At 42.4% G+C, this 72089-nt stretch overlaps 1 protein-coding gene across 1 annotated transcript; it reads left to right on the top strand.

The window, feature by feature from the left end:
• Positions 1-20941: 20941 nt before the first annotated feature.
• LOC147692186 (putative transcription factor ovo-like protein 3) lies at positions 20942-65150 on the top strand. The gene is made up of 4 exons (XM_086939506.1): positions 20942-21041; positions 31900-32060; positions 38775-38958; positions 64849-65150. The coding sequence occupies exons 1-4, from the start codon at positions 20942-20944 to the stop codon at positions 65148-65150; spliced, it is 747 nt and encodes a 248-aa protein (XP_086795632.1).
• Positions 65151-72089: the final 6939 nt, after the last annotated feature.

Below are 72089 nucleotides of genomic sequence, written 5' to 3'. Positions count from 1 at the left end.
CACACGCCGTCCAGCCGAGTTGCGCCCGCACTTGCTGCTACAGTAGGCCGAAGGCAGCACAACGCGCCGAGATCCGGATGGCACCGAGGTGGTGACCAGCAAGTTGCCGCACTGGTGTGGCCATCCTACAATGCTGCGCCGAAAGACGGGGTGTCCAGCTGAGTTTCTCCCGCTCTTGCGGTACAGTGACTCGAACGCGCCGAGATCCGGATGGCACCGAGGTGGTGTCCAGCAAGTTGCCGCACTGGTGTGGCCATCCTACAATGCTGCGCCGAAAGACGGCGTGGGGTGCCCGGGGGGGGGGGTAGAGGCGGCGTAAACGGACCTCTTCCGACTCCCCAGGTGAAGGCATCTCATCTGCAGTTTGATTTGGTGGATAATCCCCGACCTGCCAGTACATCCACCAATGAAGTGGCAGTGACAGAATCAGAGGCAAGGGAAACGGTTCTAAATCTTCAGAAGAACTTTGGACGAATGAAAATTACATGTTTAACTTGTGGCAAATTAATTTCATGTGGAGAGAGGAGTGTTATTCTAATCAATAGAGCTTATGAAATCATCATAGTCGCTGGTTGGTGGAGACATTTTGACTATATCCTGGACCTGTCCGGCCTCGCCCAAAATGGCGCCAGTATAAATGGGACTCGTAACTCCTTGTTGTGTACTGGTTGCCCAACCTTGATATCACGAGATACGTATGCAGTTTTGAAGCACATGGCGGGCGGGGACGAGTACTGATTGAACATTTGGACATCCCTATTGATATTAAGTTCTGATGTGTTATTGATTACTGTACTATTGAAAGTTCGATTTAACGTCACCCATGGTACTTGCCCGCAAATGTATATCTAGATAATTTTATTGTAACTGGCCCTGTCGTACTTTAATTATAAAATGTACGTCCACCGATTCCGCAAATGTTAGACACCTTAGTTCTTGCAACCTAATGGGTCGCCCGTTACGTTGTTCTACAGTGTAAATGTTCCCTTATCATATACGATTCCAGTTTGCTCCGTGGCCGGTCCATGTGGTTATAGGCCCGTATTAGTATACTGACATTTTCACAATAAAGGTTTTTAAAACAAAACATGGTAGTAGTACTTACATTGGAAAAGTTTTGAATAATAGCCACTGTTTTCGAATCAGTAAAAGGCAAGTGAAATAAAGCAGTCCAATTACATGACGGTTACATCTAATATATGGAACTATAACCACCTACCTCATTCCCTTCATGGTAACGTTATGTGAATTGTATTGCTAATCTACCTCATGTATATGTATGCTGTATTTCTAATCTACCTCATGTATATGTGTTCTGTGAAGCGCTCTGATACCCAAGGGTCACGTTCGCGCTATATAAAACTTTCTAATAAATAAATAAATAAATAATAAATAAAAGGTATAATACGCAGGAACGCAGTAAAAATAAATGGTCAAGGGCTGTTGTGTTTTCTACTCCTGCAACATAAAGTGATCGATAAGAATCTGATATTCAGGCCTATCGGCGACTAAGACAGCAGGCCGAGCCTCTTTTGCTCAACGGCTCCCTCATGGGACGAAGAAACGCCCTTTTTCTCGAAATAGGAATATTTTACTTGCAGGACATTTGTAAAGTTCCCGGGAAAATACATTAGCCTGGAACATTATAACATATATGTTTAAGAAAAAAAAAGTTCGAAAGGAATGAAAAGCGTTATTATGACCAAGCCTTTCATCATTAGAATAACAAAAGTAAAATGAACCAATGAAAAGTTTCATTAACAAGTCACATGACCTGTTATGCTTATGTTACGCGCTGCGCGCCGCGCTCTGGATCGCTTCCGGGAAGCTGCGCCTTGCGCACCGGAGTACTTCCGGGTGCGCTAACGCGGCGTGTCATATGACGCATTACGCGACAACGCAGGTCCAGAATATAGTCAAAATGTCTCCACCAACCAGCGGTCGGAACACAACCCCTTTCAGTAGTCCAAAAATTTCTGTTAAATGACAACAGAAGGGACAGGCTACAAGAACCTTCAGTCAAAGAGGGGAGGGCAAGTTCTTCTCTACCTGTTCATGTTGGGGCTCCACCGGAACTTTTAGAATTTGGGCGGGGTGGGTGGCGGAGCCGAGCTGTCTTGCAGCCATCATGGCGTCGAGCTCAGTTCATCTCACTAGTTTCGTATTTCTCATGAGGGGTTGTTCCTAATGTTTCTATTTTAGCGAGGTCAAAAAGAGATCCCATTAGTGGCCTACTGATTTTGCTCGATTCCTTTTGTTTTTTAAAACGATTTTTCACTATCTGCAAAGACTAAACAGAGTATTGCAACTCTGTGCTTGTTTGTTATTAGAGAATGAAGCAAAGAGATCCAATTCTAAAACAGTAAATGCTTGGATAACAATCAATCAAATGGAGAGAGAAGCAGGCACGACGGATTATAACAAGGGCAAAGGCCTGCGTTACCTAGCCTTCACTATCTGCAAAGAGAGAATACTCCTAAAAGAAAAAAAGGGGGGGGCAGCGTTCAAAGCACATCAGCGTGCATAGACACGAAAATGTTTTTACCTACCACGTACTTGACATTTTAAAGCTTTTCATATTTGCTATTAAAAAACAATTGAAATTCACTGAAAAAACTATAGGTTATAGACCATATATAGTTAGGAATTAGCATTTACAAAACCTTAATTTACTCGCACAAAACCATAGAAATTCGCATATATAGTTAGTTGCAATAACTATACATCGCGCACCTGCAATCCACTGCTGATGATGTCACATATTACATCATTCATGACATGGTCAGTGACATCACTGATGACATCACTGATGACATCTCAAATGACATCACTGATGACATCTCAAATGACATCACTGATGACATCTCAAATGACATCACTGATGACATCACTGATGACATCTCATTTGACATTACTGATCACATCACTGATAATATCATTCATGTGATAGTACGATGAACCTCTTCAGACTCTAATATAACCTTAGATACAATCAGTGTAATCAGACACTCACAGATTGTCACTCATCCATGGAGTTACTCATACATCTAGTCAGTCATGAAAAGAATCAATCACTCCTCCATTTCCTCAACTATACAGTTATACACACCTTACTTATTCAAACATATACTAACACATATTTACTCTCTTATACAATCCCTGATACAAGTTCACAATGATCCATACAGCCACTCACAAATTCACTGGCTCTTATGCACAGTTATTTATATATGTCAACTCTCACATGTACTGTGTTTTACATATGCACTTACTTTGACATGTAGCACTGAGAAATCCATTCAATCACCAATACACTCATGCAGACAGTCAACCGCCCATACAGCTGTTTCCACATGCACTTTTGAACCCATACATATAGTGAATCAACTACTCACACATCTATGCACAGAGTCACACACCTCCCAGCCACCCACACACACACTCAGTCTCCCATACAAATACTTGGGCAACAAATCAATAACCCATATAGTTACTCATATAGCTACTGATCAACACATGCAGCATCTTACACAACAACAGACATACTGATGCACACATTCAGACAGTTTAGTCACTAACCCATGCACTCAGTGAGACACATTTAATCATTTACTCATACAGTCAGTCATGCACCTACTAAATCCTTCATCCAGACACTTATACATCCACTCATTCTTCAATATGTAAGACATATTTTAACTTTACAGAAACTTACAGTCACTGGATGATGTCATCAGTGATGTCATCAGTGATGTCACTGACCATGTCATGAATGATGTAATATGTGACATCATCAGCAGTGGATTGCGGGTGCGCGATATATAGTTATTGCAACTAACTATATATGCGAATTTCTATGGTTTTGTGCGAGTAAATTAAGGTTTTGTAAATGCTAATTCCTAACTATATATGGTCTATAACCTATGGTTTTTTCAGTGAATATATATATATATATATATATATATATATATATATATATATATATATATATATATATATATATATATAATATATATATATATATATGAGAGAGAGAGAGAGAATTAATCCTGTCTCTGACACGTTTCAACTTGAGGATCAAGTCTTTCTCACAGAAGTCACCATCTCGAATTGGTATGTGTTTTTATACAAATCCTAACCAGAGAAAAAATACTTAAAACAAAACTGAGGCAATCTTTAATAAAACAATAATGCAGCTCATCTTTTCTTATTTTCAAATTCCTCTCTTGTATATTATAAAAAAGCATAAATTTGTATAATCCCTTGACTGTGAATGTGTCTTTCTTTTTAGTTATGGGTATGATTGTAAGGATGCTGACCCTCAAGATGTGCTCTGCCTCATGAGGGCTGGAGCAGACAGTGTTCTGGAGAGGTGGGCATGTGGAATATATATATGTGTGTGTGTTAACATTAATTTCTATTCCTATGGGGTGTTATTTTAATTCCCTGCCTCCACTATTTACTAAGAGAATGCTTTGTTGTACCAGTAGTTGGCCGTAAATGGTGCTTGAATTAATCCAAGGGTGAGGTGGAGTACATTTAAGCCTGTTTTGACACCTTTAATAACTTTAAAAGTATTTTGTAAGTTGCAATTGTCTTACTCTTCTTCGGAAGTGTTTTTATGAGAATGTCACTCTCAAACCCCTGTTTAAAGTTTTCTGATCCCCACCCATCTCTATATATAAAAACTAAAATATGTCCATTTGTTCTTTATGTAATACTACACCATTCATCAGATCGGCATGAAACTTTGGGAAGTTGTTGAGTACACTCCCGCAAAGGTTTCTGGCAAAAAAAAAATAATAATAAAAAAGTTGTTGAGTACACTCCCGCAAAGGTTTCTGGCAAAAAAAAAGAATTGTTAAATATCGGCCCCCCAGGGCCCTCATAATCTTTCCAATACTGAACGTTTACAGTTTCCTGTGCGACTCGCTTTTGCAATGACCATCAACAAAGCACAAGGACAATCGCTGCAAGTGTGTGGACTAGATTTGGAGAATACGTGCTTCTCACATGGACAACTGTATGTGGCCAGCTCACGCATCGGAAAACCTTCTGATTTATCCGTGTACGCACCAGACGGAAAAACAAAAAATACTGTGTATCCAAAAGCACTCTAATAAAACAACACTTTATGCATTAATACACCATTCATCCGATCTCCATGAAACTTTGGGGAGTTGTACACTCCCGCGAAGGTTTTCGGCAAAAACATTTTTTTTAAAATCAGGGGCCCTCATAATCTTTCTAATACTGAAATTGACAGCGAATTTGCGAGTATCGTTGACAGTTATGCCCCCCCCAAACGGAAATTAATTTGTCGAACTACATCTAAAGCACGATAGAAAAAAGGCATTACAAGCTTCAGAAACAGATGAGCAACGGGAAGCAAGATTAGAAGCTGTTTGAACACAAACTGGTCAAGCACATTCTTCTCAAACGAACGAGCAACGAAAATCAAGATTGTAAGCCGATCGAGTACGCACTGCTCAAGCCCGTTCTTCACAAACGAACAAGCAACAAGAATCATGATTGGAAACAGATAGATTACGCACTGCTCAAGCACGCTCGAATTAAACAGGAGAGCAACGAGAATCAAGATTGGAAACCGATCAATGGGAAGCAAAATTAGAAGCTGTTCGAACACAAACTGGTCAAGCACGTTCTTCTCAAACGAACGAGCAATAAAATTCAAGATTGTAAGCCGATCGAGTACGCACTGCTCAAGCCCGTTCTTAACAAACGAACGAGCAACAAGAATCAAGATTGGAAACAGATAGATTACGCACTGCTCAAGCCCGCTCGAATGAAACCGGAGAGCATTGAGAATGAAGATTGGAAACAGATCAACGGGAAGCAAGATTAGAAGCTGTTTGAACACAAACTGGTCAAGTACGTTCTTCTCAAACGAACGAGCAACGAAAATCAAGATTGTAAGCCAATCGAGTATGCACTGCTCAAGCCCGTTCTTCACAAACAAACGAGCAACGAGAATCAAGATTGAAAACAGATATATTACGCACTGCTCACGCCCGCTCGAATGAAACAGGAGAGCAACGAGAATCAAGATTGGAAACCGAACAATTACGCACTGTTCAAGCCCACTCGAATGAAACAGGAGAGCAACGAGAGCAGCAACACGCAAAACGGGTAAGCTAGTTTAATAATACATATTTCCCATTTTCCCACCACCCTCTTGGCCCTTCCTAGGTTTACTACTAAACTTTACACCCGTACATCTCGTAATCTCTGCCATCATAGCAGAGATCTCAGAATACAAAACTATGGGGAGGTGAAGGTCTCTGTACATAGATTTGGGGCTTGCATTTTGTAGTTACATCAGTCAGAATATCTTTATTCGACTTATTGCAAGTCATACAAAGTATAAGTAAAATACGAGTTTGGTGGTCCTCCTGCAATGCCACACTGCGCCCGCAGGGGGACCACAACATGTGTCCCCCGCATGCACCCCTAGGCCCAGGAGCGCCAGGGGGCCCGGTTAGGGCCGCCCTAGTTGCGTCTCTGCCACCTTTTTCATGGCTGGCTCACTGCCATGAAATGGGCAGTGGACATGCAACTCAATATGCTCAGTGACACTGCCAGCATATTCCTGCTCCTTTCCGTTGCACCACTACCGCAGGAACCTGGATCCCGGTGGAGGTCCTGTGGTGGTCTGACCGTCGCACTTCCTAGGTTTACTACTAAACTTTACACCCGTACATCTCGTAATCTCTGCCATCATAGCAGAGATCTCAGAATACAAAACTATGGGGAGGTGAAGGTCTCTGTACATAGATTTGTGGCTTGCATTTTGTAGTTACATGAGTTGTACTAATATAGTACTACTTTACATGTAACAAAAGCCGCTTGTTAATTGCCCAACTTCTATGACTGATGCTAGTATACCTCCTTAAATCTCTAGATGCAATGACTTGTAATCACTACTTTACTTAAGTCTTCTCTCAAAGAAATCCACCATTATGAAGATAGGTAGGTCAAATGGTAATCAATGGCTTATAACCTCAACAGTGAACACAAATATCGACTAATTTCTGGAGGGAATTTGATCTGATCTCAGAAGATTATCCAACTAAGGTGTCAAAAGATTAAAACCAATACCTTACTTGTGAGATATCGTGACAGCCAATCTAATGAAACCGAATTTCCATCTCTACAACAAATTAAGGTGTACTCTCATCAATACATCCCTTCAAAATAGCGTCTTCTCCGGGACATTACAAATTGGTCAAGATATGCCAACTGTTAAGAAACTCTGCACAGATCCAAACCTGCTCTCCAACATCAGACCTGGTGTAAACTTGCCACTCCTGGGTAAAGTGATTGTGAAACCAATCTCTAATCGGTTTCCTGCCTTTATACAGGTTCCTGACTTACTTTCACCCTACCAATCAGCATTTTGCAAAGATCACAGCACAGAAACAACTATGCTAAAAATACATGATGATGCTTTAACCATAATTAACAAAAGAGTCATCTGTCTGATATTTCTCCTTGATCTGGCAACAACATTAGTCAACCTTCTTGATGAAGCAATGAACATCTAAGGTACTGTTCTCTAATGGTTTGCTTCTTTTATCTTTAATCAAAACCAACTAGCAAGAAGTGGCAATTTCGGCTCTAACATATTACCTATTATATGTGATGTCCTGCAAGGCTCAATCTTAACTCCCTACACATTTGAACCTATCACCCCTGTTTTAAAGAAATCAAATTGGCTTCCCTTGGATCTGAACATTAAATAAAAATCAGCTTTCATTATTGACAATGCACTTTGTGAATAACAAGCAGGTTGCCTACGCAAATATTTAACAATTTCTGGTCACCTAAAAGGCTTGAGGAGCAGAGAAATGTTTTGTCTAGAATCCAAGATGTTCTCACATCTCTGGAATGATAACTAATATTTCTCAGGTGCAGCGCCAACCAACTGGAATTCACTGCCTGAAGACATCAGGACATACTTTCATTCTGGAAACAGAATACTTCATGGTGACCAAGAAAATAGTTTTCCTTTGTCTCACTGATTTTTCCTATCTTTTGTCTCCTGTTCTTCACGTTGTCAGTTCCGCTTTGTAACTATTGCCTCTCATTATGTTATCTTCCTTCTTACGTTCTTTGCACTTTTCTTCCTACTCTAGCACATTGTTGAAATGTTATACCTTTATGATGCCTCTTTCTGACTCTTTACTAGGGGAATCCCTAAAATCCTGCTTCACCTGTGAAGATTCCCCCTATTCATTTTATATATTCTCACCTTGCCCTCTAAATGTTCTTCCCTTCCAACAGTGTCACACTCGTTTTTTGAAACAATGATTTATGAATTTTAACAGAGGTCTCCCCACTTACCATTGATAACTACAAATTATTTCAGTGTTCAAAGTGAATTGTTTGCCTTCTTAATGAACATTGCTTAGTGTTTTCCTTCCTGACTGCACAACATAATATATGGTAAATAAATTACTTTGTGACACCTGAACTATAAATCTGGGGCCTCATTTATGAAAAGTGATGCATCGCTGCGTGAAAACAGCGATGCGTCACTTTTCACTGCGCACTCCTTGCGACACCAATGATGCGTCATATTTAATGTATGACGCATCATGTCGCAAGGAGTTACAGATACGTCAGTATTTCTGACGTATCTGGAAGCGCAAAAGTGACGCATTGCTGGAGTGTGTCACAAAAGTGACGCAACTCCAGCAATGCGTCCTGCTGTAAGGCACCACAACATGTGTCCCCCGCATGCACCCCTAGGCCCAGGAGCGCCAGGGGGCCCGGTTAGGGCCGCCCTAGTTGCGTCTCTGCCACCTTTTTCATGGCTGGCTCACTGCCATGAAATGGGCAGTGGACATGCAACTCAATATGCTCAGTGACACTGCCAGCATATTCCTGCTCCTTTCCGTTGCACCACTACCGCAGGAACCTGGATCCCGGTGGAGGTGGAGGTCCTGTGGTGGTCTGACCGTCGCACTCGAAATACTGCAGAGGACCCACAGTGATGGCCTTTGTCGGACCACCACTACGAGTAAGGCGGGCCTGAGCATTTTTGCACCACATATAGAAAGAGGAAAACACCTACAATATTTGTTTTTGTGCAGGAAAGTGTCCTTTCCTGCATAAAAACAATTGTGCCAACTGCGCAGACACCCTTGCACAATAGTGCAAGGTTGCCTGCATTAGCACTAGGCACCAATTTGTGTGATGGCGCAGGGAGTTAACATTAAATTATATTTAGTTATATTTTTTATTATTTTCAATGATAATTTTAAATTTTACATAATTTGCTATCAGATTTTATGTTGCTTCCTTTGTCATGTTTTTTATAGGAGGGTATTGCAGTATTAGTGCTAGCCATGTGTGGTGCTGAACTTACTACTGTTTCTGTTTTGACAGTAGTAACTCACTCATAAATTTGGGTCCACTCCATTTTTCAGATGGTGAAGACACGTAAGTCTACAATTTTTCCAGAACTACACTCTTGATTTTGTGAATAGCTAAAATCACTAAAGCTACTCAAATGTATGCCACTCCACTCTCTATCACTATACTCTATGCTGCTCTACTCTACATCACTCCACTCTATCCCACTCCACTTGACTCTACTCCAGTCTGTGCCACTCCAGTCTATGCCACTCCATATCACTACACTCAATGTCACTCTATGCTAAGCCACTCCACTCAACCCTATACCTCTCCACTCAATGTCACTCCACTCTATGCCAATCCCTTTCACTCTGTCACTCCATTTCACTCTACGCCGCTCTACTCTATTCAGCGCTACTCTACTTTGCACCATTCTACACTGCGCCAGTCTACTCTACGCTACTCCACTCTGCACTGCCCCACTCTACAGTGTGCCACTCCAGGCCACTCTATGCCACTCTACACCACTCTACACCACTCTACTCTATGCCACTGTACTCTACGCCATGTCACTAACTTTGAGCCTTGTAGCCACCGTGCTCTACAACATGGCTAAAAGACATTTGCAAAGCCAATGGCTCTCACATAGGCAAGACCTATTCCCTTTGCTAATGCTTGTTCTAGCTTGCAAAGCCTCTGCTGATCTAGATTCTGCTGAAGCAAAGCCACTGAGGAGATTTCAGTAGCTACAGCAGCTTCTTCTGCCCTTAGAAAAAGTAGAGAATCAAGGGAGCCAAACAATTCCATGTGTGTGCATCCCTCTGAGTGCTTGTAAAGAAAGACTCCAGTGGGACAGTCAGCGGTCAAAGTGCCAGACTCCAAAAAGTCAACTTCAGGTTTGCCTCCATAAACCAATCAATATTTCCCATTTTTCCTTGGAGATAAAACAACACAGCCCTCCTGACATCTCGGGGATCCACCTCTATATTGAAAGCAGACAAAGGCAGCAGGTGTGAACATAGGGAGGGTCTACACAGCCGATGGATTCCAGCATAAATCCCAATGGAAAGATACTCAAACTTCAGTCCATAAGGAGTGCGGCTAGACAGATTCCACCCCTGTAACAAAAACAGGTAACGGTGTAACAAGTAGAGACAGGGAAGGCTAATGTGGGATCCTAAAGTCAAATAGAATAAACTCCCCGTGCTCACAGGGCCCCTGCCAATGGGGAATCTTCTGATCAGGTGTGAAGAAACATAATTGGTTGTCCCCTCATGCTAGACTGTACCAGATATAATCAAAAGCGGAACACAAGTTGGAGACCCATAAAATGTAACACTTGAGTTGTTTGTGACAGTTAGTTTATTTTAATGTTAAGGTAGGTACAATTTGTCTTTCAAAAGTGGCAAAAATTTCCGTTGTTAGAACAGGGACGAGGAAGACAGAGGAGTCAATGAGTATTTTTGAGGATCTGGTTAATACTATTCGGGGTATGTCAAAAGTTGGTGACCTTGTGACTGTACTTTTCTACAAGATGGGCACTATTTAGATCTTTTCATTACAGCCTCAGTAGCTGCTAGCATCCAGTACTGATACTGTGATTGTTCTCATTCTGGGCTGTTGCAATGGCTTCATTAGCAGCAGTTTTACTATTCTAACACCTGTCTTTACAGTTTGGGTACTGGAACAATGCGAGGTCAGCACAAGTAGTTTTAATTGGCATGCTGATGGGTATTTCTTGTCAATACGATGGCTGTTACTGCTCGGTTGTTGATGCGATCGGGATACAATTGTCGAATACATCTAAAAGTAAATGGTCAGACTGAAAATGCTCGTAAAAAAGATTGTGCTTTTGGTGTATAAATATGCGAAGGACCAGGATTCTACGTTAATGTACTGTGAGTAACACAATTGATGCATGGTTGAAGTCTGATTTACAGGCCGCTTTATAGCCTAGCAAGCAATGTGTAATAAAAAAAAGTAATAAATGAAAAATGCATACATATACACAAGGGGCATTGGTTCAATCCAGCTCTTCGAATGGTCTGTTTCTTAATTGCTTTTTATTTTTTACATGTAATTTTGACATCCATTACATTGGCCTATCCAGTGGGCTCATCTCACTGCATTTCCAGCCAATCCTCTTGAATACATATTTTCAAACAACGTTAACATTTGAAAAGAATATAATCAACATGACCTTATAATCAAGTCTCGCCTGTAGTGGGTTGGGTTGGATTGGATTGGATTGCTACAACATATGTAACCTCCTAATCTGCTGCTGTTGCCTAGTGTGGGAAATTGTGTTGAGGTGGGGAATCTCAAGCAACAGCCACAATCCTTGTCAGGCTGAACAAGAAAGATTCACTAAATTAACCTGTGCTTCACACTCTGCTAGTTTGGCACAAAAGCAATTAGGCGTAACTTAGATGCAACCTGTAATGTATTTATGCAGCATTCAAATAGTAATAAAGTGAAAGCACAACCGAAGCAAAATCCCACACCAATTTAGAAAAGTGGAGTGCATTTTAATAAATTATTTCATAACAAAAACCTAAATCATTAGACTCAGAGTTATACATTTTTACAGTTTAAAGGGAAAAATAGCTTCAAAAGACCAACTGCAGACATCTAGTCATGCAAGAACAGGGCAAAAACGAACGTTATGGCTGACCGGGATGGAGCACGGATCGTATACATTAAGTGGATTGGGCCCGGTCTGCTTTTACCTTCAGACTTAGAAGAATTTTTAAAGAAAAGTGTCTCAGAGGGTAAAGTTCAGCAGGGCAAGGCAGTCTGCGGGATCTGAGGAAGAAGGGTAGTCATCGGGAAGCCGTTGGACAAAGTCGTAGTGAAGATTTCTATGTTCAGTGTGAGTCTCTTTTGTGGAAGTTGTAAAACTCCAGCAGGAGGAAGGTGCAGGCTGAAGCCAACAAGGGCTTCACGAGGCGGAACACCCCTTCTGTGAAGAGTCGCTGAATAGGATTTGGTGCTGTGAAGAAGAACGTAGTGGGAGCTACCGCAGAGTCAGGCTGACTGGCAATGTTACTTGGGTGGCTTTTTGTACTGATCATGCAGCGTAGAGACTCCTTTGTCATTTCAGTTTGAAAACATGTGTTGTTGAATTTGTAACAAGAGATGAATTGATATATTCATCAATGTCACATTTCTGGCATGTGCTCTTGTTCTGTAAATGTATAATAAATACACCTGATAAGCAAGATCAATCAAAAACACATTCAGTGATAATTTAGTGACTATTTAGCTTAGAAATTACTCCAGGAATGTCAAAAATGTTATGACTGTGTCCCACCATAATTTTACTATTTTAATCATGTGCTTTGAGGCTTCTTTCTTCTAGTTTTAGGTTCTTAAACACATACAGGACAGTTTCCATTTTAGCTGTAGTATCCATTTTAGTTATCCTGTCCAACCTGCTTACTTTGGCCCTGAATCTATCACAGGTAATGGAGGTCGTCATCTTAGACCATGGAGGCTGCCATCTTTGGCAAGGGTGGCAGCCATTTTTCATAAAATTATTCAGAATCATCAACATGTCTGCGTTTGACAAAGATGTCATCTGTGCCTATCTTTCAAACAACTGTGAAAGTGTCAAATCATTCAGATACAGACATCAACAACACCCCCCTCCCCCCCCCCAGTGCAACATCAGTTTGGGACAGATATCTTTTTCAATGTCATATAACAGCCATAACCCAAATAATGTAGTCTATATTGATGTCTTTTTATCCGATTAGTACATCCACTGATGTATAAGTAAGTAAGTAAGTAATCTTTATTTAGCATAGTTACTTAAAACCATTGCAATATAAAAATGAATTAAGAACAGAAAAGATAAAACTACAGTTTTAAAAGACTCAAAATTTAAAATGTTCACATTTCCTTATGTACTGATGTATATGATTATGTCAAAACATTCCTAAGGTGGCATTGCAAATTCCATCTTAGATAAGATAAAATATATAAGGTCTACCACTTGACCACTTAGTTAGGAGACAAACTTCCTCCAGGTCACAGATGCAGAACGCAGATCCAAATGAGCACAGCACCAAATTCCATCTCTACCAAAGAAGCCTCCAGCAAGACTCCCCGAGGTTTTGTGGAACATTCCATTCTGAATTTATGGACTGGTGCCTGAATTTTGATCTCTCATAGACACAGTCTCCTAGCTCTTGGCCTTGTGTTCAAAATAGCAGATCAGCTATATCCAAACAGACAACAAACCTTGTTGCTCTGGTATGTGTACCACATCCGAAACTCAGGCGTAGTATTTATTCATCTACTAGAACTAGCTTAGTGCTTAGAGATAAAACAGTGAGGGCATAAGGGCTATAATTTGTGATGTTACAATTTTTCCCTGTGTTCACTGTTTAGGTGCTTTTAATGATCTTCTGTGATATTACCAATAGTATGTGCACTAACTATCGACATTTTAAAATAACTACTTTAAAATAAATAAGTTGACATAGATATTCAGTTTCTAGTGCTCTTGAGTGTGTAAATCATTAATGAAAGATAATTTGGGATACTAACAGGGAGTATCCCGAAAGAATTGACACCACCTCATTTATGCACATGGTGGCGCTCTGCGGGGCTACAGTAACCTGTTTTTCACATTCAGTGCTGGTGCATTGAACTAAATTCACTTGTCAGCCATGAGTGTGGAAGCACAACTTGTAGACCTGAGCCAGAGACTTTGTTTACACAACAGGATCGGCAAGCAGTCCTAATCTCCTCTCGGTTTTCAGAGCACGTTTTGGCTAAAACTTTTCTAAGTTCCAAGTTTTGGATTTGGGCTAACTGGACACCTTCAGCACCACTTCCAGTGATCCAGGACTGGAGATTCACCACTTGGAGGGTCAGGGCTCACTTAGGCTAGGTCCAGGTGTGGGTTCAACATGGTTGGAGCCTTTTCTGTCCCTGATGCTCTGACAAGGAAACCAGCGAACTAGGCCTCAGAATAACTCTGGAAATCTTGAGCTCAAGCAGGAAAGCAGATCTGAAGCAACAAGGAAGGCAGTCCTCTGGGCACAGGGCATGCTTTAGGCAGCAGGATAGTGCTCTTGGTGCAGCAGAACAGCAAGCTAAATGCCAATACTGAGCAACAATTTCAACCGTTTTGAATAATGGCGCCTGAGCAATAAAGCAATGCGTCCATAAGCTCATCGGTAGCTTTTATTCAAATAGCACATATTATTGTTTATTTTCATATTCCAAAGGAACACACAAATACATATATAGACAACACAATTAATAGTTTTCACATCTAATAATTTGTATAAAACGACCTACATGCACATTACATGAATCCCTCAACATACTAAATTCCACTCAAACTAACTCTTTTTCACTCCTTGCATTCAAACCCAACTCATCACACACCCTACTCATACAACCTACAGACACTATACACGTCCTAAGGGACAATATATTCCAGTCTCACTGATAGTGATAGGCCACAAAGCACAAACCAAACAAAAGAAATGGTTGACCCCAAGTTTATGTGCACACTAAACCCTCATAGGAGGTTCACAATCTTATGGAATCATTTCATAAGTATGCACACTATAACAAAAACAAGTTTTAGCAAACGATTGTTTGGCAAATAAAATGAAAACAAGGTCTACGCGTTTTGAACCCCTTGTTCCTGGGGTTCTCATCAGGACCGAACCACACTGTAAAAAAGAAAACAGAGAAAGGAAAAACGTTACCACTTCCAATTGACACACGCCCCTCCGTCATTAGCCCACTGAGCCCACTCTTACCTATTATATTATTGCCTGAAGGTCAAAATTTCAAAAGGGGCTGGACTTTTTTTAGTGTGACTATAAAGAAAAAGACAAAGAAATAGAAAACATGTGTCTTGTCCTTCTGTCATGTAAGTACACAATCATACAGGTCATTAATGGGCACACTTCCACTTACTTGGTCGTCGCGGGATCGTGAAAAACAACTGGCACTGATGACCTGTTCCCTCCAACTGACACCTGTTCCTTACGGTGTTCCAGGCTGTTAACGGAATAAGAAGCTTTAACTGGACTGGTTTATGGATTAACCATCCACTATTTCTTTGTAAATGTTATGGAAATCGTGCACCGCCCGGCGCTTTTTAAATTCTGGCCGTGAGAGGCTGAATCTCCTCGTTCGACCAACTGATAAGCAAAGCTGTTAAAAACAGAAAAATGAGACTGTAAGCGGGCTGCTATGTCAAATAACAGTTGCAGTACCTGCTATAAACTAACTACTGTTCGTCGACTGCTTACCCCGAATGCGAGATGCAGTCTCTACTTTTGCGGGCTTACCAGTCTCACTGCCGGCGTCCCGCCATGGCTCCAACTTCTGGGATATGGAGCCCATACGTAAATCTAGCGCGTGCTCTCCTTGTTGCAGTGCACATTTTTATTTTGGAAACCACACACTTTTGTGCGGGCGGTTGTCAAAATTTGCTGCCACTTAAGAATGGCAATGTTACAAAACCATCTCTTCTGGAATTTCTAATTGAAAATTAAAAACTAGGGGGCAGATTTATGAGGCCGTTGCGCCTCTTTGCGCCGCAATTGCGTCACTTTATTTGACGCAACTGCGGCGCAAACAATGCGCCCTATTTACAACGTGACGCATCTAGGAGATGCGTCACGTTGTAAAGCACTGCGCCATAAGGAGGCGTTCCTTACAGGTAAGTAAACATATAAATAAATCAAACGAATTTCGTTGTGTGCACTGCATCCCTAAATACAATGCAGTGCATGCAACGAAATTCGTTTGATTTATTTATATGTTTACTTACCTGTAAACGTCCATTATCCATAGATTACTACTCCCCACCCTGCCCCTCCCCCTCCCCACGTCACTGCCCCGGCAGGTACTCCCCTATCGACCGCGGCTGTGCCTTATTCCTTTCAGTAGATTTTTTATACAATGTAGTTACCAGACCACCTTCACTCGGATATACTTCTACGTCGAGGAAGGAGATTTTATTTGCTGAATGGGAAATGCTGAATTTTATATCTGATGTTCTCAGATTGAGCCAGTTGTAGAAATGCATAAATTGTTCTTTTTCTCCCTGTCCAAACCATGAAAATGTTGTCGATGAAACGTAACCAAGTTGTTATATATTAAAAGAATGGGTTGTTATTATAAACCAACTTCTCTTCGTACATCGACATGAACAGCACAGCTAGTTCTGGAGCGAAAGGGCACCCCTTCGCTACACCTTTTGTCTGATAAAAAAACTCATCCCCAAAAGAAAAATAATTTTACTTCAGGGCAAATTAAGCCAAATCAACAATAAATTGAGTTGGAACTCTAACAGGTTCGGGCCTCTTCTCTAAAAAATAAGCAAGGACCACCACTGCTTCATCCTGTGGGATTTGAGTATATTATGCAGTGACATCAAGAGTCACCATTATATCTTTCTCACTTTCGAATGGGACCCTCTCCAATTTATTGATGAAGTCCGTTGTATCTTGGAGGTAAGAAATCACTTCTCCCATAAACTCTTTCAAGACGCAATCTACATATTTAGAGATTGGCTCAATCAGGGACCCACAGCCAGAAACTTTTGGTCTCCTCTGTGGGCTTGTCTCACTTTTGTGGACTTTTGGCAATACATAAAAAACTGGAACTCTAGGATGTCTGTTCTGCATATAGTTATATTCTTTCAGACCCACAAAGCCTTGGTCAAAGCCATCTTTCAAGATTGCAAATAAGCGAACCTTAAGTTCTGATGTGGGATCTTTTGAAATTCTTTTATAGCATTCGGGGTCGTTCAATAGTTTCATGATCTCATTGGTATAGTCAGTTATTCCCCATACCACAATTGAACCCCTTTTATCCGCCTGTTTAATGATAACAGAGGAATCATTTTTGAGAGAGACAAGAGCTTCCCGTTGGTCCTTTGAAATGTTGTGTTTTACATATTTCCCAGATTTTTCCATCTCTGATATCGCAGATAGCACAGTTTTTTTCAAATAAAACCACTTCCTTTGGTGCAGCAGGGCAGTTCTCTGAAGTACACAGCAGGCCACAGGCAGCAGGTCAGTCCTTTGAAGATTCTTCCACAGGTCGAGAAGTAAAATGAAAAGTGGGTCTGAGTGTCCTATTTTTATGCATAATGCCATCTTTGAAATGGGAGAAACTTCTGGAGTTTTCCCAGACAGAAGTGTCTGGAATTTCTTTCCAAACCATGCCCTGGTACCAGTTTGTCAACAGGCACAATAGGCTAGTGTGCAGTTCTTTGTGTGTGAGCAGGATCTGTGTCTTTGAAGTGTAAGTAGGGCTGTGCTCAGCGCCACCCCCATCCTGTCTTGGATGGGACATCTTGCCGACACCCATTCCCTCCATTGTGTGGCTGTCTGGAAGAAATGTGACCCTGGAAATAGGCACCAAATAGGAGAAGAAAAGGCTGATTTTCTAAAAGTGGCCTTTTCAGAATCATGACTTAAAATCAGACTTTCCCATTAAAGAGGATTTAAAATTACAGTTCCCTAAACACTAAACATGGCATGTCTAGCTACTCTCAACCTAAAGTTGTCACTTATTAAATGTAATAAGGTAATCCAATGTTATCCTAAGGGAGAGGTAGCTCTCACAGTAGTCAAAAACGAATGTTGGAGTTTTTCACTATCGGGACATGTAAAACTTAAAAGTACATGTCCAACTTTTAGAATAAAATGTACCCTGGCCAAGGGACTGTTTAAGACCTACCTTGGCGTGACTTATGTGTAACAAAAAGGGAGTTTTAGGACTGGCAAGGGGTTTGTTTTGCAAAGTAATTTTTACAGTTTAAAACTGCACATGTGCTGCATTTACAGGCCTGTGATATGTTTTAAGGAGTTACTTAAGTGGGTGGCACAATAAGCGTTTGAGGGCCACTAATGGCAATTAATTTACCAGCCCTGGGTATATGGTATACCACTTTACTAGGGACTTATAAGTAAATTAAATATGTCAGTCAGGTGTAAGCCAATTTGACCAAGCTTCAGGAGTGAGCCCAAGCCATTTACCACTGGTTAAAAGTGATAAAATGCATAGTACTAAGGCCAACAAAAACAAATTCAGTAAAACAGGAGGGGAGAAGTCAAAAGGTTTGGGTGCAGACCACTCTAAGGCTGACAAGTCTAACACCTGGCCTCAAGGGCAGGAGCTACTTGCGCCACCATACACTCTGCCAATCCATTTGGGGACATATAGGTTTGGTGAGGGTAATTGAACTGAGTAAATGTTAACCTAGAGTTCTTGACACCTTTGTGTATTCTAGGGCTCTCACCCATCCGGTGTCAGAAAGAACCCTGCCTAATCTCACCTCCCATGGTTCCTCGATATGGTGATATCTGCAAAGAGATTACTCATTAGGGTGCCATAGATCAGTGCTACATCTCTCCTCCACACACCATGTGTCAAAAAGAGCAGCAACAGTGCCAATATTGTGGGTTTGTTCATTTCTTTCCTCATGACAACAAGGGTGCTTGGAAGTCGTAGGCCATGATATGCCCTGTAACAATGCTGAAATTGCCTTCTATGGAATCAAACAAGCAGATAACTTTCCTCTGGCGCAAGTCACCCACAGTTCTGACATCCGCAGTGGTCCATGTGAACACATCCTGCATCTGGGCACCTCACACAGCATGCAACTATTGGATAATCAATTGCAGAAAGACAATAACTCCAGTGGTTGTATGCTGCTTCATGCCCCTCTGGCTAGCAGTGTTGTGTCCGTTAGTTATTCTCCCTCCAGGTCTCCAACCTTTTGAAAGCATCTCATGGGCCATTGCTGTTGGGCCACAAGGTAACGCACTCCATAGTCAGGAGATCCCAGGCCCCCCAGCTTAAGTGAATGTTCTACCTTCTGATTCTCTGTGCCGCAGATCAGATCGTAGAGTGCCAAATGTAAGTCAGTGAAAACTTCTAATACATTTTCAGGTGGAGGGCAGCGATCCACTAATGTGTTCAACTGCTTTTAAGATTTTGCTTCCTCCCACCACAGCATACATCATGGGGTAATGGTCAGTCCACTTCATCCGTTAGCTTTCTTGCACTGACAGCAGTAGCATGAATTTTTCTTGCTCACATTTGTATATACACATAAAAAGAACTGCACTTCAATAACATTGCTGGTACATTGCATATACCTGATCCATGCTTGTTTCTTTTCATTCTTTTTTTTTTTTTGTAGTGATCCATAGGAATTTAAGGTACTGAAATTCAAAGCCAAAAGCGCTCTTTGTTCATTCCAATAAGTATACTATTTTCCTGTGACATGTAAATGTGGATGTACTTGTAAAGCGCACTGCGACTCCATGGAGTATCCTGGCGCTGAAGACCGCTGGGGAACCCGTCCTGGTTTTCCCTGTGAGATGGTCCCTTTCTAGATATCTCCAAGGTGAAACCAGGCATCCCCGATGTATGTGGGGGGCTGTTGTAGAGATGAGGCAAGCTAATGCCCAGAGTTGCCGAGTGTATTCCCTGGTTAGAGTAGGCACCGAGGCGAGAATTATCGAGTCCGTTTTGACCCTGGACCACGACCCTGCAGCGTCGGGAATTGAACCCTGGTCCAAGGCCGTTCTCTGCTTACGGGCCGCCGCCTCTAACCAGTAAGCCACACCACTCCACATGTAGGAAACTTAAAAAAGGGTTCTAGCTGCACCTATATGTTAGGAAACACCCATACTCCTATTGCTCTAATAAAGGATATGTGATCGTTTTGGGGTTTTTTTTACATTAAAAATGATTATTGCAAGTGCATGGCCCCACGTTTAGATGGCAAAATGTTTTCTTTTTTTCTACATATCAGTTTGAGACATGTCCTTTTAATAAACAATTAAAAAAGATAACCATCGCACCAGTTTGCTAAGACCGGACCTATTGGCATTGACATTTTAAAAAATATATATTTTTTTGTGCTCCTGATTCGATCAGTGGCTACACGTTCTTAGTGCCCAAAACTGCATACAACCTGCAAGTCCCAATTTGCAGTCCCGGAATGGCAGACTCAACCGTTCACCCTTTCCGAGTTGATAAAATGAGGACCAGAGATTGCGGTGAGATAAAAAAGCATTATCATTGCTTGGAAGTTTCAATAAGTTTCCTCTATGTAACACGTCTGAGGTTAAAACTATCCTTTCATTTTTCATCCTGATTCTCTACTTTCCTGACGGGTAACCGTCCTGGCTTCTCTCTGCTGATCAGACACGTCATTTGCATAGAGAGGATGGATTCTGTCTTTTCTATTTGCAACGGGAAGACTGAAAAGCTTCATATGCAAAACCTAGAGCTCGTCTGTGTGGCCCACTAGGACGATTCAAATATACCTGTCCCATCTCACAGCTAGCGGGGGGTTCATCTAAATAACAGGGCCTGGGGAGAGAGATGATGTGTAGCTCGGCACAGGCCTGAAGGCAGAACTGCATATAGCACCTAGACCTGTACCACTTCGGCCTCTGGGAGCAGCATCCGACTAAAGTCCGAAAAGCCGAAATTCAAGCCTTTTTGGCTGCACTTCCCGGCAATATTCGCCAAAGCTGGTCCTCCCCCCGGGAAGATGCCGCGGTCCTTTCTGGTGAAGAGGAAACGCTCTGGAGCCGGATTTCGGAGCTGGGACAATATTACTGATCAGCAGAAAGGCGAAGTGTACGTCCCAGGTACGCGGGTTATTTCCTGTCTAGTCTTTGTTCACTTCTATCAATTTTTTGAACCAGAATATGAAACAGACATGAGGTCAATAAATTAACGAGACAAATTGCATAGGTCAAGGCGCTACATTCAGTGGAAATCCCTTTTGCGCGATCTTCGCTTGTCATTTTCAATTTAAATTTCATTTTAATCAGAATTACCATTTTGTTTATAACAATAAGAATTGCTTTATTTTTATCGTATTTTCCCAAGACTTTCTCTCTTTTACATGCAAGTTAGATTCTGTAAATTGCACAGGTAGCTGGTAACATTTCCAGCAGTTCTGGACAATTTGGCACCTGTGTAGTGCAATTTTGTACTCACTGAGAAGTGCAGAAAATGCATTTTTGTATTGGTCTGGGCAAATGATGGTGCAGTGTGCTGCTCCTGCCCTACAGACTCTCTCCTGTGATACTAATTCAGTTAGTGGCGGCAATAGACTTCCCCATCACTAAATACCATTAAACGTATACTTTATTTTTAAGTTAGGAAGCATTATTGTTAATTTATTAAGATCCGTAAAAGTATTATTTTTATTATATATCAAATGTCCAAAGTAAAAATAGGATGGACTAAACATTAGGGCGGGCTAAAAGTCTTCATATCGCGCCCACCTGCAGGAGTCTTTTTTGTTGTACGGCATTTAGCATCATATTACAGATTTTTAAGGGCATGCTATTTTGTTCCATTTTTGGGGGGGAATGGTCAGAGGAGATGTGTCCATGTTACTGCTGCAGTTCTTATCGTTAGCCCAAGTAACCAAACCCAACTAACTGTGTCGCGTCTTTGGGCAATTCAATTAAAATATCCCATGGTCGCCCTGGGCAAACCACAAAATGCTCTGTGAAGGGCGAGCAATTTCAGATTTTTTCCCTAAACCATTTTGTACAGGTACGTCTGTCTAGACATACTGAATGTGCACCACTTGATAGCTACATGGGTTAGGGCCCCTGCACAAGAGATGTTTTTGGGCTGGCTTAGCATTTCATTAATTTAAAGGCTGTCTGAATGGCAAATGCGGTGGGTGGCTGGCAACATTTAAGTGAAAAGGTCTGCGCAAGACCCAAACGCTGCAAAGTAGCCAGCTTGCATTTTATAAGTAGAGCTATGAGTTAATGAATTTATGTCACAGAACAGCTGATGTAATTTCATCAAAATCATAGGCTTGTGGATGTGACATTACCCAACCAATGATATTACAGGAAGTGACATAGTGTCACAGTCAGCTGATGAACCATTTTATTTTGTTTCTCTTGTATGCAAATTGTATTTAGGTTTATTATTTTTATTATTTGGTATTTTTTTTTTCTAACACACAAACTAAACATCATTCCCCACCCACCCAATAAAAAAAACATACCCATCTCAAATAACACACCTAAATACTACTACCTAGGAAATATTTAACACACAGTAATCTACATTATCCTCAAATAACTATCACTAATAAACAAATGTGGAAAGTAAAAAGCCTGAAGTGACAGATCTGCACACTGATGCGCTCTATTGCCTCCTGTAAAGTGAGCATGATAGCACGCAGGCTTGACATCTCACTCTCAATGGCTTCCATTTGAATTTTGAGCTCCTGGAGATCTTTTAGGGCATGTGCCTCAAATAAGGAGCCTACAGCAGGGGGTGTGTCTATGGCCTGTCCTGCTTGCACCAAACGGGCAGATGATGGTCCTGGAATGGCCTGAGGTACTACCGTCAGCTGTTGGGCACCCTCCTGTTGTGAGTTGGCCTTTAAATGCTCCTGTTAATCCCGCCTACCTCCATTCCAGGTCCCGGCCGCCTTTTCTTGTTCATACAGGGTCCTCATCTTCTTGTATGTCTTTGTGACGTGATGGATGTGGCAGTAGTGCTCCAGTCTTTTGCAGTGCTCCGCTGCCTCTTCTGCTGTCATGTTGTTGGTAGTATTGGGATCCCTGAAGGTCCCCACTTCACCCTGGGTGTATGGGGCAGGACCAACGTGGCAAACCTTCCGCCTTAAACCTCCCCTTATTTTCATTAGAACCCATGACATTCCACGGAACCCAAGCGGTACATCATTGCAATGCTTACGACTTAGAAGATAGGTGGACTGTTGTCTCAAGATTTTTTGTTATGGGTATTCTAATCAGAGAATTCAGAAGTTGTGGTTGTGTGTTACAGCCTTTCTCCAAAGCCAAGTCCATGTCTATTGAACATATTTGTGAGGATTGGCAAATGGCGGCTGTATGTGTCTGCACAGTTGAAGATTAGATGTAATGTATGATGAGTTCTTTGAGCAGATCTATGAAGCTAGTCAGGCTGTACTTACTTAAGAGAGTTCAGCCTTGTCCTTTTGTGAGCATGTTGTGTGACTGGATGCCCTGAACAGGAGAGTTATCTGCAGTGTAGGCCATCACATTAATCCAATGACAAAAGTGAATCAATATATCCACACATAAGTGTTCCAGGGAGGAGTGAATCTATACATTTTCCCTAAAATCATTTGCTTAAGGCACAGTCCAGTGGAATATTTCTTTAGAAACTTTACACATCTACACTCAAGTTAGCCTTCACTGTAATTGTGCAATGAGGGCTATGACTGGGAGCAGTTAAATGTTCAGGCGTGTCTTGAGCATGTTTGGTTTCAGGAGGTTCTGGATAGGGCTATGACAAAATGCCACTTAAACCTCAGTAAGGGACACAAAAATGCTGGTGTAGCTTGGTTTCCCGATACCCCTTTATTATTCACTAGTAGTAGTAAAATACTTTATTGCATTAATCATTTGATTACAGTAAATAGAGAATAAGCAAGCATAAAAATCGAATAAAAAATCACATATTTTCCATGCGTGGTGTCCTATAAAAGAAAACATACATAGATCACCTGTTTTTGCATCTATATACATATCCGATAATAAAAAACATCTAGTCGTTTAATGTTTTATAGGCATGTTCTAAAAACTGAACCATCCTTCTAATTGCACTTTCCCCTGTGAGCCTAAAACAATAACGTATAGCCTCCGTAGTTGTTCTTATTTTGGCATTATTAAACATGGGGAGTAAATATGACCTCCATGTAGGCAGCAGCCTTGGGCAAATGCATATTAAATGTTCAAGAGTTTCCTTGCCGATTCCACAATTCCGACATACCTGTGTATCTTTGAGAATCTGATTCCAAGTCCCTTCGAACTCCCCTATCGTAATATAGAATTGTTTGAACCTTAGGTATTTCCATTTAATATAACTGGTCAGATTCCATCCCAAGTATTCTTGAGCCTGCAAGGTATATGTGTCAATTATTAAGCCTGTGTGTTTATATTTCCCAGCTTGTAGAAGATCTAAATTCCACTGTGTTAACTTTAATGTTTTACATATTAACTTGTTCCGCATTCCCTGGTCATTCGCCCCATCTCCTGTATATCAGGCAGATCACAAGAATCTATTTCCATCCTTATGCTAGAAAGCTGCAGAGCTCTTTATTACTCACCAGGAGGTAGCAATGTTGCCCTTTATTGTTCTAATAATCAGTCTCATATTCACTCATTATCTTGGATCGGACTAGAAGCAGCCTCACCTGCAAAATTCTCTATAGTCGGGCACCAGTCATAGGGGCTGGGCAGCAGTAATTCACATGTGAGGCTAACTTGATGATCATGGGTGGCTGGCGAAATCTGTACTTGCATCTGGGATGGGGGAGTGGGTAGGTTCCGGTGTATTAATAGAGCAGCATTCTAGTTCCTCTGTCATACTAAAGCCAATCTATGACGCACATAACCAAAACAGATAGCGTGTCAAGGAACTGGTGAAGTACCACTTGATCCAAAGCCAATTCCAACTTTACCCTAACCTCTAAGATGACTCAGAGAGCGATTGTACTAATAGAACCCAGGGAAGGGAATAGGAGAGTGGAAAGAGGGAAACATGTTATGTTATGTTATGTAACGTCTCTTTTATAGCGCACGGCTACCCCGAGGGGTGTCCCGGCGCTTTGGCAAAGAGACCTGAGACAGGAGAACACAACGCAGCTACTCGCAGGGGTCAAGAAGAATCAAACGGAGAAAAGCCAAGTCTTCAGCTCCTTTCTGAAAGAAAGGAGACTGTTGGCTTTCCTAAGGGCAACAGGGAGCTCATTCCAGCAGCTTGCAGCCAGATAGCGGAAGGATCGACCTCCGGTCCGGGCAAATCTAACAGGAGGAACCTCAGCTTTGGCCAGCAAGGCCGATCGCAGGGTCCTCCTCGGCGCATAAAAAGCCATGCGCTTCCTGATGTAAATCGGGCCAATGGAGTGAAGGGCCTTAAACGCCAGGGTCAAGATCTTAAATGTGATTCTTTTAGAGATAGGCAACCAGTGCAATCTCTTGAGCAATTCAGAAGCTTTTCCTCTGAGTGAAAGGCCAAAGATAGCTCTTGCAGCTGAGTTCTGCACAATTTGCAGGCGAGCCAGCAAATATTTAGGTAGCCCTAAGTAAAGGGCATTGGCGTAATCCAGTCGCGAACCTATTAGCGCCTAAATGACAATTTTTTTGTGTTGCATGGACAGCAGCGGAAGAAACTTTCGGAGCATCTTCAAAATGCCGACACATTTCCCAGCCAGCCCGATGATCTGGGGTCTGAAAGAGAGGCCGTCGTCACACAGCACCCCGAGGTTTTTAGCTTGGGTGGAGACCGTATCAGGAGGAAACATGTCCTGAGGCCACCAAGTTTTCCAGCTAGGATCAGGTGGACATCCGAAAAAAAGCAGCTCCGACTTATCGGAGTTGCATTTCAGGCTATGCCGCTGAAACCAGGCGAAGACCGCACTCAGGCAGTCTTTGATCCTGTCACCATCAAAAGCCTCTCCCTTCCTGCATGTAAACAGGATCTGGGATGGGGCAGTGGGTAGGTTCCGGTGTATTAATAGAGCAGCATTCTAGTTCCTCTGTCATACTAAAGCCAATCTATGACGCACATAACCAAAACAGATAGCGTGTCAAGGAACTGGTGAAGTACCACTTGATCCAAAGCCAATTCCAACTTTACCCTAACCTCTAAGATGACTCAGAGAGCGATTGTACTAATAGAACCCAGGGAAGGGAATAGGAGAGTGGAAAGAGGGAAACATGTTATGTTATGTTATGTAACGTCTCTTTTATAGCGCACGGCTACCCCGAGGGGTGTCCCGGCGCTTTGGCAAAGAGACCTGAGACAGGAGAACACAACGCAGCTACTCGCAGGGGTCAAGAAGAATCAAACGGAGAAAAGCCAAGTCTTCAGCTCCTTTCTAAAAGAAAGGAGACTGTTGGCTTTCCTAAGGGCAACAGGGAGCTCATTCCAGCAGCTTGCAGCCAGATAGCGGAAGGATCGACCTCCGGTCCGGGCAAATCTAACAGGAGGAACCTCAGCTTTGGCCAGCAAGGCCGATCGCAGGGTCCTCCTCGGCGCATAAAAAGCCATGCGCTTCCTGATGTAAATCGGGCCAATGGAGTGAAGGGCCTTAAACGCCAGGGTCAAGATCTTAAATGTGATTCTTTTAGAGATAGGCAACCAGTGCAATCTCTTGAGCAATTCAGAAGCTTTTGCTCTGCGTGAAAGGCCAAAGATAGCTCTTGCAGCTGAGTTCTGCACAATTTGCAGGCGAGCCAGCAAATATTTAGGTAGCCCTAAGTAAAGGGCATTGGCGTAATCCAGTCGCGATCCTATTAGCGCCTAAATGACAATTTTTTTGTGTTGCATGGACAGCAGCGGAAGAAACTTTCGGAGCATCTTCAAAATGCAGACACATTTCCCAGCCAGCCCGATGATCTGGGGTCTGAAAGAGAGGCCGTCGTCACACAGCACCCCGAGGTTTTTAGCTTGGGTGGAGACCGTATCAGGAGAAAACATGTCCTGAGGCCACCAAGTTTTCCAGCTGGGATCAGGTGGACATCCGAAAAAAAGCAGCTCCGACTTATCGGAGTTGCATTTCAGGCTATGCCGCTGAAACCAGGCGAAGACCGAACTCAGGCAGTCTTTGATCCTGTCACCATCAAAAGCCTCTCCCTTCCTGCATGTAAACAGGAGCTGGGTGTCATCAGCGTATGATATGATCTGGGCACCGAAGGCCTCCGCCACCGCCGCCAGAGGGGCCATATAGATATTAAAGAGGGTGGGGCTCAGGATAGACCCTTGAGGAACCCCCACCTCTAGCGACGGCATTTCAGCGGAGAAAGGAGGTGCCCAGATCACCTGTCGACGGCCGGACAACATTGATCCAAAGTTGCAGATGGTATGCATCAGAGCCCAAAGTCTTGGAACAGATATTACTTTAAGGCACAGACTGCACTTCTCCATAGAGAGCGAGAGAAACTCACAATCATTATAACAATTAGAGTGTACCAAGTAGCAACAGTTAGGCGTCAGTTAGATATTCATCCTTATAGGTAGGCTTTCTCGAGCCTAAGGAAGACCAGTAAACAACATTGATCTCAGAGGAAGAATAGTCAATCCTAGAATAAAGCACAGTCTGCAAAAATGAGGAAGCACATGGGCATGAACCGGCCAGGAACATGTAAGAATCCAAAAAGGAAGAAAACAAATTGAAGGGAACGCAAAGGCCCGGTGTGAAGTATAACGCAAGCAGAGAATGTTGCCAGGAACTGACCAAAGGGAATCTTCACTCTTTATGCTTTTACTGCCCAAGAAGACCAGATGTGAGAAAACAAAGTGAAAGCATTATACTAGATGCTTGTGAATAATCACCCATACTCTTTTCCCTCCCATCTGGCGCCTGGAAGCTCCAATTTATTGTACGGAGTTTTCACACAAATAGTGAACAATGTTTTGCGGTTGGAAAAATATGTGATGAAGGGGAAGCAATTGTGTTATGTCTCTGTATATTTTTTTATCTGCTTTTGATCTTGTTGCTCTCCCTACTATATAGAAGTAAATGCAGAGGTGGAGCATGCCAGTTGGATTACTGTCCATGGTTAGGGACATTTATACTGAGAGTAGGGTAAACATTGCAATGGAGTCCAGAGGAGGCCTCAAGGCTCAGTCGAGGAATCAACACAGCCAATGAGGCGAGGCATGGCTGAATATTGACACCCCTTCTTGTCAAGGTTTTTAGCACTGACTTACAGGGGGCATTGACATCTATTTGAATCTGTCCACCATACTCATCTAAGCAGATGATCTGGCCTTATAAATTTTACTTCAATAGAACTGCACATGAATATGAATAAAGTGGAGGAATAGTCTAATTGCATTTTTGGAGTATACATTTTTACAAATACTACACGGTGGTCATGGCAATGGGATGGAAGATATGTAAACATACATCTTTGAATAGAAAAACCTTGAATTTTTAGGATACGTTATACCCCTGACAGGACACAGTTTAATGTCTGCTTTTAGAGTGGCATGTTGTTTCTAAATTTCAAACCTCCTACTACCCCATGGAGTAAGTCTTGAATGCCTAATCATGCTACTATTGGATAATCAATTGCAGAAAACAATAACATGCATATCTGATTAAAGAGGACGGTGGTAAACAACAAGACAACTAATTGCTACTACCAGGTAATTGCTGGCTACACCAGGACCAAGACAAAGACCTCCCACCCAACACTATGCAACTCAATCCAATTTTCTGTAAAAAGCGATCTTGCTGAGACTACAAGGCCAAGTCATTTCAGCACAGGACAACAATCCTGTGCAGTCATGTTTCTTCCTCGTCGGGTCTTCTTAGTGAGGTCCACATCCAGTGGGGCTGAAACAATTTCCAGAGTGGGGGTGCTGCTGTTAAAATTCCTGCAGCAACAAATGATGGACGGAATGCTGAATGAATCAAACATTTACCCCCAGTGAAGAGATCTGGGTTAAATCCATCGTTCTTTCTCTGTGCCACTGGATTCAAGCTAGCCTGGCTGATGAGGGGTGATACAGCAACACCGTTACCAGGATGCTTGCTTCTGGTCCAGGGAGGACCTGGATTGGCAGTTTGGGCTGGACAGTTCCCATGAGGAGCGGGGTCCAGATTGATTTTTATATGGCTGGGTCTAAACTGGGGTGGCGTGGTGAACAAAAGAACAATGTATTTAATCCAGATCTCTTGACTGGGGGGTGAATGTTTGATTTGTTCTGCATTCTGTCCATTATTTGTGTGTCTTTTTCTTTCTCAACCTAAGTGCGTCTAGTATGCCCAGACATGGGTCCCGGGCTCACTGTGCCACTGGATTCAAGCTAGTCTGGCTGATGAGGAGTGATACCCTAAAACCAGTCACAGGATGCATGTTTCCGGTCCAGGGTGGACCTGGCTTGGCAGTTTGGGCTTGACTGTTCCAATGAGGTGCAGGGTCAAGACTGATTTGCATATAGCTGGGTCCAAACTGGGGTGGCTTGATGGACAAACAACCAATGGATTAAACTTAAATGGATCTGTTGACTGCTGGTGAATGTTTGCATTGTTCAGCATTCCGTGCATCATCTGTTCTTTTTGCATTTTTTCCTCTAAGTGGGAAGGGTATGCCCAGACGCAAGTCATGTGTTCACTGTGCCAGTGGATTCAAGCTAGCCTGGCTGATATGGAGTAATTCCCTGAAACCGATCCCAGGATGCTTGTTTCCGGTCAGGTAGGACCTGGCTTGGCAGTTCGGGCTGGTCTATTCTCATGAGGAGCTGGGTCAAAACAGATTTGCATGTGGCTGGGTCCAAACTGGGGTGGCGTTGTGGGCAAAAGAAAAACCCAGATCTGTCGACTGGGGCTGAATGTTTGAATTGTTCAGCATTCCGTCCTTCTTCGGTTCCTTTATTCTATCACATAACCTATAGAGATTGCGAAAAATCTAAGCCTCACAAAAAGTACAAATGCAGCAAATGAGCCACACCCATTCGGCAAGAGAGTGGCAAAGGTGCAAAACTATGTAGTGCAGAAATGATAATGTGTGGAAATAGGGTTTCAACAAACATTTGTCATTTGCACATCACCAGGTACAGTAATTTGATTTGTTTTGATCGTATTGAAATCTTTGTTTCCATCACACTTCAGAATTTCAAAAAGCACTTCATTTTTTTGCTTTCATAACTGCTCATACATTTTGGAATATTTGTACAGTTAATGTAAAGGTACTTAAAATGTATTGCGTCTTAGGAAAAATAACATCCTGCAGCCTTTCCGTTCACGGCAGCAAGACAGTCAAAATAGTTCATTTTACAAATTCACACTTTGCAGTCAGAAAAGGAAAACACACATTTCCATGTTAGAAGAATAAGCAGCAATTTGTCTGAATACAGAGTCTGGTATTTTACCTCTTTCTCTGAAGCATAGTGAATGTGATTAGCTAAATACAACATTTTCAGGCATCTCTATTCCTTATTCACCTTGGAACTTTAGCATGGTTATTTTTAGGGATCCTGAGCACCTCTACTTCCAGTGCCTATGCCCACATCTCACACCTGCCAACAACCCCAATTTAGGGTTGGGAGTCACATTTTTTCAAAAGACAAATTGCAGTCATTTTAACTGTCTTCTGCCTAAAACGTCCTCCACTCCAATGCAAGTTAATGGAGAAAATAAATTCCTGTGATTGTTTTCCTTAAAAGCTCCCTTTAGTGTTCTTAAATGTTATTATCCATGACATCTGCACACATTCGACTTGAAGAGGCAAAACTGTATCCGTCTGGGCCATTCCATTTATGCCCTCGATGTAGGCTAAGCTCAAAGGCTATTTACTTTTTTTCTGTAATTTTTGTTACTACTCAAAAAAGACTATGCACTGACGAATTTGTTTATTTGGATATTTGCTGGCTGCAATGAAATCCTAGTCACAGTTGACATTTGCACTGTTGACCATCTACCCAGGGACACGCACCACCCTACACAAACATATCTTCCTCTTACAATAAGACATAGGCAGGTAACTCTCTACACATAACTTCCCAAAGCATCCAGATTGCACAGGTATACTTTTCCCAGAATAAAAAAATAGACATGCACATATGCAAACACACAAACATTTGAAATGTGGTAGCATACCTCTCCTTGGTACCTGTAGGTAATATTTCGTTTGTCTAATTTTGTCAGCTCAACACTCCTGTATCTAGAATGACAATTAGTAGACATGGGTAACTGCTGATCTTTCTTTTCACGTCCATGATCAAAGAAGCTGAGATCAGTCCCACATGCATCTAGTAGTTCCTGCAGGGTTGTGACGGCCCGGGTTAACCTAGGTGATAGCATAATATTACTTTCTTTCCTGCTTGTGAAGGTAATATGTTGAGAGGGGCATTGACCACAGTGCTGGCTTTCTCATAGTATAGCCCAGTACATTTAGAAATAGTAGATCCCAGTATATTGTCTAAGGGCTCTGGGAGACTTGTTAGGCTTATTTTCATTTAATTGGTCAGTTGCATCGGGGAACGCAGACACCTACTGTCAGTACACGCATGTCTATATAGAAATCACATTCTTCATAACATACGCAGTAGTAAAAAAAAAATATTTTACAGTGCAACCGAAAATAGTAATACACTGTACCGTACTTTGCCTCATTTATGTTTTTTCAGCATTGAGAAACCCCCAATGCCACTTCACTTTCTAAGGGTGAAACACATGTTGGCTAAATCCTTAGAGAAACCCTAGGAACACCAGAAGCTGCAAGCAACAATAAAATATCTCCGAGTACTGAACAAATGCATTAATTTGACACTAGGTACCTTCACTACCCCATACAGCTGATATGTTGACAGAGTTAAATAAAATCCAGCTAAAACTATGTGGCAATTTTCAGACATCAGGACAGAAAAACTTTGTAAAATAGACATGTTTTTAGCATTGTTTTGTGGATGGAAATGTCACAATTTTGAGTGTCAACAGCACAGTGCACTTTTTTTATTCCTTAGTGGTAGAATCTTTGGACTGTGTGACGGAGGAGAATTTGGCAACACAGGTGGTTAGCGATGGGGATGCAAGTAGCTCATGGAGCTGTGAAATTGACAGTGATTCTTCGCCTAATCATCGAGATGAGCTACCCCTTGATGAAAGCAGCTTTTCAAGGACCAAAGTAAGTGGAAAGATGTACTTCTGTATAATGTACATATTGATAGTACTGTTAGTCGATAGATTTGATGAATGGTGTTAACTGCTGTCGCAGAGATAACCATGTCTAATACTATGACTGCCGAGTTATGATAGATTTTGGGGTTCTGCCATGTCGATCCAAACACCATGTTTTGCGACCCTTTTTTCCTTCATGATTCTGACAATCTGTGTAATGCCTTACCTGCACTGTGTCTTGTGTTGAAAAACTATAAATAAAGTTAAAAAAAAAGGGTGACCAATTAGTTGCAGAGAGTTCCACGGCCTGCTACTTGCTGCTGAGGTACTTGGTGAAGGTACTTGATGAGTGTTCCTGTTGTCCTATTCATGAGGGCTAAAAGGACAGGTCGCAAGGGCAGAGGCAATGGTACTAATGAGCAATGAGCTACATTTTCTGTCCTAGATGTGATATCTGGTTTGTCCCACGGATAGAAGAGAGGTCTGGGCATAAAGGTGAGCACTCAAAGGATTAGAAATGGAGGAATGTTTACATTTAATTTGCACCACTGTATGCCATGTGAGCTGCACACTTAATCAGATAATTAACCTAAATGAAACCCTTCATCACAATCGCCTCCCATTGGCTGCCATTTTTGGAAGTCTCATTTTTATTTTTTTATACTCATTATAAATATTACTGTTAATATTTTTATTGTTGTTTGTTTATGTTGTTAATAATAATACTACTCCTACTAAAATTACAAATATTAATGATATATTGCCACCGAAGTTGTCTGAATAATGATCATTCAAATCCCATACCTCATCATACTTAAGTGATCAGAGCCTTCAACGTGGTTGGTACTAGAGAACTAGCCTAAACCCTTTTCATTCTTACATGCATAAAGAACAAGTTGGTATTTGCCTCACTACTGGCTCAGAGACACCACTTTGTCCAAATGGAATCCTTCTGGACCCTCCATCCTTACCCAGGGCATGCCAAATCCCTCAGACCTCTTTACTTCCTCCCATGATTTACAACCATTACAGTGAGCACCTTAAGGTTCTCTTGTCACCCAAGACATCAGTAGACACCATTATTCCGACGAGACTCGGCTGTACCTAAAAGTGCCACCTAGAAGTATCATTTTCAGCCTAAGTTCATGCCTCTCTGTCATACATGCATGATTGAGAACATTGTACTATATGTTTAACCTTACCAGAAAAGAATTTGTCTCCTCACCAACCTAATTATACCCATAATACAATCCTGAATCTCAAGGATGACATTAGTATACATATCCAATTCTCTCACACCGCGTGACAAATACCTTACCTTCCACGTCTGGAGCCCCCTCTCATTTCAAACCAATGTCTCCAAAAACGAATCCAAAAAGACATAAGCACCTTGACTTCAGCTCATTCTCTTCTACCAATTAACCTCTTTGACACCAGTAATTGGCAATGGTAAAAGTCATTTTTTACCCCCTGTAGGCTAGAATAATATCCTACTGAGAACCTGCCAGAAACATCTTACTAGTACGTCAAAGCAGTACTCCAATCAGTATCAAGTCTGATTAACGTTATATTCAAGTTCCACTACCACTTCAACTTCAACTTCAACTTCAACTTTATCCTCTTCAAGCTTTCACTGCTTCAGGCTTCATATCCATAAATTATTGATTAAATATTTATAAGACATTTAGCTACCCAGGATCAGGGAATTCTAGCATGGTTAGACTGGACAGGCGGAAAAGTAAACTATCTAAGGATTTAAGAAAATCTAGGTTTTCAGCTGTTCAAGACCTGCTTCATCACCCAGAAAGCCATGTCAGCAGACAATCCTGGAAGATATGCCAACAAATGTTATATGTTCTGGGGAAATCACACCCAATCCGTATCCAGACTGAAATACCAAAAATCCCAAACGCTTAGGAACCAAAGGAAAACCTTTTTTATATGGCGACCCCAGCACTCTATAACCACATCTACTTCACCATCAGGCTCACCTGCACTCCCTAGCCCATTTAATAAACCAAAACCACTTCTCGTCATGCACTAGCTGCCATCACCTAAATTATACTTTGAACCCTTTTCTAATAATGATTCTGTACAATTGTAGTTATTACATAGGATAATAGAATATTGGACCACAATCTACTTATCGGCTCTGATGTAGAGATTGGTGGTAATGGATTAGTTCAACGGTTTGTGGAAGAAGATCCCAATCTCAAGTTGCCGGATTCTCCATAAACGGAGAAACCGTTACTGGTATTTCATCCACCACAGGGATGGTACAGCAGGCATAATTCTGCCACAAGAATCTCAATTGGCGTAGAATCCTGCAATGGAGATGTCATCACTTCCTCCTAAAATCATAGGATTTTCCACTGCCCACACCAGGCGACCAGCTCAAGATTATCCCAAAACAAATTCTAATAAAATACCAGCAAAAAGCTTGTCCACCCTGAGAGATGCAACTCATAAAATGCCAGACTTGTAGGCGCACCTTGACCCAATTTGCCACCTTGAAATTAATCATTGGCAAATAAACTCAGGATCCTCTATTTCTTTTGAGAAGCATTTTGTTTTATTTCCTGAAAAATTTGATGTAAATTTCTGATTTTTCTTTTTTGTTTCAGTATGTGATCTCCATGCCCCCCTTGCCGTAACCTGACTTTTACCCATTTTCTCTTCATATTTGTTTCTTAACGGTTGGGCGATCCCTTTCTTTTCCTTAAAGTTACCCTGCATCTTCTCCTAACCTCAGGCCTGGCATTGGTGTGACCGTGCCACTGCATCGGACACCGAGCATTGGGGACAGAAGTGTTTTGAAATATCTTATGTTTTCGAAGCACCTGCTGCAGAGATCCTTGTGTGTCCAGCAATGTTCAGGCAACAATAAAAATGGCAAGAAAACTTATGATTAATGTACGTAAAGAAGAGAAGTCTGAGTTTTGTCTAGTGACAGTTCTGACTCATTATAAAGTAGAGCAAATGATTAATATTTCTGCTGCAAAGGATGTGCCCCATGCAGATCACAGAATTGTATTTTATGGAAATAGCTCAGTGGGTTACTGCTTTTGTTACAGAGATCCTGGTGTTACATGCAGTTCATAAACTACAATCCAAATATAGCATAGTAAGCTTGAAATTTTATTTTATTTAGTTTGAAAGGTTTTATATAGCGCTGGCTAGACCCGGAGGTATCAGAGCGCTATACATGAGTATCAGACCTTAGTTACAGGTTAATCATTACAAAGGTTACACAGTTATTAGAGCGTAGCTACATAGTCAATCAATCAATCAATACATTTATAGAGCGTGCTACTCATTCAGGAGGGTCTCAAGGCGCTGAAGGGAGGGGGTGTGTCGCTACTTCTCGAATAGCCAGGTCTTGAGGTGTTTTCTGAAGGTGAGATGGTCCTGGGTCAGTCGTAGGTGCGCGGGGAGGGAGTTCCATGTTTTGGCTGCCAGGTAGGAGAATGATCTTCCTCTGGTGGTGGTTCTGCTAATTCGTGGGACGGTGGCGAGGGCGAGGCTGGTGGAGCGGAGCTGGCGGGTGGGGGTGTAGAACGAGAGGGGGTTGTTGAGGTATTCGGGCCCTTGTTGTGTAGCGCTTTGTGTGCGTGGGTGAGGAGCCTGAACGTGATCCTCTTGCAGACGGGGAGCCAGTGCAGGTTTCTCAGGTGGGCGGATATGTGGCTGTGGCGAGGGATGTCGAGGATGAGTCGTGCGGAGGCGTTCTGTATGTGTTGAAGTCATATCTGAAGTTTGGCTGTGGTTCCTGCGTATAGGGCGTTTCCGTAGTCCAGTCGGCTGGTAACGAGGGCACGGGTGACGGTTTTTCTGGTTTCGGTGGGGATACATCGGAAGATTTTTCAGAGCATGCGCAGGGTGTTGAAGAAAGATGTTGCCTTGCTTGGTCATCGTGAGGGAGGAGTCCAGGATGAATCCCAGGTTGCGTGCGTGGTCCGTGGGTGTCGGCGCGGAGCCCAGTGCTGTGGGCCACCAGGAGTCGTCCCAGGCGGATGTGGATTGTCCGAGGATGAGGACCTCCGTTTTGTCTGAGTTCAGCTTCAGGTGACTGAGCTTCATCCATTCTGTGACATCTTTCATTCCTTCATGGAGGTTGGTTTTGGCGGTGTCTGGGTCTTTGGTGAGGGAGAGTTTTAGTTGGGTGTCGTCGGCGTAGGAGATGATGTTGATGTTGTGTTTGCGTTCGATGGCAGCGAGGGGGCTCATGTAGATATTGAAGAGGGTAGGGCTGAGCGAGGAGCCTTGGGGTACTCCGCAGATGATCTTCATGGCCGCTGAGCGGAAGGGAGGGAGGCGGACTCTCTGGGTTCTGTCGGAGAAGAACGAGGTGATCCAGTCCAGGGCCTTTCCTTGGATCCCAGTGTTGAGGAGGCGGGTTGTTAGGGTGCGGTGGCATATGGTGTCAAAGGTTACCGAGAGGTCTAGGAGTATGAGGGCGGTTGTTTCTCCGTTGTCCATCAGGGTCCTGATGTCGTCGGTGGCTGCAATGAGGGCGGTCTCGGTGCTGTGGTTGGCTCGAAATCCGGACTGGGACGGGTCGAGCGAGTTGTTTGCCTCGAGGAAAGCTGTCAGCTGTTTATTGACGGTCTTCTCAAGGAGAGAGATGGGGCGGAAGTTCTTGAGGTCTTTGGGGTCCGCTGTGAGTTTCTTCAGAAGGGCGTTGATTTCTGTGTGCTTCCAGCACTCAGGGAAGGTGGCAAGCATGAAGGAGTTGTTTATGACGTTCCGGAGGTGAGGTGCGATGATGATGTCGGCTTTGTTGAAGATATGATGGGGGCAAGGGTCAGAGGAAACCAGAGTGGATGGTGTTCATGACGTGGGTGGTGTCTTCCGTGCTGATGGGGGTCCAGGCGCTGAAGGTGGTGGTGGGGGTCGATGCTTTGGTGGCTGGAGGCGGAGTCTGGGGTCCGAAGCTGTCCTGTATATCTGCGATCTTGCGGTGGAACAACGTGGCGAGGGAGTTGCAGAGGTCTTGCGATGGGGTGATGTCGTTGTTGCTGGCGCTGGAGAGCTCTTTGACGATGCTGAAGAGTTCTTTGCTGTTGTGGGTGTTGTTGTCTAGCCGCTCTTTGAGCAATGCCCTTTTGGTGGTGCGGATCAGCTGGTGGTGTTCGCGAGTGGCGTTCTTGAGGGCTGTCAGATTTTCTGTTGTCCGTTCGTGGCGCCAGGTTTTTTCGAGGGTTCAGCAGGATTTCTTTGAGTCTTTGAGGGTGTCTGTGAACCATGAGGTTTTCCTGTTGCCGGTTACACGTTAAGTCGAGACAAGCAATAAGGACAATATGTGTAAGGGAAAGAGCAGGCAAGGGGAACGATTCATTGGAGAGGGGGTAGGAGTAGGGGAAGTAGACAGCGAATGAAGGAGGAAAAGAGGAGGGGGAGGGTGAGAGACACAACATGAACGAAGAAGGGTAGGGTGACGGGGGCCCAAACCGGTAGATGAGTAATATCTGCGTCCAAAGTCCAATAAGCTGTGATCCCAGGGGAAGTGGTATCATTCCCCCAACTCCGTTGCGAGAGGCTCCCTTTACGCAATGGACTCTCTCAGAGGGGTCTCTGAGACTCCAAGGCCTACCTATTGGACCCTTCCCCAAAAAGGAGAGAGGGAGTGCTTTGGCAAGGGGCGCCATACCATACCTCAACTGTGAGTGGCTCCCTTGGAGCTGTGGACTCTCTCAGAGGGATCACTGAGATTCCAGAGTATAAGTAATTGGATCTTTCACCAACAAGGGGAGAAGGAGTGCTTAGTTAAAGGGCACAAGGGACAGGGGGCTAGGCGGCGTAGCAGGCAAGGGGAGAGATTAAGGGGAGTGGGGATAGGGGCAGAGGAAGTAGACAAAGAATGAAAGAGGGAAAGCGGTAGGGGAAGGTGAGAGAGAGCATGAAAGGGGGAGGGTGAAGGGGGCACAAGCCGGTAAACAGATAAAAACCCCATCCAAGGTCCGGTAAGCTGTGATCCCTGGGGAAGTGGTATTGTTCCCACATCTCCTCTGCGTGAGGCTCCCTTTACGCAGTTGACTCATCATCATCAAAGAGCCGAGTGCAACTCCATGACATAGGTTAAAATGTTATGTTTTTTCCCTCAGCCTTTTATTATCCCAACTTTGTTAAAAAAAAGTTTTTTTGCGTAAAAATACATTCTTACTATTGGAGCCAATCCCAGCTACTGTGTTGTTTTAAATCCTGAGTTTGTGCTTCTCCAGACAAAGAATTCCTAAAACATATGCAGTACATATTAAAGGTGGGTCCTACACCCTGAGGTCCTAATAGTCTTATGTAACATTTCCTATAAACTGATTTACACATATATGATTCATTATCTGTATAATGTGTGTGTGTGGTATAAAGTGGTTGTACACTGTACAACGGTATGAGTAGCACTATAAAACAAATCAAATACATTAGAGAGAGGGCTTATGGAGAGATGAGGGGTACTGTTGGCAAGGTGGTAGTGAGAGAATCTGTGGAAAGGGAGGTGTTGGGGAGGGTACCAACAAAGATTGTTGCACCAGGAGCCACCCTTGCTAAAGTCGGCCCAACCTAATTTTAACTTTACCCTAAAAAAAGCAATGGATGATTACTGGATTTGTTTCTCTTGTACGTCGAGATGCTTGTGGCATTTCTTAGAACATGCACTATCTAAATGACCCTGTGTACTGAAAATTGTTTCACAACTGTCTTGTGTTGACAAACTTTGTTGTAGTGTAAAAGCTTCCACCATCAAGGGCATTTTGTATGCTATGTATGCAGCAAGATCTTCCCGCTCCAGCGCATGCTGACCCGCCATCTGAAGTGCCACAGCTCCATCAAGAAGCATGTCTGCAAATACTGTGGCAAAGGATTTAATGACACATTTGATCTGAAGAGGCACATGAGGACTCACACAGGTATAGTGCTTGTACTGCCCAGCCAACACAAAGTACACGCCTACGGGAGTGGTGGCAGGTGAATGTTTAGAGGTGCAGGGCTCAAATAAGAATTGATCAAGCCTAACCTTGTTTAGTAGGGCTGGGGTCACTTGGAAATAATGGGGACAAAAAGTGCATTTTACAGAACATTTTTCGCTTAAATTTGTAAAAGGAAAAGACACTCATAAGGCTTAAGCCATTAAAAAATTGCACAGTTTGGTTTGTGGGGAGGGCAATGGATGGAGTAAGTGAAGTCATAGTTTATGATATGATGTGTAGTTCAGAGGCTGCAGTCTTTGCCACGAACTTAAAAAAAAGATTAAACTTTTACATTCCTTACGTGACACAATAAACCTCAATGGGTAAATCTTGTTTGTGACCGGTACACACAGTTTATGATTGGTGCACTTTGAGACTTACTCCGGGCATATAGACATTTTGGCTACTACAAGAAAATACCAATCATATACAGAATTTTGCAATTTTATTGGCCTCCAGTTAAGACTGCGTCTGTAATATGCTGCTCTTTAAAACAATATGCAAAAAATGTATAGAATGCGCCATTGAGCTCAATAATAAGAATGTCTTGGGGCAGGGGGGTTTTCTAAAGCCTATCTAGGGAAGGTTGGATCCAGTTGTTTGCAGGATTGTACTGGTGCTGCTGTTTCTGAATCCGACTTTGGGCTTGCGAATCGGTACTTGGAAGGGGGGTGTTTAGGGTGTCCCTTCTTAATACTGATTTGAAGTGGTATGCATGAAAGTTTGGCGAACACATTAAGATTGCAAAACATTCATTTTTTACCGACACCTCAGAGGAGGTGATAACCATTTGCAAAAGGGAGGGGATCCTCATGGGACCCCTTTCCCTCTGTGAATGTTGATAATACTATGTTTTAAGAGCAGGCTTTGGTCCCACAGATCACTCCTTCCTCCTAAAAAATGAAACTTGAACTTTATTTTTTTTCTTTTTAAACTCATAGCATTTTCTTTTAAGGAAAAAGGGCTGCATTTAAAAAAACATTTCTTTCTTAAAAACAATTACAGACATGGTGGTATACTGACCCCAGCAGGCCACCATCCCTGTGATGGCTGCAATTTCTAATCACTCTCAAATTGCAACCTACCTAATTAATATTCATGAGGTAGGTCTATTAGGAATCACTAAATGAAACTGATTGTGTTTCATACATTAGGAACAGCAATTTCATAAATACAATGCACAAAAAGTCACAATTACTTAATCACTATTCCTAAAACCTGTACCCATGGCCCTTTAATCCTTGCTAGTCAAGCTCCATAATTTCGTCTCTGGAGATGGATGATTCAAGTGCCATTGAGTTTGTTAGTGGTTTTCACTTATTAAGTGCCAGCAAAAAATCAGTTTGTATTTTGTGCTGCATATGTGATCATCATTGGCAAAATAATATAGAAAACATATGGATACACTAGGTGTGTTATATTGCATCCCCTTCCTAAACTGAAGACAAAATGTAACAGATCTTCCAGGAAGGAAGTGGCCGAGTGGATGAGGAACAGCCGCCTAAAACTTAACTCGGATAAAACGGAAGTCCTCATATTAGGACCATCCCCCTCCGCTTGGGATAACTCTTGGTGGCCACCGGCTCTGGGAAACGCCCCCACACCTACGGACCACGCACGTAATCTGGGCTTCATCCTAGATTCCTCCCTATCGATGACCAGACAAGTCAACGCCGTCTTTTCCTCATGCTTCAACATTCTACGTATGCTCAAAAAAATCTTCCGCTGGATCCCCACCGAAACAAGAAAGACGGTCACCCACGCACTAGTCACAAGCCGTCTAGATTACGGAAACACCCTTTATGCCGGAACCACAGCCAAACTACAGAAAAAACTCCAACGTATCCAAAACGCCTCAGCCAGACTCATTCTAGATATCCCCCGCAGAGCTCACATTTCCAGTCACCTGAAAGACCTCCACTGGCTCGCCGTCAGCAAGAGAATTACGTTCTGCCTCCTCGCCCACGCACACAAAGCCCTTTACGATCTAGGACCCGAATGCCTCAACACGCGCCTCTCCTTTTACACCCCCACCCGCAAACTTCGATCATCAAATCAAGCCCTCGCCACAATACCACGCATCCACAGGTCCACCATGGGGGGGAAGATCCTTCTCCTACCTAGCGGCCAAAGCCTGGAACTCCCTCCCCACCCACCTTCGCCTTAAACAAAACCACCTCTCCTTCAGAAAGCAACTCAAAACCTGGATATTTGATAAGTAATTCCCCCCCTCCCTCAAGCGCCTTGAGACCCTATGGGTGAGTAGTGCGCTATATAAATGCCAAACTTGAACTTGAACTTTAAACTTTTTCTTCTGGTATCACAACTCAGGTTTTTATAGAATTACTTTACAATGTTAACACTGCTTAAAAACTAGAACACAATCATATTGATTTATGTCTAGGGAAATGATGGAGAGGGTGCATCGTTGCAACCCCTTGCCCTACTTCTAGCCATGGCCTGTTGCTGTAAGGTGTGATTCAACATGGTCTTAGGTCACATTTCTTAACAAAAGACAAAGCCATTATTGACTGCCTGTCAAGTCATGCAACTTTAGCTTTAGCTGTCCCCCCCCTGCATTCAGTGTTGTAAGTGGGTTGAAATATGTGTGGGCCTTTAAAACAGGTGTGCATGCAACAAGTGAACTAAAATCCTGTGCTTCACATAGTATGTGCGTGCCTCTGTGCATTTTATATTATGACATCTAGACATAAATCATAACAATGAGCATATGCCTAAAATAAGCCAGACCTATTAGCTTTGACAGTGCTTGTTAGCAGTATCAAATAAACGAGTAAAAACAATGATTTTATTGTGAATAATTAGAACTAAAAATGCTTTAATTCGGAAATATGAGTCTGGGAGTTAAACATTACTTAGTATTTGGAAGGGGTAGTGCTTTTCGGAGTGTCCAACTCACTCCTGTTCTCCCCTTCACACCACTTTACTTTGTAGTCTCTCTGGCAGACACTTAACACCCTTCTACCTCAGATATTTCTGAATATCCTCAACTCCATCCCTCACGCGTCATCTCTTTCCCCTTCAGCACTGTCTTTTCAGTCTCTTCTGCAAAGGGATGGGCGAGCCCAGGGCCGGACTGGCCATAGTCGGCACCTGGCAATTCCCCGGTGGGCCAATAGGGTGGGGGCCGGTTTTGGGTCCCTAGGAGGCAGTTTTTGTTACCGGGCCAGCAATTTCGGCCCTGTGTAACAAAATCAGCTGAAACCCGCCCTAGCAAGCAGCTTGGCCGCACCCGCCAAACACCCCTCGGGGGCCGGCTGAGCAGTTTGCCAGTGCTGGTTTCAGTTCCCACTCTTGCCCTAGGCGAGCCAACAGATTAACAGGTAGGACAGACTCAGAACCGAGCTGAAAGTCTGTCTTGGGTCTAAGAGCACAGGCATGAGCCAACCCTGAAGAGTGCTGATAAGAGAATCATGCAGCAAACATCATGTAAAATATGAGAAAGTCTCCTCAAATATCATAAAAAGTATGTTTCTTTACATACAAAAGCATTTTACCTTAGCATATCACATTATATACCTGCACTGAGAGTTAATTATTAAAAGTGATAGTTCTTAAACATGATTTTAGAAATATTCCAACTTGCGCCCCTGCCCTGGGAACAATGCTATTAGTGAACTAAGAGGCAGCCAGTTATCATGTGCACACAGTAGGTGGCCCAGATACTTATTATAGATAGAGCTACATCAGTAAATTAAACACCAATGGTGAATACTTCTATTTGGACTTGGTAAGGAACCTGCAGCATAGGTTTATTCTTTTAAGGTTCCGTTTGAACTTAATTCCCCCAATGCTGGGTTTTCCCTTAACACAGTATTCTCATAGTGATTTGACAACCTGCCCATGCAACAATCTATCAGTTCAGTCTGATCTCCACCTCTTCTTTTTCTGCCATTTCTATAAGGACCAGAGAGTCAGATATATTAAACCTCTTTTAATGAGTCATGATTTTAAGCAGTGCCGCATTGCCCTGTTTTATCTGAAGAAGCTTCATGATCCTTTCGTATGTTTTTGTGTAGCCTCATTTTTATGGGCTTGTAAGCATAGGAGACACTTAGAACTGGAGACCTATGCTAACTCTTAGCCCGAAATGTATTTGTCTCCTCTAATATAGGATGATGGGCGCTTTCATATTTTTATAAGCGTTTTTAGGTTTCGGCCTGGCCGTAGCACTGCAAAGCAGTGCTCCGCCCAGGGCGAAATCTAATGTTAGAGACAGTATGGGACTTCGTCCCGCCTCTGTCTTCCATTGGCTAGCTCCATAAATGGAGGCTAGCCATTGGAAGAGAGTGGCGGTCAATCATTCTTTCCCCGTCGGAACGCGATTCGGGGTCGATTCTCTGTCTTTTTTTAAGTCCGCCCTCTCCTCTTCCCATTGGTTGGAATTTTACCTTCCAGCCAATGGGAAGGGGAGAGGGCGAAAAACACGCCCACAAGGAGTTATTGTGCCGTTGTTGTGCCTACTTTATCCCCCGCCCTCCCTCCCTTTGTCCGTGTCTTCGCCGTTGTGGGGCAGAATCGAGTGCTTGTTTAATTTTATGGGTGAAAACAAATTGTATACACAAAAGAAACTGGCTCTATTGGTAAACAGAACACGTCTTGCCTTATCCAATTTTCTTTCACCAAAAATAACTCTTGCGTTCCATATTTAAAATGACTGCTGTCATCAGACTGACTGACATGTCCTCATAAAACTATTTTTACACTCTGTGCCTTTTTTGTAGACGATAAAAGCATGTGTAAATGTTCAAGGCGTCCCGGAAATCCATTCTTTACCGTGCATCAGATGACATCTGTCTCTCGTTATGGCCTAAACGGTCCCTCGTTTCAAACGTTCGACTGTTGCATAATGTTACAAGGTAAACACTGCACAGAATTAGACGTAAACGTGTTAGAGCTAATAATAAAGCTTCTCAAAAGGACGTGTGTTGTATTTGCAACCACAAAGGCGTAGTTACCAACACAGCCAGTGGAAAGGTCCAAGCGCCCAGCAGGCCAGGTGCATCATATGTGATGATTCGTAGAGAAGGCAGGACACGAGTAAACTTTCCCTCTGATGCCTGCTGTGCCCTCTGCTGAGCAAGTGCTGTGTTACATTCGAGCCCTATCCCTGCGCTCACACACCAGACCAGGAGCTGGGAAACCGAGCTCCCTGCAGCCTGCAAACCAAGGGAACCTACGCCCAGGGACCTGTGCACGTAAGTGACCCCAGCTGGATAAAAAGCGCGCCATCGCTGTCACCCACAGTCAAGTCGCCTCAATATCACCAGCCCGCCACCGCCGGCATGACTGCTCCGGGAATAACAAACCGCTACTTCCCGGTGAAGCACGCGCAGCCCTGTTTTTGCACTGCAGTTTAATTTAGACCTGTTACAGGGGAGGGGCGAGCCAAGTGTCAGCTATTTTCTCAAAGCCCAGTCTAACCTGGGAACGTTGTGTTTTGTTAATGCCTAAATCATTTAGTGATTTGAGGAAAATTAAACTTGTATTCTGTCAGGTTTGCGGGAATGAGGGTAATCGGGAAGCGGCTGTGAAGAGCTTGTTACGAACCAGGTGTAACCCAGGCTACTTGTTAAAAAGTAATCTGTTTGGGAGAAACTGCCAACCACGGCGGGACTATTGACACCGACACGAGATGCAAAGAAAAAAAGTACATGAGCGATGAAGAAACAAGCACATTTCAGCTTCTGGCGATTTCTCCAATATCGTGTTACTATATGGCAAGAAGCAGCTAGTTTCGATATTTTAATTGCTATTATGGTGTGCTTCCTTCATTGTGGTGCTAGTTTTTCCTCCAATATTGTGTGATTTTGCTTTCTCGAGAATTATCTATCCATCTAATGCTTGTTAATGGAAAACAAGACATTTCCTGATGCTCCTGCCAGACCTCCCTCCGTGATTACATTTCTGAATGTTGGCGAGTGTGTTGTTTCAAGCAATCCAGTGCCTGAGGGGTTTTGTTGTTGAGCGGTCGATAAAATTCTCTTTGTTCTTTCTTTATGGCAGTCACTGTCAGCGAAATCGTTAGCGATAGATGTATGTTTTGATTTAATATTGCACCTTAATGACAGATTATCAGGGGCATAGGCAAGCGGTGTTTTGTTTATGCAGCTGCCTATTTCTAAACAAACTGTCACCATAACGTCATCATGGACAAAATTAGGGCATGACATTGATTCTGCTATTCCTTAAATAACTTCCAAGTCTGCTCACGTCAGCTGTAATCCATAACAGAGCTCTCGTGTTTCCCAGTTCCACGCGTGAGTTAACACCGTTAAGTTTTTTTAAAATTCTGGGACTTGTAGTCCTTGCTTTAAGTGTTTTTTTCTTTAAAGGATGCAGTTCCCAGTATGCAATTAAAAAATCAGTCCTGTTGTGATACTCAGGAATGACGGTGGGGAACTTGAGAGCTTTACTGTTGCCTGAAACCGAAGCTGGCTGTCAGTGTTACCCCTCACACTGACAGGGTCCGTAGGTGCCTGTGCTTTCAATATCACCTCTTAATGACATCAATCATATTTTTAAATGGATGTAAAAGTGAATTGTTTTCGAACGTCATTGCACGTTTTTGTTGCTGAGTGAAGGCAGCCTCCTTTTAGAGGTCTGCTTTCTGAGACCGTCTAAAGTAAAGTGTTTTAAAGTGTACCCAATATACATGATGCGCACATCCCAGAATGCAGGTTTTGCTGTGCATAGGCTGAAGCAGCTGTGACTTTCCTGCCTCAAAAGGTTCAAAACCAAATCAACAGAAATCTTCAGTGGGATAACGTGACCTTTGGCAAACAAAGCTTCCCTTCCCACAGCTGCGTGACTGACACAGATGCTATCGAACATGTATCCACCATGTAACCAAACCGTATGTAAGGTACAGAAGCAAGGCCTTGTTACCGTCAATACATTTCAGCCTATAATACCTCTAAACTTTTCCAAAACATATGATGGCTATTTATAACACGATTTGCATACCTTCCTGGATGTGGTTTACATTCTAGCCATGACTTGGCAGCTGCAAATTTTTAGGTTTCGGCCTAGCCGTAGCACTGCGAAGCAGTGCTCCGCCCAGGGCGAAATCTTATAATCCTACAGTATGGGGCTTTGTCCCGTCTCTGTCTTCCATTGGCTAGCTCCATAAATGGAGGCTAGCCATTGGAAGAGATTGGCTGTCAATCACGCTTTCCCCGTGAAAACGCGATTCGGGGGCGTTTCCGTGTCTTTTTTTAAGTCCCGCCCTCTCCTCTTCCCATTGGCTGGAATTTTACCTTCCAGCCAATGGGAAGGGGAGAGCACGAAAAACACGCCCCCGAATCCCTACACGCACTCCCATTCCAACCCCGTCCATTCATTCCCCTGTCCTCGCCCTCCCTCTCTCCCTTGGCCTTGTTTTTATTTTATTTCATTTTTAGTCGTATTGGCTGTGTTTTTTTTATTACAATTGGGGTTGTGGTGCAACCCGAAATCAGTCGAAAATGTCAAAAATCAGCCCGTAAGTGCAGCTGTGTGTGCGTACCTGCTTACATTGGAGCCTTTATTGTGAGCCCATTAGCGTAAAGCACTCTGCCTATTCCAGTAGAACGTGTTTAAAACCGTCTATTAACGGGGGTACAACTTTCACACAGTTATATCCAGTTAACAGGACAGCTTGGGTTGGCGCTCCGCCTCTACTTCCCCGGAAGCGCCTCATATTGGCTGACAAGTGCGGTAATGGGCGGGTCTGCCTGCCACAGTGCACGCGTGCCCATTACTGTGACGCGCTCTTTTGGACTCACGCTTGTCCCCACTGGAGTCGCGCCATTTCGATCGTTGGAAAGAAGCAACTGGAGGTTCCCGGAAGAGAAACGGAGGAGCCAGCAGGACGTGCAGGGATCGTGAGGTAAAGGGCTGGGCGACGAGGTTCCGTGGCCATGTAGTCTGATGGCGGCTTGAGGGGATTGCCTTGCTTCTCTTCGCCCCGGCAAGGCCCTTCCGGCCTCGGATATTGCGCAATTTGGGCAGTGAGGAGGGAATGCTGCGGCCTGCGCCTGCTCAGATAAGCTATCAACCTCACCGACTCGTAGTCTCGTGACAACACCACAAGAAGCACCTCTTCTACGTGTCTAGGCGAGCACACTGACTCCTTCAAGGTGGAAACATCTGGGTTCTCCATGGGGGCGGTGGTGGGCAGGGGGCGTATCCACTCAGAGTTGTACACAGGCTGAAGGAAATTATTATTGTAGCCCTACTCTGAATATAAGAAGTAACCAAGAAACCGACACAAGCTGTTGGCGCACGTATTTGCTGTGCTTTGTCAAGACACAGTGGGTTCTCATGGTGCTTGCTGTGTGTGTGCAGGGGCCATACATAGAAGGTTGCTTATATTTGCTGTGAATATGAAAGGAAGTGGTAGATGAGAGAGGCAGACCTAAGCCCTGAAACAATTTCCGTGGTGGAGCCTAAAGGGTTGTTAATGGTGCCACTGTACCATGTCATTCTAAGGGGGTGGAATTCCTGTTGTTGTTTGCAAGAGCACCTTACCTGAAGGCACCCGTGTTAATGGCAATGGTTCGATAATCTTACAATGGGCTAAAAAGACAAATCTCGCTACGTAAAATAGTGCGATATGCTTACATAATTGGGACAGTGTTTAGGATCTGTAAGAAAGCTAGGACACAACTGATTCCCTCCCCGCTTTTTGTCGTATATGTGTCAGTGGGGTGTGCGATAGTTCCCGACACAATCCACCTTTGCTTATTACCAATACTTACTCTCCATAATGTGTACACAAAGATCCTCTTAATCATGTTCACAAATAAATGTGTCACTTAAATCCAGCCTCTTAACTCCTAGTACCCATAGTATAGGTGTCAATTTGAGACACATGCAGGTAGTATTTCGCAGGATCGCGTTAGTAATGTCATTTGCCACTAGTAAGTATTATCATAAAAGTATATGCTTGTCCATTTAATTGGTCTCTCTTTGAACAATGGCACATCTTAAGTTACCCAGTTCGTCTTTTATGTTGTTTCATTGGTAGCAGCAGCTGCACAGAAAGCAAGCAGTTTTCAGGAATGATGTGCCACCAGACCTCCAAAATGAGTTTATTATGAGGCCAACAAGCCTCCGTTTCTCAGATTTCACGCTCACTCCTATTGTGTACCGCTCTTAGCTACTGCATTCTTTACCTGGAAACCTTCAGATTTTGGCTCGACACAAATGCTATTTGACTTGTAATGGCTTTTTTTTTTTTAAAGACCAGTATTGGTGCTCTGCTGACATCTCGTCAGGAATTATGATTCTGAGGCCGCGCTTTGTTATGCATACTTAAGGATTTGGAATACAATCACCTGCATAATTAAAAGTTGCTGAAAACGCAACATGGTGTTTGTGTTGGCAGCCCATCTGCAAAGGTTCACATAGTGTCGTTACTGGTAATGTGTGTGAGGGGGTAAAATAGTTGGCGTGCCCCCCCCCCACCTGTTTCCATCCGCTATATAAATAAAACCCTTGGTACAGACCGGGTCTGCGTGCTGCGCAGTGGGAATTATTTGCAATGTCAATAGCACAAACTTGCGTAAATACGTGACCTATTGCATTGAAAATGCAATAGGTCTCGCATTTGCGAGAGATTAAGCTATTGCCATTGTAAATGACAATGCCATTTATTTATCTGTTTTCAAAACCATCACATAAATAAAAAGTTTGTCATTTACAATGCCAATAGCTCAAACTTTTGCAAAGGCGAAACCGTTGCATTGTAAATGCTTGTTTAAAAGTATGTACTTACGGGGTACCTGGGAACCTGCAGTTTAGTATTTATTCTTTTTATTATGTCTATTGTGCAAATAATAGCCATTGAATTGCGAAATTTGCATAGTTCAACTTAATACTCTTGCTTCGGGGGTTGAAATTGCACTGAGAGGAATGTCCCAGTTTTTATCCTTTTCAAAAAATGTAAACTTTGATGATATATGTTTTAAATTAGATCGAATAAAGTTATGGAAATGGGAAATGAGGAAAAACACCAATCATGTTTGTACTGTTCGCATGTGAAAAAAAATATTTGCTTAGGATCACACATTTAGGTTAAGCGGAGAAGCCGGTATTAACCCCAGGTGTTCTGGTTTCACATTGTGCAATTCAGCCACATCTCATTGTCTCCATTTCACATCAAATGTTAATACTTTGCCTTCAATTTTAGGCAATTGAGGTTAGGGCAAGGGTTGCGTACAGAAGCCACACAAAAGCTCAGATCGTTTTCGATTCGAGATTTCAAGATGACCTCGAGCTGAGCAAAAGCCAGGCATCAGGCTCAAGCCTCGGGGTATGAAAGCCCGTGGGACCTGCCACACTTAAAGCCCTGCCTGCATTTCTTTTCTGCCACTAATAGCTGTTCTGCTTTGAACTGAAAAGCTTGTCTGAAGCAGAACAAAAGTAATGAAATTTGGAGACGAGATTCAGCATTGTACAACTTTTATTGGCCATGTAGAGCATAAACAAGACGATTGGCAACTCTATGACGCCTGTCCCTTGGTATTATTCGTACGTGCATTTGTATAGTGCACCATGTCAGTTAGAATGGTGTTGAAACGCGTTTGGTGTTCTGGGATGACTTTTGAAACATTTATAATGCAGACCACATTCTGATTTGGCTTTACTGAAGCCACGTGCATGGAAATGTGCCTACGTCATCGTTTGTGGGCTCTAACGGGTTCTAGGATCTCTTGCAATTTTGCATTCAACGTTTCAACGTGGGAGAGGACAGTGTGTGACTGATTCTACTCCAGCCCTACAGGTGTGTCTGCTGCAATGGCATGCCGCAAGCATTCCGCTCTCCCCAGAAGCCCGGCTGCCTCTGTAAAAGACAGCAGACACATAGCCTGCAATGGTGCCCAATAATATACAGATGTGTGGTCATGCTATCGGTGAGCGTCACTGGCACAGCTTATTAATGTGAACATGACAGCAAATGATCCCTTGAGATGAGAGAAGAGATAGAGAACCCTGCCCTTGGGCAGTGTCGAGTAGGGTGCAGAAAAAGCCCATGCCTTGATACGGGGGTTCAGTGCCAAAACCAGGCATTGGGCATTCCGCAATGGCCATCAAACATTAAAGAGAATTAGTGTTATGCAACTGGGAGTGCAAGTGTTGGCCATCATACTACCACGCTACATCTCAGAAATCAGATTTATTTAAGTCGGGAGATATATGTATAAAGCATTGGCAAGGCCAATAGGTTCTGGACCAGGAGAAAGGAACGATGAGGTGTGGGTGGTTAGTGAAACGAAGAGTGAGACAAAATCGGACACCGGCAGGGAGGAAAGGGAGAAACAAGAGATAGGTGTGAATAAGGAGCAACGTACACAGGAAAGAAGGTGGGGAAAGAGGAGGGGGGGGAGGGGTGCAGGAGGGACAGGCTGGTGCAGACACAAAAGTAGAAGGTGGAAGTGGCAGGAAAGAGTTGCACCCTTTATTCTTTTTCACGGGTTTATGGTCAACGCGTTTCGAACCTCAGCGTTAGTAAGGGTTCTCCTCAGGACGTGGACTGGATGGAGCCAAAACTGGGAATGACAGGTGAATGTCACTCAAAATTCGTTGCAGTGGAAAGAAGGGCCTCACGCATGCCGGAATTCGATGTTAGGATGTGTCTTTTATGCAAGTAATAGGAAATCTATCGGAAGGTCCGAGGTTTGAGAGCGGATTCCTGCCGGAGCCAACTTAATTCGGTGCGACCGGCATCGTAGCTCCGGAGTCTCTGGTGCACGGTCAACTACTTCAGGGTTCTTCGGCAATATTCAGCGCGAACATGCTATTTTGATGGGCAAACTGCTCTCTACACTCGCTGGCGGCGTTTGGCATAGGCACCATGGCATATGCATGGTTAAGGCAGTGCGTTGTCTAGATACTGGGATGGGCGGGCGTAGAAACAGGAAGGCTCGGAAGAGAACACAGTGAGGTAAGTTGGGCTGGGTCGAGGTTTTGTGGGGTGGGGTAGTTTTTAGGGCTCAGGGGGGTTGGGGTAGTTTGCATGGCTTTGGGGGTCAGGGTAGTGTTTAGGGCTCAGGAAGTGGGTTGTGGAAGTGTTTAGGGCTCGGGTTGGGGTAGTGTTTAGGGCTCTGGGTCGGGGAAGAGTTTAGGGTTAGGCGGCGGAGTAGTGTTTAGGGCTCAGCGGAGCAGGGTAGTTTTTATGGCTCAGGGCGGGCAGTTGTGGTGTGATATTTACCACACATCCCTTTACCAGTCACGCCTTTACCACGGAATTGCTTGGTAAAGGCGCGCATGGTAAAAGAATGTGTTGTAAAGACGCATTCATTGTTGGGGCTGCATGATAGCGGCACACGTGGTTTAGCCATGCCTGCCTCTGTCTTGCAACCCTTTTTTCTCATAGGGATAGGACAAGTATAAAAGTTGACTGTAAACCCTTAAGCCCATCTACCTCAGGGAAGTGATTATAAGTAATATAATAATTCGAGATGACACCCCAGGGCTCTCTGACAAAATATTGGTGACAAAAATAATGAAGTACAAAAATATCATCTTTCCATACTGTGTATATAAAAGATAAAATACATAAAAATTGTCACAAAATAGGTGAGCATTTCGAATTCCTTTAATTAACAGTGTATTAACTTTAAAATACATAGTCTGAAGAAATATTACATTACAAACACATTAAATATAATATAACAAAAATAAATAATTACATTAAATTACATTAAATTGTGTAACATAGACAACTGTAATAAAAATATATACTTTTAAGCAAATGTAAAAAACAAACAAATGATGAAATAAACATTAATACCATAAACATACTACCATTAAATAAGAATTAAAAGAATATATATATATATATATATACATATATATATATATATATATATATATATATATATATATATATATATATATATATATATATATATATATATATATATATATCTCAAATATGAAGAATTTGTTAGACAATAACAATTAGAATTAAACAAATATTATTACTTAAAAAAATACATAAGTAAAAATGATTAAATTGAATACCTTTTCAAATGAAAATACAAAAAATAAATCTTAGAAAAATTCAAGACAAATAAATCTTTGAAACTGTAATCTTGCAGGTGTCAAAACTTACTACTTCCTTTTCAAAGTAAGTAACAGTATGAAAAGTGCTGGGTTTTGTGGGGTCAGGTTGACAATTCCCACTGCAAAGTAAATAACAGTATGGAAAGGGTTGAACTTTCGAGGGGTAAAATTTACTATACACCCTACAACCTGAGCAGCAGAAAGGAAAGTGGTGGATTGGGAGAGATTTCAAATTTACTATTCCGACTCTAACATAAGCAACACTCATGAAAGTGTTTGACTCTGTAGGGGTCTGATGTACTATTTCCACTTCAACCTGAGCAACAGTAGGGAAAGTGTTCAACTTTGGATGGGTCAAATTAACTATTCCATTTCCAACATTAGCAATGTTAGAGAAAGTGTTGGAGACTGCAAAACTTACATTAACTTTCGTCTCTGAATTAAAAAGCTATCTACTTATGTATGTATGTATGTATGTATGTGTGTTCTTATATAGCGCTCGACTTACCCTAGGGCATCTCGGCGCTTGCCTTGGGAACCCGTCCTGGCTTTTCCCTGTAAGATAACCGGACTGGGCATCCCCAAGGTGAAAGCCAGGCATCCCTCCGCGGGGGTCGTTGTGGAGATTACGCAAGCTAATGCCCAGAGTTGCAGAGTGTGAACCCGTGATTAGAGTGGGCACCGAAGCGAGAATTATCGAGTCTGTGGACAATTGGGCTCAAGACCCTGCCGCGTCGCGAATTGAACCCTGTTCCCAGGTCTGACCTCTGCTTCAGGGTATGCCTCCACTAACCAGTGAGCCACACTTCTCTTACTTAAAAATATTAACATAAAATATATTTAAATAGAGGAAAAATATGTATTTTTAACATCAAAATATGAAAATTAAATACAAGTTGAAATCAATAAATTAACAATCAAGAACTGAGAAAATTAAAACAATTTACCAACTAAAAACATTACAAAATATAACATTTATAAAACACTTCCTAACCTACTATCCCAAAAATCCAACACCAACCAAAGCAAATTAAAACAATACTTGAAAATAATACACATCAACTGTTAGACCCAGCAGTTTTGGACTGGCTGGGATGCATCGAAGCCAGTCAGAATCCACCATTTCAAATAGGATGAGCACTATACACTTGCTCGAAAATCTGTGCTCACCCTCTGGTAGCTTGGCATCAAGCAGTCAGGCTTATCCACAGGGCTTAAGTGTAAAGTATTGGCACAATGCCACCCTTGTAACACACTGCATACACCACAAATAGACTCTACACCGTATGTATAAAACATGTACAAAACACTTGTCTTAGTATTACACACATTAAATTAAATCAAAAAGTGATACCCATTGTATATGCACTCTACAGTTGTACGCAATTGTCAGTCTTCTCTATTGAAATCATAGCAAAACCTACATTGTACATATACTTTACAGTTATATGCAATTGTCAGACTTTCCCATTAACAGAAAGCTCAAACAATCATAGGTCTTTGACTACGCCTTGTGACACAGCCCCTCAGTCCTTCAACTCCACAAGCCAGCGATACACGATGCCCTGGCTGGCGCACCGTTGACTAGATAGCTGGAACCACCCAACATGGAAAGAAGCAGTTGCTAGTTTCATGAAAAGAAATTTATAAATGAAATGAAAAGAAATTTATAAAGAGCATGGCTGCCCTCGAGCATCCCAGCGCTAAAACGAAACACAGGACCACCACCAAATGTAACTTTAGAGAAAGCCTACAGGAGGAAAAGGTGAGTCTTCAATGCTTTGCGGAATCTCGCTAGGTTAGGTTCTTTCCGCAGGGCCAGCGGTAGAGCATTCCATATTTGGCCTGCGTTAATGGAGAACCGGCGGCCGCCGGACCTCACCTTTTTTGCTCTGGGTATCACCACAAAGTGACCATCATCCGAGCGAAGGGCTCGCGTTGGTTTATAAGGGCGAACCAGGTCCCTAAGAATTGGAGGGCCCGATCCTTGCAAAGCTTTAAACACAATGCAGAGGGATTTGAATTTTATGCGAGCTCGGATTGGAAGCCAATGCAAGGCCTTAAGTGCAGGCTTGGCTGAGGATCTTTTGGCAGTACCAGTGAGCATTCGTGCTGCCGCATTCTGAGCTCTTTGGAGCACATTCAAAGTGGATTCATCCATCCCGATTAGACCTCGAGGTGTCCGAGGACATCTGCAAGAGTGCAGGATCCCGATTCCCCCCAAAGTCAAAAGGTTGCAACCCAGGAAGCTGGCGCGCTTCCAAGTCTGGAGAAATGTTTATCACTCAAGAGGAGAAGTGACCTGCTGTAGCCCCTGACACTCAGCTGTAGGTGTCCACATGGCACACAAAACCCCTCGGGCCTTGTCAAGGTGTTCTCCATAACAAAGCACCTTCTGGCGTGGGTCCAGGGAGAGGAAGCCAACGACCTGGGACAGACACCGCGATGTCAGGCACTGCGGTCCTCCTGATTTGGAGACCAAAGACTGCCTCAGCTCCCAGCTCAGGTTCCCCCAACACCCCTCGGACACCCCCCCACTCTGTAGCACAAGCGAGCACATGTCCCCTGGTTGTAAGCCCAGGTTTTTTCAGAATCTGCAAGCTTCCCTCACACTCCCCACACTTCTCATGTCCCGGCACCTCAGTTGGCTTCTGATCTTTATGCGCACACTTCTCCGCTCAGTGTACTCATGGTGTACGTCAGGACGGTCCTTGTCTCAACCACGATCACTTCCACTTGTCTCCGATATAGCAAGAGACATGCAGAACGTTGGTATATAGCTTTTTAAATGCCAAGCCAAGTAACAGTAACCCATGCACACAGGCCCGGCCAGGGGCAAACCTGTGGCACAATTAATGAGCTACCTCCATGGATGGCGCAACCAGGGGGCAGGCCCAAGGAGGCGCATTCAAGAAACTGAAAACTGGGAAGGAGAAAAGCAAAAAGTCGAGGGAAAGCACCCACGAAAGGGCCCTTTCAAACTTAACAATATTAAAAATCAACAATAACATATTGCAAATCAATCAATAAATTATTAATATCAATCAAATAATATGCATAATCAATATTCTAATTAGACAATTAACAATAAAAAATTATCTGCAAAATAATTCATTTTTACTCTAATTTACATAAGTTTTTATCAAATTAACAAATTAAAAATAATAGCAAATTATAAACATTTTAAAAACGTTCCACCCCTTTCCACTACAAACCCAACAGCCCAAACCAAAAATTCATCCCAAAAATTAAAAACAATTCTTCAACTATAATTCCCTAAAAAACTAACTGTACCAAAAATGGAACACACACTTAACATTGAAATAATCACAAGTTACAAAACAGAGTATTACAAAACAATAAAATAATAAAAAAATATATATTATATGGAACTATATTAAAAAAAACAATATAAAGTGTCTAAAACGGCGAGATAGTTACCTTCTATATTCTGTCCCATAATACGTTTGGCATAACAATATTTTTGGCATGATATTTGTTTCAAATTATATTTTTCATACAATATTCTGACAGAACACCGGTGGTCGAGCCGTGACTCAAGATAGCCACTGAACACTGAGCTAAAGATGATGGGTATTATATCTTGTTTATAGCTCCATTTACACCTGAAGTATCCTGGGAAAATAGGGCAGCTGAGAAAGAGGAGATGCTTAGACCAAGCTAAATTTTAAATATGCTGTTGAAATTTGTGAAATTCCAGAATGTTTGCGTTATGAGAAATCTCTGTAATTTCTCCAACAGTCGCAGTATGTGATTTTACATTCCTTTTTTACCAGAGCGTATTCCTTGCGCAAAAAACATGTCTCGCGAGATATCAGCAGGAGACGTGTTTGGACAGAAAATGTCACACAAAGGCACATATTCTGTTGAACCAGTTTCCTGCTGGTATATCAGAAGATTTTTTTTTTTTACACAAGTTGCATGCTCAAGTACAATATTTTAATAGAGATGCTCGCAAACTACATTTCAATACATAAGTGTAATTTCCTGAAATTTTCAGGGAATGTTTAAAAAAGTTAGGCAAATTTACACGAATCCTAGTTTAGAATTCCAATGCTGTGAAGCTATTGCTGCATTTACCTGGTTCCAGACTTCACCAATGGATAATGGTGGTACATCATGCCCTCGCCTAAAACACCTTCTTGTTGAACTACTTGCAATGCTTTTGGTCCCGATTGTGCGGCCAGAGCCTCTCAACCTTGAGAGTTAGTTATGATGTGGACCTCTGCCCCTGCCAATCAGATTGTCATCTAGAGGCCTGTAGCAGAGGGATGCTGAGGTGTGGGTCATGCTTTGCACAGTGGTGGCTCCTCTGCTAAGGTGGAAGAGCATCTCCCCACTGCTTTTAAGCAGTGTATGTAAAGGAAAACTAAAATGATCATAACTAAGTTATTATCATTTTATTTTTCCTTGTTCTGGCAGCTTTGCAGGTGAGGCATGGCTGCTCTGCTGATAAAGCTAGGGAGGGGAGGAATGGTTTGCACACCCTAAAGTACGAATGAATGTCTGGCTGGCCCTCTCAGGCTGGCCAAACATTAATGCGCACTTTGCATGTTCCCCATTCAAGCTGCATTAGATCCTGGGTGGAGATTATGGCCAGGCCCCAGTCCATCCTGAGCACCAAACCATGGTGCTCACACCAACCACAATGCTGCATTGCAGCATTGTGATTAGCTGAGGGGAGCCTGCGTGATCTGTTCCTGTTCTGGAGACGACAGTGGCGAGAGCGACGAGGAGGTACATTTTGTTTTCTTACCCCCCTCTCTCGAACGCCCCACACACCCACCTCCGATCCGTACCAGCTGCCACTGGCGTCCCAACCATATCACTCTCAGCTTCATCGCTGGAGATGTGGATGTGTTGGTAGACCTCTCCTTTGTGAGGTTTCCAGATGGTGAGTGTAATACTAGGGGCGAGAGCCCGGGGACTACAACTGAGCTGTGGGAAGCGCACTGACAGACCAAAGTTGTGTTTAGTGGCTGTTGGGCCAGCTAGACATAGCGTGAAAAAAGTATTTTTGTAGGCTGTGCCATGGCTAAATCTCTCCCTGCCGCAGTGCTCCCTTGCGTGTGTGACCTTCTCTTTTCTCTCCTTGTATTGGAGGAAGATATATAAAAAAAGATGTACACCTAATAAGGGAACCTTTTTGAGCAGCCAGTCCTAAGTGAATAATTTGGCCATAGCTTCCGACACGCACTGGTGTGTGAATGGCAACACTCAAGAAGATCCCAATAGAAACAGAAAAATGCAGCTCCCTGATTTAACTTTTCTACCAAAACAAGTGGCCTTTCTGACTGAAGCCAAAACAATATTAGCGGTGTAATCAATTCACGTAATTTGATTTTGTGTAATTACTTGAAATTATTTTTTAAATGAAATTAAACATATTTACGCAAAGTGCAAACTGACATTTGGCTATTTTAGTGCAGGATGCATTTGACAGTAAAACAAATGAGTAATTTCTGGAATTTTATGTAACAAGTGTAACACGAAATTCCTGCAGTTACGCAAGATTATGCTGGTGTAACAGAAAATTTCCCAAGGCTTAATGAACTATGCTTATCAATATGCAAACACAGAATTGCACTGAATTTTCAAGTTGTTCGTAAGGTTGCAAATGGAACTTGGGTGAAGACAAGAGCACAAAATTGTCTCAACAAATTCGCCAGTATAGATTTGCTTTCTTCGTGGAGCCTTTGCAAAGTCAACTTGGTCTGGGTGTTCTTGGGTAGGCCAGTGGACAGGTATCTGTGCACAACTGTCATTGCGGCAGCACAGCAATACAAAGGTGTAGAAGAAAACAAGATGTATACGTTTGCAATTGAGCGGATCTTAGACAAGTCAAAGACAGTGGGAGGGTTGAAAAGTAAAGTGAAGGCAACAAACAGCACATCTCACCAATAAAATCAAATATATCACAATTGAAGTCCATCAACCAGCAGCTGATGGCATTAATGGAACATTCAAACAGCCAAAGAAACAGAGCTTGGATGCTGAGAGACAAGAATTCGGTTGATAAATTACATGACACAATGGTAAATTGTTTGCAGTAAACATTCTGTCAGTGGATTTTGATATCATTTTATAGGAAGTGCATAAAACTGTAATCAGAGGTCAGACGATTTCTAGTGTTATAGGCAATCACAAGGCTATACTACAGGCATCCAGTAAGGCAGAGGTTAGAGTCATTATACAGAATGCTTTGGTAGGATGCTGGCTAGCTATTAAAAAATTGACAAGCAAAAATCTACAGGCGATTCTGTTAGGACAATCTGGTGATCTTGACTTTGCATGTGGTTCCAGCTTGCCAGTTGAGAAAAAAGCAAAGGTAAGGTATTTGGTTATGCATTGCTGTTTATCTAAATTAAGAAATAAAGCAGGAACGCTCTTGGTATGGCTTAGAAACATGGGATAGCTGGATTAACAGTAAAGAAGAATACACTGGGATGGTATACACCCCAAGTGAATAAATTGCATAGGCGTTTGACACTTGTTTTTCTTTTATGCTACAAGGCTGACTGCAGATGTAACAGGTGTAGCAGCCTCTATTGATGAACTGTATATTGTTTTGCTTTATAGAGAATAGCTTGAATAGGAGCCTATAGTGGAGGAGGTATTGGGACCAATGATATACCTCCATGGTGGAAAAGCCCTTGGTCCAAATGGACTACATATCAAATTGTTTTTAAAACATCTCCACCACATTTATTGAAACAAAGCTGGATGAGTATCTACGCTATAATGTGTGACTATTTACAGTGGTACTAATTTCCGAATCAATCTTCAAATGTAGAAAATCACGTTAATTTGCATTTCTTCTTTTGACAACTGACAAGCCAGCCGAACCGATGCATTTCATCCCTTTACGGGACTTCATCAGGGCTGCACAAATACATATGCAGAATAATTACAATGAAAAAACAACTAAATAATATTAAGCACATATATATTTAGAGAGATAAAGTCTAAATACTATCCAGAAAAACGAATCTTATGTAACAATAGCACAGTTGTGTGCAAGCCTAACACATCATGTCAGGCATTAGTAATAATCAGGAAAAATAAGCAGATGACCTTTTCAAATGTAGCAGGGACAAAGCAGCAATTACCAAATTTGGATTATGGTGCATATGTATTTTTGCAGTCCTGAAGAAGTTCCATAATAGGATGAAACCCATTGGCTGGGCTGGCTTGTTATCTGGGAAAAGATGAAATGCAAATTAACTAATAAAGATTTTTTTCTACATTGGAAGATTAAAGTGGCAATTATTTTGATGATCTTTGAAGCAGTGATCCAAAAGTGTTTTCTTGTAAATATTCCTTATGAGGAAATGAATATAATAGACTGTGTCTGACTATTTATAAAGGAATAAGATAAAATGTTGGGGTGCTTTGCTCTAACTTACTACTTTTCTAAAAGTGTCTTATGGGGGTCTTTAGCGGTTGGACCAAAGGAGAGTAAATGACCATTTCATATACCAATAGAATTGCGACTAGCACAATGTATCTGTGCCATAACTACTAAAGTGTGTGAATTTATTATAGGTAGTGGTTGTATCCTTAAATGGTGCTAAAGCATTTAATTCTTTGATTGGTCATTTATATTTCTGAATTTAGATAAAATAAGTTTGAGTTCAGCATTTATATAATGGAATAGGTTTCTGTACATTGTACCAGTAGCTAGAGTTAACGTGAGTAGAGTCTTGTCAGGTGTCTGTGATCTTAGGTGGGCCATGTTTCTAGGATCACTGACATGTTGGATGAGGAGGTACCTCCTTGTTAGGGGACTCAAATGGGTAGATTACTGGGATGAGAGAACATCACTCTATGCTGAGGACATCCTCCTGTACATGGAAGACCCAGAATAATCTATTTCTAGGTTCTTTGGGAGATGTTCTAGGTTCACCTAACAATGGACTGATTCAGCATTAGGAGTCACAACAGTGTTTGCTATGTACACATGTAAATAACATGAGACAAGGGAATATTCTTTTATTTGAAACTGTCTGCAGCATTAACAAGGTTCAAAGCCGAAATAAAGCACAGAGGTGGTGCGCAAGACTGAGTCATGCTTGGTAGGAAATAATCCCATTACCTGTGAATTACACATAGAATTATAGATGGGTAACAGTGAATTACAGGGATATTTTTGCCCGAGTGGTTCTGACTGACGTCAAATAGACCACAGTACAGCTTGAGTTGTCTTTGATGTCACTCAGAACCCCAAAGTAATAAACATCCCCGTAATTCAATCCGTAGCCATGTATAATATTATGTCATGCATTGCCCCAAAATCATCTTTCCCTTGCCTTCATCTACTGCGCAGGGGCAGAGTACAATGGGGGAGCTATACATAGCATGCCCACTCCTCCCTGACACAAATGTGAAAAATAAATATCTTACCTGCTATCCTTACAGAGCACATCTCCTCGCGCTAGCTCCACGAACCCGATATTACCTACGTGTAATTTTTAAAACTGCTAATTGTTTCTTTTTAATAATCCTTTGGCATTCTCTGGGCTTGAACTTACCTGTTTGCTCTCCCTGGTCCACCGCAGCAATTCCGTGCTGATTGTGTGGAGGGAGAAACTCACTCACTTCCTGGTTGACCACGGAGAGCGGCCATTCTGGCAGGGTGGCGCTCTAGTGGTTACCAGTCACAGGGTACTAAAGGCTCAGTCGGGCTGACTCGCTCGAGGATTACAAAGCACATCTCCTCGCGCTAGCTCCACGAACCCGATATTACCTACATGTAATTTTTAAAACTGCTAATTGTTTCTTTTTAATAATTCTATGGCATTCTTTGGGCTTGCACTTACCTGTTTGCACTCCCCGGTCCACCGCAGCAATTCCGTGCTGATTGTGTGGAGAGAGGCACTCACTCACTTCCTGGTTGAGCCACGGAGACGGCCATTGTGGCGCTCTAGTGGTTATCAGCCATATACCTATAAAGATAATATGTTATGTATGCGCAGCGGACGCGCACAGCGGGCACGCCAAAGGCAAGCCCGTCTGTGCCCAACCCGGACCAGGGGCCACGGACTCTGGCCAAAAAAGGACATATACAGCTGACAGACTTCTTTCTCTACGTTCCCCTACCCACCTTTGCCCCACATTGGCCCCTCATGTATTAAGGCGCACCACTACATATGACATTTCTAAAGCTATACCTTCCCACCACACCAGTGGACACAGTAACATCCCGTCCACTACTACTCACTCTCTAAACAGGCCTCAACTAAGACTCCGCTGTATTTACCATAATACTCGCTCTCTGTTTAAATACCAAATTGACATATTTTTATTACTTACCATGGAAAAACCTGATATACTTATGGTTACAGAAACCTGGCTCACTCAAGATTCACTCCCAGACATTCTTGCAGCTCTTCCCTCTGAATATTACATCATAGCAGCAAACCGCCCCTTTGGTAAAATGAGGGGGGGGGGTAGCAGCCATTATTCATAAAGACCATAAGTTTATGAGGCTCCCCTCACTGATTTTAACTGACACTGAGAACTTAGTTATTAAAATCGTTTCGGATAGCGGTGCACTAGTATTTGCCCTGCTCTACCGTCCCCCTAATACTATGAGCACTTTCCCTCTATCTATGGCAGAACAGATAGTTTCACTTGTGACGAATTTCCCGAAAATGCTTCTAATAGGCGATCTAAACTACTGGTTTGATAACACAGCAGGCGACGCCAAGGCAATGGAACCACAAGACCTGTTACTAAACATCAACCTGACCCAGCACATACAATCTCCCATGCATGTAAAAGGTCATAGCCTTGACCAAGTTTGGTTTCACAATCTTTCACTGTCTTCCCCCTCTATCACACCTTGTACTTGGTCCGACCACTTTTTAATACAGTTCATAATCACTATTAATGGTCATATTAAACCACCATCCCAGGCTGGTGGAGAAATTAGGAAATGGAAAGCTGTCGACACCCCAGCCTTCCTTGATACTTTGGCATCCACTCTGCCGGTAACCTGTAGGGATGTAGATCTATGGAAGAGAGGATATCACAATGGCTCCTAAAAGCCACAGAAAACCATGTGCCCCTAGTGAAATATTCTCGCACCCGTAGCATGGACGCTCACAAATGGTTTTCCTCAAATTTGAAGAATCTAAAACTTGAGGTACGCCAGAAAGAAAGAAAATGGCGAGCAAAATACCTGGTACAAGACAAGGAGGAATTTATTTCGGCTCGTAGAAATTATCAAAAGATCTTTTTGAAAAGCAAAACAGACTACTTTTCAACTAAAATACTAAACTCTCAAAATAAATCTAAAGACATCTTTAATATAGTAAATGATTTATGCAATAGTGAAAGAACAGCCCCCTCTTTGGCCCCCATGCAGGAATTGTGCAACTCTTTAAATAATTTCTTCACAGATAAAATTGTCACTATAAAAAAAAAAGAGTATTCAAACCCTGTCTGACTTGGACCCTATAGTTGATATCTTCCAGAATCCACTCACATTGACACTCTCCCCCTCATTGACACAAACATTCACAGAACTTCTTTCCCGTGTCAAATCTGGTTCACCCAACGATATATGCCCACCTCATATTTTCAAAGAGATCTGCCTGACCATACCATCTGGCATCCTGTCATTGCTTAATGAATCCCTTTTACAAGGCAAGGTCCCCGGCAACTATAAGAATGCCACGGTAATCCCATTAGTGAAAAGAACTGGAGCTGACCCCCTGGACCTATCCAATTATAGGCCCATTTCCTTCCTCCCTTTTCCGTCCAAACTCCTTGAAGCCCATGTATCTAGATGTCTGTCCAATTTCATTGAAAACTCTGTGTACTTGGAGCCTAATCAGGCTGGCTTTCGGCCATCTCACTCCACAGAGACTGTGATCCTGGCAGTTCAGGATATCTTAAGATCAAATGCAGACAAGGCCATCCATCAAGCCCTTGTGCTTCTTGACTTGTCGTCCGCGTTCGACACGGTTGACTATAACATACTGATGAACCGTGTCAAACAGGCCGGCCTCAAAGGCCCCGCCCTGAACTGGATTGCCTCCTTTATCACGAATCGCACACAATCAGTGAAGCTAGGGACTTTCACAGCCCCCAGGATTCCATCAACCTGTGGGGTACCACAGGCCTCATCACTATCACCTTTGTTATTTAACCTAGACCTCCGCCCGTTATTACACTCTTTGAAGAATCATAAAATTACTATATTCAATTATGCTGATGATCTTCAGCTAATTATCCCGTTAAGCACTACTGACTCTGGGGCTGAATTCCAGGCAACAATGACACATATACAGAGATGGATGAATGCTAATCATCTTAAACTCAACCCGGGCAAAACAGAATTGATTCTGCCCGGGAAAAGCGAACTAAGCTGGGGACAACATTTTTGGCCACCAGACATGGGATCTCCGCCGATCAAGACCCACTCGGTTAAAAGTTTAGGGATCACGCTTAACACTGATCTATCACTTAAAGGACAGGTCGGAGCTGTTGTATCTTCCAGTTTTTTCCAACTTAGGAAAATTAAAAAGATAGCTCATCTATTAACACACACAGCACTCATCCAAGTAACCCTAGCCCTTGTACTCTCCCGCCTGGATTTCTCAAACAGTCTCTATCTGGGTCTCCCAGCGGGCTTGCTGAAAAGGCTGCAGATGGTCCAGAACCAGGCGGCCAGACTTATCTGGAAGCAACCTAAGTGGCTATTGATTAGAACTGGATTGGAAAAACTTCACTGGTTGCCAGTGGAGCAAAGGATTGCCTTTAAAGCGGGATGTATCACCTTTAAAGCATTGCATGGTAGTGGACCCAGGTTCATTAGAAACATGATTACCAACTATACACCAGCACGCAACCTGCGCTCTGCCCATCGTGGCCTAGCAAAAGTCCCTCTAGTCAGGAAGAAGCGGCAAGGAGGTAGCTGCTTTCATTATCTGGCAGCCACTTTTTGGAACTCCCTGCCATTGCCCATCCGACACTGCCAGGATCTTCTAACATTTAGAAAATCTTTGAAAACTTGGCTATTCCAGCAAGCTTTCGCTTAGAGACTGTGCTCTGTGTTCCTTACAGACAGCGCCACGAAACATACGGGTGTACGCGCGCTTTAGAAATAAATATTAACATAACCAAAACCCACTACCTTCTCTGCCTTCTTTCCCCCTTTTTGCTTTCAGACAAACAGAGCTGCGCTGGCTGGCGCTCATGGAGCCCCAGCAGCATGACATGGAAGGCCTCTACGACATCACAACAGAGTTTTATCAACTGTTGTAATGTCATTCCAAGGAGTTACGAGTTTCAGAAACTGAAATAAATGATAGAGTCTCTCTGTGAGAAGGAGATATTTGCAGTGGAATCTCAAACTGCTAGAAGGTTTTATTGATTGTTAGTTGCTGCCACAGCTCACATAGGTCAGCGTGCAACAAGAATTTTACCTATGATGGATTAATGCAGCAATGTACCAAAAAAAATTGAGTGGCCGGATTGGCTAAATACTTTGGAATGGGAAACAATTTTGCAGCACCATTGAGTGAAGGCTATTTATGTGGTGTGTTCCACCTCATATATATCTTGCTATAATGCAATTTATCATACTTAGCTCCTGCAAAATAATTTCACAATTCTATAAAGAATGAAGGTTTTCACTTAACCGTCTCTTGGTAGATGATAAAAATAAAGTGCAACTCATCAATTTAGCAGTCCATCATTTAATGTTACTGTTCCTCTGTTTTGCAGGGATTCGGCCATATAAATGCCACATCTGCGAGAAGGCTTTTACTCAACGCTGTTCCTTGGAGTCCCACCTGAAGAAAATCCACAGCATTCAGCAGGCCTACGCCTACCGGGAACGGCGATCAAAGATATTCGTCTGCGAAGAGTGTGGCTTCACCTCCAGCAATGGTGATGATTATTACCTGCATGTGCGGGAGCTCCACCCAAATAACCCAATGCTGCGCAAATATTTTAGGAAGCAAGTGGCAGCCACGCTTCACAATAAACTTCGAATACTTCTGTACCCAAGTGGCTATTACGCATGATACATGCATGATTCTTCTTCTCCCAGGACAATTTCTATTTTACTCACTTTTTATAAAAGTGTCACTATTCATAAAAATGATGCAAACAATTGATACATGCACTGGGCTGAATTGGAGCATTAACATTTTAAAGGATTTTTAAAAATACAGGTTTTGGTAAAAATAACAATTTTCCTGGGCTGTATCAACAGGATAGTAGGTTATTGTTTATTAATTCGCAGTATGGCATGATCAACGTGAAATTCTCCAATGTAATCTACGTACATTTTTAAGGAATCATTCTGTCAAATTACACTGGTTAGATTGTGTTGGACGTGGGCATTTTCGGCAGGTTCACCCCTAGACTTTTTGCCTTTAACCTCTGACATGGTGGTAGTGATTTTAGGCCTCTGCGCACTTTAGCACTGTGGCACAGTGTAAAGTGCTTGCGCACTCTGAGTGTGTGTGGTGAGATTGGCCTGCCCTCCCCTAGGAATGCATGGGGGATATGTGTGACCATGGTAGTTCCTGCTGATATATTTTTAGCTGCCTTTTGTTAAATTTTCGACTTCTTGAAGTGGTAGAGAAAAGCTTGCTTTGCCCTCAAACAAAAGCTGTGCACTTATCAGCCAAAGCTGTTTTTTCCCGCTTTATACAGATCTGTTAAACAAATTAAACAAAATTATGCCTACATCCATCAAAGTGCATATAAGCTTAACCTTTTATAAATGCTCAAAATTAAACCTGTTGTTCCGTGTATTAATGATAAGCATATTTAAGAAGTTAATGTTATTATGAGATTTTAATAGTAAATTGAAATCACTTGATCCGTCATCACATGAGTCTAAGGCATGCCTGACCGAGAAACAAGCCATCTGGGGCAAACCATGTCACAATAGGAACAAAGACATCACCAGAGTGAAAATAGGGAATGAAGGCAAGAATGGACCAGAAAGCAAGCCTTTCTATATCTATGCATCCAAGATAGGGAAGAACGTCCACTTCAACATCAGAAAAATGCCCACCTTCTTGCAATTCAGGAAAAAAAATCAAGATATCTCTTTATGGAACAACATCACCTTTGCTTATGAGTAAAAATTATCGAAAATATTCCAAAATTATGTGAAATTATGTGAAATGCAAATGTGTCATTTCATGCGATATTTTAGCATGAAATGAGCCATTGTATCAATTTTTGACCCGGGACACATTTAAACAAAAGCACACTGCTCACGTTGCATTGTTCCTGTGCTGTCACTATACATTTTTACTATGAGTTTTCAGTAAATCTATACTGAGTATGGTGCATAATTACTTGTTGTTTCTAACTAGAGTAAAGCGAAATTTTTGAAATTACCCAAATTGCACTGGCATAATTTAAATTTTGCACAGACCTGAGAACCCATCTTCTCTTTACTTCACTATAAACATCCTATAAATGTACCTGAGCTCTCACTCTTTTATTCAGGTTATCTCTTTAGAAGTACCCCCTACATATATGTGTACAAAGTTTGACTGTACTCACCCATGAAGAAAATGATATAAACTAAAATGAAATTCATATGAGCAGTTGTTTTGTATACACAACGATATGTGTTAGGCTCAGAGAGCAATTTTTCACTTACATTTAACCTTTCATTAATAAAAGAGGCTGTCTCAAGACAATCGTAAATGTTGACTTTGTCATAGAATATTTTCAGAGTAAACAAGTTGTTTTCTGTTGATTTCAGTACAAATGATATATGGGTTGCTGTATAATTTGTTATCTCTGACGTGTAGAAGACCGAATAGGGGATGGATCTGTGCTGAAAGGGGAAAGAACATCAATGGACATCTAACCTCAACATTTGCATTTGAGAGGCCTTGTTTCCCCTGTATGGGCCATGGGTAGCTCTCTCCGCACAGTCTTGTAGGAATTCCCTTAACCTACCAAAAAACTCTTGAGGATAGAAAATTTGCTATGATTCAATATCAGGACAGAGGTGCCTGGACTCTGGTTACAATACAAGGGGAAACTCAACTGAGCCTTACTTTAGCCTGGTCCGCATCTGGAAGACCGCTGAGGGGAACTAGATTTTCTTTACCAGAGAGCTATGAACCATTGCCCTATTTTGTCTGCACTTATCTCCCCAACTGTCAGGTGGAGGGATAACCGATAGAGAGCATGTGCATAACTGCCATCTTTCACAGCAAGAAAAGATTTAAGGAATGGATGTGCAGGTCCCATAGAAGGGAACAGAAATCATCTGGTAACGTAAATAGATTTCAGACTCAGATAAAAGAAAACCCTTCTAATGCAAAAATCTAAGTGAAATAAAGGAAAATCTAATAGTATGGTAAAAGGTGGTTTAGGTTGAGTAAGTAGACACCATTTTGCTTTGGATATATGACATTACAACACATGCTTTTACAATGTGGACTTTACAGCACACCTACCATTACAACACATTTGTTTACAACACATAAATAAATAAATCGTAAATCATACGTTCTTATATAGCGCCTTTCACCGTAAGGTCTCAAGGCGCTTGCTTTGGGAACCTGTCCTGGCCTTTCCCTGCGAGATTACCCCTACTGGGCATCCCCAAGGTGAAGACCAGGCATCCCATCGCGGTGGGGCCATAGTGGAGATTAAGCAAGCTATTGCCCAGAGTTGCAGAGTGTGAAACCCACGATTCGAGTAGGCACCGAGGCGAGAATTATCGAGTCCGTGGACATTTTGAGCTCAAGGCCCTGCCGCGTCGGGGATTGAACCCTGGTCCCGGGTCTGACCTCTGCATCAGGGACTGCCTCCTCTAACCGGTGAGCCACACTTCTCCACTACATACCATTACAACACATCTCCATAGAGGTACATTAAAAATGCCATTACAACGCATACCATTACCACGCATTCCATTACAATACATGCTATTACAACACATGTTACAGAAACTTATGAAATATTGTTTTTATAACCTCCAAAAATGGCGGGATTAAAAGAAATTACAGAACGGAAACGTCAAAATTGCAAAACATTTAACAATGGTAAGTGCTCCTAAAAAGAGGTAAAATTTCAGATGTAAAAACACTCTAATGACAATAAGAAAAGCAGCATTTGCATTCCAACTACAACCTAGCTGGCGTCCTTCCTCTATTTTCACTCTGCCAGTACAGCCATGATCTACACAAAATGGCTTTTGTTCTAAAAAGCAATAAAAAGTACCCTCTTTTTTCACAATACATAATAAATAAAAAATTGAAACGCGACAAAATACATTCCAAAACATATATTTTTTAAATTTTCAAACAAACGTATAAGTTCAGTCAACCACCATTTTGTGCTCAGTGGTACACTGACTTCCCTGGTGACCACACGCTGCTGAGGTACGAGGAGAAACATAACAGTTTCCTATACAGAACTGCCACCTATTGGCTCAAGTAAGTGAAACCTTAACATAAAACACACTTAATAAGAACACCAACAATTTCCAAACCTAATATTAATTTCAATTTTCTAACAAATTCACAGATTTTGGTCATAAACCAACAGCCTTACAATTGAACTACATTACCTGGAGGCAAACCACTGTAATTTTGAAATGCATTTTTTATTTACTAAAAAAAAAACCTTTAAAAAAAAGGCAACCTTTACCTCTGAGAAGGTGCTGGTCAGTAGTGGGGGGGGGGCAAAATTACTATTCCAACTCCGCCGGTTGCTTACCTTAGGGAAGGTGATGCTCAGTGGCGGGTGGCAAATTTACTGTTCCAACTCCACCGGGTGCTTGCCTCAGAGAAGGTGCTGGTCACTGGTGGGGGACAAAATTACTATTCCTACTCTACCGGGTGCTTGCCTCAGGGAAGGTGCTTGTAAAGTTGTTGGTCATGAAATGTAATGTATTCAAATTAAAACATACAGACATTATACTTTTTATACAGGACTTGCAGTGTACCCATTATAAAGGACAAAACAAAAATATCATCAAGACTCAAACCCATCTACACCAGCACTTGTTCAAAAGTGAAAGGTCTTGGGAGATAAAATGTTTACAAAACCTAATTTTTCCACCCAAACTAAACAAACAAATTCTCTAAAGTACCCAAAAAGATCACCAGCAACTATCAGTTTGAAAAAAAGAAAGCAACACTTTTTTAAAAAGGTCTGTACTTTAGACAACAATTAATTTTGGATATCTCTGTTTATGTCAACTTTTTCTTACAGGCCAACCCCCAGAAGACAGTAATCCAACTCAACAATATAAAATGTAAAAAGTCCTGAACCACCAAAAGAGTAACCTGTAAAACAAAGAAACTAATAATGGTAAAAACATAGACATTAACAATGTTTTGGTCATGAAATGTAATGCATTTACAGTAAAACATACAGGCATACTTTTTTTCCACAGGACTTGCAATTTACCCATAAAAAGGACAAAACAAAAACATCAACAAGACTCAAAACTATCTACACCATCACTTGTTTAAAAAGTGAAAGAGCTTGAGGAGTATCATTTTTGCAATACTTAATTTTTTAACCCAAACTAACCAAAAAAAGGCCTCTTAAGTACTCAGAAAGAAACAAAAACAACAATCTGTATAAAAATAGAAAACAAACAATTTAAAAAAAGGCTGTAGTGTAGATAACGATCAATTTGAATATCTCTGTTTATGTCAAAATGGTCCTTCCAGACCAAATCAACAAACCCCGGGAGAGAGTAATCCCACTCAACAATATAAACTGGAAACAGTCCAGAACCACCAAAAGGGACAACCTGTCAAACAAAGAAACTAATAAACAGTAAAAACACAGACATTAACTATTTATTAACCCTGTTTCTTTTTACAGGCGTCAACTACAAATCACAGTACAAAATTATAGTTGGCAAAATTAGAGTCCAGCAATAGAAGAAAGAACATGTTCTTAGACAAGTCAATAGACAGCCAGAAATAATAAGGAAACAAAAAGGTTGGGGGAGGGCCTCAGGGATTTTTAAAGACCAGACAAAGACACATTCCCTAACTGAATGCAGAAAAACATAAGAGTGTCAGAGGGTCTATACGGTCTATGTGTGGTTCATTAAACTAATAGAACGGTGTCAACTCATCTAACAGTGATAGAGAGCATTGGTGGATACCAGTGATCACTCACAGGATATCCATCAGTCACCACTCGGAACCGCCCTTCATCATTTGGCATTCCTGTTGGCCACAAAAATTGGTACACCACTAGCTCAGTTGGTATAACCTCCCAAGAGCCAAGTGATGGCCAATAGTGGTAGAGTGTCACAAACTACCCATCAATTGAATTAGTGGGTGACTGATTTGCAGTGCTGTGAAAAAAGGGTGTGTGAAAAAGTGAGTGAAATATATAAAATTGGGTGAGGGAGCAGAAATAAGACAACTTTATTCTGTTCTATGCTCGCTCCACCAATGTTAAAAAAGCAGCATAGGTAGATTTAACAAATATCTACTCTGATGTAAAGATGGTCAACATGTTTCAGCAATATACTAGGGACTGTAGAGTCCATTGCTTTCATCAGGACCGGATTATATTGAAATGCTACTGCAAAAAGTGAAGTGATGCAAAAAAACAGTGACAGAATATTGGCATTGCTGCAACATGAAAAAAGATCACCTGATGCTATGGGTGTATTCTTTTGATCGCAGAAGATAAATTCGTCACTACAAGACAAGAAAAAAGACACAGACTAATACATGTAAAATGACCACATACATATAGACTAAGCATCATGTTTGTATTGCACATTGAGCTATAAATCAGTATTCTTGATTTGATCACACATTGGTCTGACATTTTCTCCACATGTAGACATATAAATATGATGTTCTCATGTCTCAAAATTACTCCATCTTACCATTATAGTTGGAGCAAATGGCTCCAACCCGCCTGGCAACGGCTCAGGACACAAGGGAAGCACCGCTCTAGTGAAAGGAAGCAAAAAATAAAATGTAATTGCCTCTCTGTCAAACGAAAATAAAGCACATAGGAAGGTACCTACAGAGAAATGACCCATATGGAATTGATATGGGTCCATTGGTGTTTTGAGGTAACCCAGGCGGGAGAAAAATGAGCCTTTTCTGATACATCATGGATGTATCTTCTCTCGAGAAATATATCATGGAACTATTTCTAATAACCCCATTCGCCAGGAGTTGGATGGCAGCATAGTCTTATTTTCAAGTTTATCGTAGGATGTGTATCGTTTTGAAACTGACTGTCTAAAACTGCCTGCTGAGTAACAAATGAGCCGAGGTATCACAATTGCCCCATATTGGTGTTAGTAGTAAGAAGGGATACCTTCCATCAAAAAATCCTGGTCGCAAAAGTGACAGCTCTGGTCGCAAACTGCTGGTCGCAATTTTGACAGCTTTTGACATGTCTGGTTTTAAACTTCTGGCCTTATTTTTGACAGTTTAAAGCCAGGACTGTTTAAGACCAGGGTTTGATCAGCCCTGACCTTAAGCAGTCTGGTCTTAAACTTCTAGTCTTAAATTTGACAGCTTTGCTCTGCTGCAAAACATGAGGTAATTGTGTATATATTAAAAGTGCATAGAAAAAAACTACATGGTTGTAGGCTGGAAATGTCTGTGCATTTTTTAGAACTGGGGTTTGCAGCCAGCTGATGTTTGAACAGCTGGTGGGGGCAGTCCTGCGTTCCCAGCCCAGGGCCTGGGAAGAAGAATGTGTCATGTAGGTGTCAAAGTGGAAAAGGGGCCTCAGAAACCTACCAATGGTAATTCTCTCTAAAAAAATAAGTTACTACAAACCCCTTATAAAATAATAAACCCCAGCCAGCCCTGAGATTTGAGATAAGAAAAAAGAGAGTAGAGCAAAGCTTCCCATTGTCTAACCCCACTCTTCCCAGGATAGGCCCACACATCACAAAGCCACTGGTCCCAAATTTGACAGGTTAGTTCCAACTTGACATGGCTGGCAGGAAATTCATGTGAGTCCCAAGG

The sequence above is a fragment of the Lissotriton vulgaris genome, chromosome 9 (genome assembly GCF_964263255.1).
Source record: "Lissotriton vulgaris chromosome 9, aLisVul1.2, whole genome shotgun sequence".
Lineage (NCBI taxonomy): Eukaryota > Metazoa > Chordata > Amphibia > Caudata > Salamandridae > Lissotriton > Lissotriton vulgaris.
This window is presented reverse-complemented; position numbering and strand designations above follow the sequence as displayed.

Bases quoted from the DNA above. Each gene is read 5' to 3' on its own strand.
- LOC147692186 (XM_086939506.1), top strand. From the start codon at position 20,942: ATGCCGCGGTCCTTTCTGGTGAAGAGGAAACGCTCTGGAGCCGGATTT. The intron at 21,042-31,899 runs GTACGCGGGTTA...TTTATTCCTTAG, and splicing joins AGGCGAAGTGTACGTCCCAG to TGGTAGAATCTTTGGACTGT. The intron at 32,061-38,774 runs GTAAGTGGAAAG...ACTTTGTTGTAG, and splicing joins GCAGCTTTTCAAGGACCAAA to TGTAAAAGCTTCCACCATCA.